The following is a 72,089-nucleotide window of genomic DNA, read 5'->3' on the forward strand; positions in this document are numbered from 1 at the left end:
AATCCCCAATTGTTTAATACTAAGAGCACTTCTTTCAATTTGCTACATTTGAAAAGTACATGTTCCACATCTTCAATACCGTTCCACCACCTTGGGCATATTTAATTACTTTGCAACCTTCTATATGCTAAGAACTGGTAAGTTGGAATTGCATTTTTAAAAAGCCTCCACTAGAACACTTCTATCGGAGGATTCAATTTAGATCTTTTGATCCATTTTTGAAATCTGGGTTCTTCTTGTTGTTGTTGCATAGATTCAAAAATCATTCCAGATAAAGTCTTACCCCAATTCTAGAAAATCAACTCCAGTTCATCATCCTGTTGAACTGTTTTGATTTTGATTTTGTAGGAATAGCTCCACCAGCTCATGTCCAAAAACCTTCAGCAGCACATCAACATTCCCATTTTTGTTCACAGTAAACATGTCCAACAATATTACCTCATCACCTTGAGGCATTACAATAGTTGGCCACTTGTTGATACATTTATCCAAAATCCATTTGTCTCTATAAACATCAATAGATGGTCCATTTGCAATGTTCCATTTCAAAATGAAAGTTTATACTTGTACTATTGTTAAGGAGATATGTGAAAAACTATGCATAACTTATGAGGGTATAAATAAAGTCAAGTAGTATATTTTAAATATTCTATTACATGATATGAACTAGTTTGCATTAAACCAAATGAGACAATCTCATACATGTACACTAGGTTTACTCAAATAATGATATTTCTATATGCTTTAGGTTGAGAACTATCAAAATTTGAAAAAGTCAAACAAATTCTTAGTTGTTTCCTGATAGTTATGATGCAAAAGTTACTGCTATTTGTGAATCTAAAGATTTGAACGTTTACTCCATTGATAATATTCTTGGCTCACTAATTGCATATAAATAAAATGTAAGCTAAAGATTGCCAGATGTAGGAGAGAAAAAGAAAGAAACAAAAGTGGCATTAAAGTAAAATCACTCTGATAGTAACATCTATACAACTAATGAAGATGATGATATAACATTGATGACCCAAAAATTTAAGAGCTTTTTAAAGTGGATGCAAAGACATCATCAATACTGGAGTAAAAGTAAAACAGGTAGAACTACTAAAGTTACTTCTAATACTATCTATTTTGATTGTAAGAAGCTAGGGAACTGATGGTCTAAATGCCCCGACCTAAAAACTCAACGCACCAAGGAGAAGGGTAAGGAAAAGTTAAACATCAAAAAGGTCAAGCTATGGATACAAAAGGCTTTTTGGGTAAACTCTGCCTCAGATTCATAAGAACATGAAGCATAGGAGGTGGAAAATAATTTATGCCTTATGAAAAATGATGTTCTTGATCAATCAGATCATGATGAGGTTTGAGAACTCTCCTATAATGATTTATTTACTTTCTCTGAAAAAATGCATGAATCATATAGGAAACTAAAGAAACTCTACGCAAGTTTGAACTTGAAATTTTCTAAATTACAAAAAGAGCATGATAGTCAAAGAACTCAACATTATCCATTAGATAGAGAATATACTTCTTTACTCAACAAGTTTGATGCATTAAATAAGAAGTATGTTGAATTAACAAAATCCCATAAATCCTTGAAATTTCAACATACCAACTTAGAAGAATTAAAAACACTAACAACTAAATTAGACTCTAATGAGCATGCATTAAAATATGAAGTTCAAAGATTTAAAAGTCCAAATGAGTTTTTAAAAGCAAACTTTGATGCACTCCAAAGCACTAAACCACCACCTACACTAGCACAATGGTATAACTCCAAAACAGGAATTGTAGGACACATAACCCGCACTTATACTATACATTGTAGAACATATTTTGTGTGGAAGCCTAAACCAAATGCATCACAACAAATCATGCATGAAATTCATCCACTAAAGCATAAAGTGGAACACAAACTTACTTGGTTTCCTAAATCTAACCCTTTAATTTCTATTATAAGGGTGCTCTGATAAAAGGCCTAGTGAGAGCACGTGGTACATGGATAGCTGATGCTCATAGAATATGATTGGAGATCTAAAGCACTTCATCATGCTAGAGGCAAAAGTTAAAGGTAAGGTTACATTAGGAGATAACACCACAAGGAAAGTCGTTAGCATATGTATGATTGGTAACTCAAAGAATTTCATCATTAAAAATATTTTTCCAGATGGATTGAAGCATAACCTTCTTAGTATTAGTTAATTATTTAATGAAGTTTTTGATATTAAATTTCTATCTACTAGATGCTTAATAAACTTAAATGGAAAAATCATTTTATAAGGTAAAAGAATTAATAATATTAATATGCTTGATTTGAATTGTATTGATTATTCAAATTCTTTTTGTTTAAAATATGTTGTTGATGAATCCTTGGAATAAGATAGGCGACTATGTCATGCAAGTAGAAAATTAGATTACTTAGAAAGACATAGCTCATTCCAAAGTTAGATTTCTCTAAAGACCACATTTGTTATGCCTACTAATTAAGAAAATAAGTCAAATCTTTATTTCATTCTATTAAGGACATGATTACCTCTAGGACATTAAGTACAGCTAGCCTATATGGGATAACCTTTTAGTATGTGATTAATGATGATTACTCTATATTCAACTAGGTTATATTCTTATATGATATAAGTGAATCATTTGAGGATTTTTGAACATTCTCCACTTGGATTTAGTGAAAGTTATGATGTGAGATATCTACTATTTATAATAATCATGGTGGAGAATATGAGAATGATAAATTTGAATCTTATGATAAGAAACCATGAACATAACATAATTTTTTTCCCTTAGGACCCCTTAGTAGAATGGAGTAGCTAAAAAAAAGAATAGAGTCTTAGTAGAAGTTACCAGGGCTATGTTAACTGAATATTCACTCCATAGGTATTTTTGGGAAGAAGCAGTGAATAATGCTTGTTATGTTCTAAATAAGGTTAATGTTAGATCCAAATTCAATAAGATAACATATTATCTGCTTGAGGGTAGATCACCCTATATTTCACATTTTTATACCATTGGGTGTAAATGTTTAATTCTTACTAATAAAAAATCTCCTCTTAAATTTGATCCCAAGTCTGATGAAGGAGTCATCTTAGGTCATTCCTTTGTAGGTTAATCCTATAGGATCTCTAATAAGATGACCTTGGTTGTAAAGGAGTCAACTCAAATAGCATTTGAAGGATCTGATAGATCTGGAGAGCCTAGGTTAGAAGAAGAAGAAGAAGAGGTAAGGGATACCCAAGGAATAGAATCCATTGACCTAAGAAATAGAGAAGAGCCTTAAGAGTCATTGCCTAGAGATTGGAGATATTCATTTATTCATGCTAGAGAGCACATCATAAGAGATCTATCTATATAAGTTAAAATTAGGCATGGAATTAAGAAGGAGGTTAGTTATCATGCATTGATCTCTGTGGTAAAACCCACCAGTGTATATCAAGCCTTTTTTAATAAATTATAAATCATAGCTATGCAATAATAGTTGAACCAAATCATTAGGAATGATTTATTGGACTTGGTCAGCAGACCTAAGGACTAGAGTATTGAAGCAACTAAGTGGTTGTTCAAAAATAAGATAAATGATTCTGGAATTAGGATTAGGAATAAAGTCATATTTGTAGCTAAGTGGTACAATCAAATATAATACAAAAATTTTGAGGAGACCTTTACCCCTATAACATGATTATAACCCATTAGATTTCTTTTCGCCTTTGCAAGTTTTAGAGGACATAAATTATATTAGATGGATGTTAAAATACCTTTCTAAATGAGGATATCAAAGAGGATGTTTATGTAGAAAAACCCCCTAGATTTAAAAATGCAACCATTCCCAACTATGTCTATAAATTGAAAAAGTCATTATATGGATTAAAGCAAACACCTAGAGCTTAGTATGAGTGGCAAAACATATTTATCCTAGATATATCTTTTGTTAAGTGTAGTGTAGATACCGCCCTATTTATAAAGAAAGTAAGAGATAATCTACTCATCATTTAGATATATGTGGATGACATAGTATGTGGATCGATAAATGAAAGCCTATGTAATGATTTTTTAGAAACCATGAGTACAGAGTTTGAGATAAGTATGAAGGGAGTGCTTACATATTTTGTTAGATTTAATTAGTGTGAAATAAAGATATGATAGAACCTTCTTTAGTAAAAGTAAATATATCAATGAGATTCTAAATAAATATGAGATAGAATGTGCTAAAGCAATAAATAAACCCATAAACTATACCATTCAATTAGAAAAAGGATCCAAATAGAAAATATATAGATCCAAAGAAGTATATTGGATAATCGGATCACTTCTGTATTTGACTGCAAGAAGCCATGACATCATATTTAATTTATGTCTTTGTGCTAGATTCCAAAATGATCCTAAGGAATCCCATATGATTGTAGTTAAGAGAATTTTTAGATACCTTTTAGGCACCTAAAACTTAGGTGCTTGGCATCCTAGACATAGATCATCATTTAAAATTATAAAATATTCAGACTCAGACTTTACAGGGTGTTGCATAGATATGAAAGTATCTCTGAAACCTATCAATTCATAATGCAATCATTAATTTTCTGGTCCAATAAGATGAAAATTTTAGTAGCCTTATCCACCATTAAGGTGGAATACATAGCTGTAACATGTTGTGTTGCTTAAGTCTTATATTTAAAGCAATAAATCCTAGACCTTAGACTATACGTAGGCACCATTCTTATCATGTATTATAATACTAATGCCATTTGCATTTCTAAAATTTCAATTTAACACTCCCCCACTAGGCATATAGATATTAAATATCATTTTTTAGAGATCAAGTAACTTAGTAAGATATAAAACTGCATCATGTAGCCACTGAAAATCAATTAATAGACATTTTTACGAAACCACTATACTATGATACCTTTGGCACATTTAGGATTAGAATATGTGTCATTGATATTCATGCTTGATTCAGGCAGTCTGAAATCAATAATATGTATAGTAATATAGTTTTATGTGTTCTCATTTTTATAGACTTATTTATTTATTATTTGTTATTATTTTTATTTAATGTGCTTGATAACTATAGCTATTAAAAGTTCCCTGATCTTTACACACCAATCTATTTTAAGGAAATTAAAATAAATTTAATTAAAAAAATTTCTCACTTCATATTATATGAACCTAATTCATATTGTATGATCTTCACATGCCTATACATCCTCACTACTCATGAAATCAATGGTCTAGATTATACTAATAATTAAAAATAGTATTATACGACCACCTAGTTCACATAGTATGATCCATATGCCATTAGCTACTGGACAAAATATATTTGCCCGATACAATATTAAATTCCACATCATTATATACAAACACTTATTTGTGCTATCAGATGTATTAGTTAAAGATCATATAGGCTTGCTCCACAAGACAATCAAATTAACTTCTTTGGATTATACTATATGATTGAGATCATACTATATGATCACCTTGAAATCTATTTTAGTAAAGGGAATTCTAAGTGCTTTAAATCACAACATCATCCCTTTTTTTCTCCCGTGGTCTATTGCTTTTCATTCTCAAATAGAAAGAGGAAAGTATTTTAGGGCTCTAGTAGGCAGCTCCTCCAAACATCTGGTAGACCCTTAGTTTCACTAAGCTGCCGATAAAGAAGCCTAACACTAGTATAATGCTGTCGGGATAACTCCCTCCAAAGTCATCAATTAGGAAGTCCTTAACTTTTAGGTTTTGAATGTCTTTACTGGTTCCACTCTTCAATTCATTTTAACATCATCTTTTCCTTTTAACTCTAAATTACTCTTGAATTTTTACCAGTCTCATAATCAACAGTGATAAGATAACCTTTCAATTTTTTATCTATAGAAGACCTATAAAAATCACCTATGAATATTTTTACCAAATCTTACATCTCTCTATTTTTGGGATTAAAGGACACTTTATTACCATTGTTCCTAATTATGATTGGAACAAAGAAAATCTAATTCTAAGGGATACTCCATTGAATAGTCATGTTGCTTTAGTCTGCACCCTAGTTCAAGATGCCTGTATAATCCAACATATCCTTCTCAACACAGTCATTCTTAAAGTAGGTAATAGGACCAATATAACACCTATTATATCCCTACTTACCTATTTTATTAGGTCCAAAATTGAATTTAATGTAGTAGACTTGATTATTCACTATATTAAAAATTTTACAAACATTCGTGATCCCATGAATAAATGTAAGTAAAATTTAGCACCAGGTCACCTAATAGCTTATATCCTAGAATCCAAATATAACATATAATATCCTAAACTACACAATCACCTTCTAGTCTTATACTCCAATAGCTCATTTTATATCCTTCACAGTAATAGATGCTACTACGGATGTTATGTGGTGGATCTCAAGCCAAAGGAGGCTAGGAAAATTCTAGAACTAATTCCTACTCATAACTATGACTCTATAGCGGAGCAACTAAATTGACATGAGATGCAAATAGCCACCTATAATCAAGAGACAAATTAGCAATGGGAGTGGCTTCACCAATAACATGAATTTCTCCAGCAGCAACACAAATAGATCTAGTAGCAGCTTAAGGATGATCGAGTCTAGTTTACTGATCAAATTTTGATCCTTCACCAGCACTTCCAACTACCACCACCAGCACCTGATCAGGGTCCCTCCTACTTCTGAGTGTTTTTGTGTTGTGTAATTCTTATCATTTTTTTTGTTTTGTCTTTTGTTATCTTTTAGTTTTTTAGGTAGGTTTTTCTTATTTTCACCCTTTTGGTGACACTAAAAGAGGGAGTAGAATGTATGATTTGGTAAAATATCTTTATTGTGTTTAGCTTTTTTATATTTTTTTATTGATATTATGCTTGTTATTTTATATAATTAAAATAAAAAACAAATAAACCTCCCTATGTTTTAGAAAAACTAAGTTAGTAAGGGAGAGATTAGGAAACAATCAAATTAATAAGAAAATTCGACAAATAATGTTTGACATCATTAAAAAGGGGGAGATTTTTGCAATCAAAAATCTAAAGCTCATGATTTTGAAGATAACAAACATTATTGAGTTTCTAGTTTGATTCCCTTGAAATTATTACTGGATAATTATTTTGTGCACACTAACATTTCAAGTACATCATATTCCGTACAAAAGATTCATCTCAAGACTGGGTAGAATAGGTTTAATATTTTTACAAAGAGTTTATATTTTTACTTATCTAATTTTTATATTTCTTAAGTCATGAGTCCTATAAAAAAGTATGTGTCAGCTTAGAAATCATACACATATACACACTTGGAGGAAAATGAAGTAATCTAATTTGTGTTAACATTATACTATATAATATGTATTGCACTGCTCGATAAGTATCACACTATATAATATTAACTAAATAAGGATTAATTAAGTAGGTTTTCAAATTAATTTAAATTAGAATTAATCATACTATATAATTCACTTCATATATGATGATCAGTAGAAATTGAGATTCCTGCCACCAATAAAAAATTAGGTAATATTTAAAATTCAAAATGTGACTAATCGTACTGTACGATACCCATCATATGGTTTAATAACAAAAAATCTTGTATAATTTAATCATGTAATTAACCAATTAAATCAAAATTAATTGATCATGAATATCATACTTTATGATGTCCTTAATTGTATTGTACAACCCGATTTGCTCCCAGGACAACATTTAATAGCCATCGATCGTACTGGATAAAAATCTTATTTGATTGAACTTATCGTAATGGATTATCCACTCAAGAAATGAAACTAATCATACAGGATCTTTTCACTATAAAATGTTAAGTATATAAATTGAGCTAACCGTACTGTGTAATCCTTGATCATACTGTATGATTTGAAGCGATAGAATTAAAATTTTAGGATTTTTTAATCCCTTCTTTAAAGTTCTCTACTAATTCGTTTGAGGGGGTCTTCTACCAAGTTTTTTGGAGGAGAGATTCTATAAGAAAGGTTTGAAGATGGAGAATTAATTTTGAGAGAGAGAGAGAGAGAGAGAGAGAGAGCGAGTTGAGATCTTAAAGGAGAAAAGTCTTGCGGAATAAGAGAGTGTGTGAGAGGGGTTACTATATTCACTTGCTCTGTGATAGTGTACCTTCTTCCTCCAAGGTTAGTGTATTTGCTTGAGAAAACCTTTGAGAAGTGTTACTTCTTAGGAAGGATTCAACAAGTTTCCTACACAAAAAGGTGATAGGGATTCATCTACTCCACCTCACAAAGAAGGTGAAAGGGATTCGACCACTCTGCCATAACTAGGAGGGGAAAGGGATTCAACTACTCTATCGCACTTGGAAAGTGAAATGGATTTGGCCACTCTGCTACACTAAGGGGGTGGAAGTAATTTATAAGGGATTCCCCACCTTTCTGTTAGTGAAAAAGGAGAGTTACTAATTTTTAGTTTGATTCTCAAAGTGTAGGACTCCAAGGAGTGGATGCTGGTCAAGGGTGACTAAACCACTATAAATCTTTGATATATTCATTCTTATTTTATTTTTACTTTTCTACACTTTTAGTTATCATATTTTATTTACTTTAATATCTTTGATTTGTGAGGTTTTTGTTGAATTAGGTTCAAAAATAAAATGGACAAAAAATATTTCTCATTACAAGTTGTTATTTAAAAAAATAAAAAAAATATATATTTTTCTTTGCTAGTCTATATATATTTTTTTAAGAAATAATTTTTTTAAAATTACTAATTCACCCCCCCCCCCCCCCCCCCCCCCCCCCACTCTTGGTGTGCTCTAGTAGTTCAAGTAAGTAGTAGGTCTAACAACCCATATTTGAACTTTCACAATCAAACCAAAGTGTTAAAAATTAAATTGTAAGGAAATAAAAGTGATGAAAGCAAATGCAAAAAGGAAAGAGACATAGATCAATTTTTATAATGGTTTGGTCAACATGACCTATGTCCACTCTCCTTTAGGCCATAACTAGGAAAGGAAGCTCTCCCTTTTTATAGGAAAATAATGCACCTTTATAGATCTTCACACATAAAGAATTTCTCCTTTCACCTCCTCGGTATTGTAAAGCTTCCTTCTCCTCCTTTCACCTCGTAGATCCAGCGGAGTCACCAAGTCTTACTTTCACCTCCTTGATCTTACAATGTCGTCTGGTCCTTCTTTCACCTCCTTAGTCTGATGTAGTTGTTGTGTTCTTCCTTCACCTCCTCGGTTCGGTGGAGTTGTTGAGTCCTCCATTCACCTCCTCAGTATAATAAAGTCACCAAGGATCTTTGGCCTCAAAGTCTTTTTTTCATAAAGCACCTCTTAAGAGACACATCAACACAATCAGGGGACCTTAGGTCTGTCAGAGCAATCATATGAAAACCCCTCTCACACTCCCTTTAAACCCCTTAAGGATCTTCTCCTTCTTACACAACATCACCCAATCTCTTTCTTTCTAATGCTCTCTCTCCAATCTCTCTAATAAAAGAAATAAAAACCCTTGCATACCCAAAAGACACTTGTTAAAGTTATAGCAAGAGTTTATACACAGGGTTTAAAAAAATATAAGTTTCAATTCTACTGCTTCTAATCATAGAATATAATACTTAAATCATACAGTACAATTAGTTCATTCTCTCTTATACTAACCAATATCATCGGATATGATTAGTTTAATTAAATAGTATTTCATACATGATAAACCCTAAGATGATTAATTATCATCTAGAAGCTCACTTTGTTAATCATCTAGTATAATAGAGATCATATTGTTGCAACTTAGTTTTTCATAACTATATTTTCATATTATTTGTGTTTTTTATGATTTCAAATATTATTATTTGATTACTGTTTCTCCTAATACATATTGGCCATATTGCTTTTTTTGTTTGTGTGTACTAACACTTTAGAGAAATCATACTCCAGACTGTTGAAGATTGCAAGATAGATTAGATTAGGGTTTAATGTAAATTGAGTCTATACTTTTTATGTTTTTCTTGAGTTTGAGAGTGTGATTATAATTCGGTAACCATGCACACACACAGGGAGAGTGTTAAAACTTATAATTTTTTAAACTAATCGTAGTGTACGATTTTGGATCGTACGGGATGATTTATCCAGGTAGTTCCTTTAGCAAGTAGTTAATCAAACCATGTGAGGAAAATTTTCTAAGCACTATTCATAATATAAAAGGTTGGCTTCATATATACGACGTCTAGAGTACAAAATTGATGCTTACATATTTGTCCATACGAACTAGAACCTTTTTTGAACTATTCATCCGGGACAATCTTGAGTTCATACATACGACATCCAGAGTACGCATTTGATGCTTACATTTTTATCCATACGAACAAGCAAAATTTTTGAACTATTCGTCTGAGATTATCTTGAGTTCGTACAGACGACGTCCAGAGTATGAAATTAATGCATATATTTTTTTCCATACTAATAGAAAAAAAAAGGTTGAAATCTTACTGGACATTATATGGTTCGTATTGTATGATGTGCATGTATGAAAATGTTTCACATAGAATCGTACGAGCAAAACTTTGAACTATTCGTACATACGATAGTTGATTGTACTTTATGATCGTGGACATTCAAAATGAAAATTTTTAGTTTTCTGGATGATTTTTAGTGTCTTTCATATATAAGTCCCTATAAAGTGATTTTGGATGAATCCTTCTTCATTTTTCTAGAGAGCAAATGTGTGAGATTGATTTGGGAGACTTTTTGAGAGAGTTTTCTTACAAACTAAGAGTGTGAAGGGTTCACATGATAACTCAAAGGTGAGAATCTCTTTGTATTTATAGAAAATCTCTTCCGTACTTCTTTGAAGATGCTCGAGGGAAGATCTTTGAAGAAGACCCGGTTCTCTTCCGACACTAAAAGAGTGTGAAAGAACGTTGATACTCTACCGACATCATGAGGGTGTGAAAGGATGCTGACACTTTATCTACACCAGGAGGGTGTGAAAGGAAGATGATTCTCTGCTGACACTTGGAGAGCGTGAAAGGATGACGTTACTTTGCGGACACTTGGAGGGTGTGAAAGGATGAAGACACTCTGCCGCACTGGGAATTGGTGGAAGAGAGGGTAATTATAAAGGCTTCTCCGACTTACTATGAGAGCAAAAGGAGAGTCAGTTTGATAATAGTGTAATACTTGAAGAGAGAGTCTTCAGGGAGTGGACGTAGGTCTAGTTGGATTAAACCACTATAAATTTCTATGTTCTTTATTTTGTTCATAATTTTATTTTTTTGTACGTTTTTCTTTAAGTGGTTGAAAAGTTTTATTTTGATAAAAACTTTAATAGTTCAAAGTATTTTTAAAAAATAGTTTTTATTCAAGAGGAATTTTTAAATTACCAATTCACCCACCCTTCTTAGTTAGCCTTGAGAAAATTGCGTTAGGTATAACAACCTAAACGGACTTTCATATACTATACATTCAAGATCATAACATATGATCATTAATTTTAATTAATCCTAATTTGATTGCTTAATTATAGGGATTTAATTTGGCGCAATATTTAAATTTCATATAATACAATTATATCAACTTTCAAATTTTGAATTATTACCTAATTTATATGATTGTTGGAGTACTAAATATATATAATCATCCTGTAAGATGTTATGGTAATATATTACAATTAGTTATAATTATTACAAATAATCTTATTTAATTAAATATTTTAAATAATTTTTAACAAATATTAAAATATTTAATTACACTCCCCCTTATGCATGTGCACGGTTGCTAAGCCAACATACATGGCCTATTATAAAAATAAATTCAAGAAAAATAATACAAACTCTTTAAAAAAGTATCTAACCAACACAATAGTTTCTTGAGCTATGATTCTTTGATGGTGTTTTGTGTATACTGAGTCTAAAATGTTAGTAGCGCACATAAAAATATATGTAATGTATAAAACAAGAAAAAATAAAATAAATGTCCAATAATGTTTATAATCATCAAATATATAAGGTTGGGATCCTGAAGTGCAACATAGTTGAAGAAAAAATAGAGGTTTTAAAATGTAATTTTGCCATGCATAGACATATAATGATTAGTGTTATGGGGTCTTAAGAAGATAAAAAAAACTATAGTTGGGATGAGTTCTAACTACTACTGGAATGAGCTCAATAGAGATGAGGAGTACTTATGCTCAGATTTATAGTATGATTAGGACTAAACTACTCTTTCACAAGCATGTGTTTTTAAATATCATAAGTTCTGAGATTTTAAAAATTAGTAAATTTATCTTTTGCAACTACGGATTTTACTTTTTAAATGCTTAACCTTCTTTGAATCAATTGACTAGATAAATAGAATAGTTTTACTAAGCAGTACAAAAGTGGATTTTAGAAATTTTTACTTCTGTCATCACTTTGTTATTTAACTTGACACATATACTTGCACAAAATAGGAGTTACACTATATAATTGAGCAAATTATAATTAAAAAGGACAAAGTAGTGTGGGTAAATGACATATCAAGTTATCAACCCCAACTTAGTGAATTAGCCATAAAAGACTTTCCTCCCTAGGGAAGGAAAAAGATTCACACAGACCATTCACATAGAGGACTCACCCCTCAACAAGATGCACACCCTAAAAGCCACTGATCACTCCCTCGAGCAGAGTATCATTAATAAAAACTAATCATTTAAGTAATAGAGAAGAGCGTTCCTCAAAGTATTCAAACTCGTCTCACCGCATTCAACGGTCCATGGAGTCTATTACCTGTGACTTAAATAGACTCCTCTCCCATATCGAAGTAGTACAGTGTTTCCATTGAAAGGCCGCAAACACCTCCCCCCCCAAGGGCTTATCAGAAACATCCTTCTTTGTTCGACCCTCATTAGCGAATTTGTCTACATCCACTCTCTTGTGGGTACTCTGAATAAGGGGACTCGACCCAAGATTAAAGAGTCAGAATTAAAACAAGCAATCATTTATAGGGCATATCAAAGTATGACATATGTCTATGACAATCCGTACTAGGGGTCATTTACTATTATATTATTTTTTCTATTTTGATGTAGCTTTCTCTATAACCATCACATCTCTAAAAATAAATGGTGAATAGGAAAAAAATAGAATTTTTTGGCACTTTCTAAAGCGATAATTGAGCTAGTGTTATAGTTCCCCTAAATCTTCTGCCTAGTTTTTCATACTAACTACATGTTAGCAAGTCCCAACCCTCTTAAAATATCTACTAGTAAGATCATGTGTCACCTATGGACATAACTGGAACAAACATAGACCATCTAATCTTTTTTTTTTTCTAAGAATGATATTTGAAATCAACCCAAACTAATCCTTGTTGCACTAGTCTTAATATTTTTCTCACAATACCTCTTTTGACTTCTCATCATCACATCACAAACTTAAGAACGCATCCTCACACTTTAAACTAAATATCTATTGTAAAATCTGGGTGCTAACTCACCAAAAGGCCACTCATCACCAAATCATCTCTTCATATTTTCCTTTATGATGTAGGATGTCAATCCCTCTCTAAGATCAACAAAAAAAAGTTTTCTTTTTCAAGAACTTAATTTTAGTGTAGAAAGTGAATAAAAAAAAAAACGAGATGACATATCTTCTAAATTTCAAAAATTATTATCCGATATTAATAATGATATGATGATATTATATTAAACAAATTAAATTGTTTTGTAAAAAATAAAAAATCAATCATTCCACTCATGATTTGAGAGTTACAAAGAAAATTATTGGAGGCATCCATCAAATAAGAAGCTAAAAAAAATACTACCGAGAGAGCCAATAATTTAAGATAAATTATTCTTTGCAAAGTCTAAATGCAAAATTGCATATCTAAGTGTATACATATATTTTCCAAAAAAAAAAAAAAGTGTATACATATTGTTTGTATATTATATATATATAAAAATAAAAATATATAATATATAAATATTATGGACATTTACAGTCTAAACGCAACACTACACAGAATAATTTATTGTAATTTACACTCTAAAATTTTAAAAAAACATCACACTCTGCAATACGCGTCGCATTGCGTTTGATCCATGCTCTCGGACAAAACTACCTGTTAATTAAAAGAAATACCTGTGAATTAAAAAAAAGAAGAGAGAGCTGTATAATGGAAATGGCAAGGGAGAGAGTAAGAGGGCGGGCCATAATGAGACACAGCACCCGGAAAAGCAGAACGGCTTCACGTCTTGTCAGCTGATACTACAATAAATAAACAGCGACCAGAAAAAGAAAACAAACGAAAAAAAAGCAATAAAGAACGCCCAAGTCACCGCTCACCACTCCTTCCCTTCAAACACCCCACTGGTCTATCTGCCTCCTCTGCCATCGCAACAGCGCCAGCATCTACTGCTCTGCTTCAGCTCTGCAACAATGGACCCACTGCTTCCTTGCTCCTCCCCCTAAAAAGGAGAAAAAAAGGCCTCCTTTCTCTTTCTCTCTCTCTTTCCGCTTTCCCCATTTTTATCTATCCGACTGCTCGCATGCTAATCCCCCTCCCCTTTCTAGCTTAAATAAATAATGGAGAGCAGAAGAGAGAGATTAGATGCCAGATGACAGATGTAGCAGCTGGATTCAAGGGGGGAAGAGAGGTTGGGGAGAGAAACATAGTGGTGCAGGCGGTACGGAGATGGCATGGTTAGCCCGTCGCTTTTGACTCCTCCGCTTTTGGCAAAGCTGATGTTATAAGCGGAGCGCCCCCGGAAGAGCTCTAGAAAAAGGATAACCCTTTTTTCGCTTTCGTAGCTTTCGTAGCTTTCTACCCCCTTCATCTTCTTATCTGTCGTAAAAATTTAATTTTACCGAGGGATAAAGTGGTATACCGATTAAGAGATACACACCACCTTTTCCCCGGCTTCTGCCTTGCGGGTTTGGTACCTAATTTAAACGGTAGATAAAGCCGAGCCTTTGCGCCTTTTCTCATGGCCGCGGCAATGGTTTTGTTTCTTCGGCTGGGCTAATTGCTCGTGGGTCCATTACGTGGTGACACTTTTAGGGTTAACTTCTTTGCGAGTTGCTGCGGGCGATGGGGATCGATCTGAACACGATCGAGGAGGAGGAAGAGGATGATCCGTCGGAGCTCCGGCCGCTTACCCCGTCACCGCAAGCTGGCGGTGTGGGTTCGGTGTGCCTTGAGCTGTGGCATGCCTGCGCTGGGCCGAGGATTTCTCTTCCAAAGAAGGGGAGCTTGGTGGTTTACCTGCCGCAGGGGCACCTCGAGCATCTCGCCGGCGGGCAGCACGCTGGCGGAGGAGGGATGCTGTTGCGTCACGATGTGCCTCCTCACGTGTTCTGCCGGGTCGTAGAGGTCCAGCTTCGAGTACGTGATTTTCAAACTTTTCTGACGCTTCGGTTTTTAGGTTTAGACGGCGTAAAGAAGCTTTCGTTGGTTGTTTGCAGGCAGAGGCAGCGACAGATGAGGTTTACGCGCAGCTCTCTGTGATTGCGGAAAGTGAGGTTGGTTTTCTTACATTCCGTTATGAATCTTCTCTTTTCTCACATCTTTACTGGCTGACAGTGTAGATTTAGCAGTTGTTTGGTCTAATCAGCGGTTGTTTCTTGATTTGGTTGGCAAAGAGTTTTGCTATGTGAAATTACTATAGTTTGATTTATTTTCTGCCTTGTGGTCCTCAGAGTTCTTCAGAAATGGAAGGTTATTGTTGTCCTTCCTGCAAATTTAAACTAACCAAATTTCTGGAGCTCATATTTCTAAAATGTATTTCGTTCTTTCTGGTCTGAGATTTTTATCTTTTAGATGATTAGCTCTTAAGTTTGTTGATGCGGAAAGGGATTGCCTTGCAGGGGTTTGACGGACAGATTCACGGAGTTGCTGAGGGAGAAGGGGAAGAAGTGGATGAGATGGATGCTGGAGACCAATCTCCAATTCCGCACATGTTCTGTAAGACTCTTACAGCATCTGACACAAGCACACATGGAGGCTTTTCTGTACCACGCCGAGCAGCTGAGGACTGCTTTCCTCCGCTGGTAAATTGGATGTTTCAGTATCTAATTTTTTTTTTCTGAATTTCTTAGAGAAGAGATGGGTACTGGCACTTGGACGGTCCCTTCTGATATGAACTATATGTTCGTAATCTGCTGATACCGTAACATGCCTAATATTTGGGAAAATGCTATCTTTTAGGATTACAGACAACAGAGGCCGTCCCAAGAGCTTATTGCTAAAGATTTGCACGGCCTAGAGTGGCGCTTTCGGCACATTTACAGGGGTATGCTAAGGAGCAGAAATTCGGACTACCACTTTCTGTTAAAATTTAATTAGCACATTTGTGGATTGATCCTACACTGTCATAATTTTGTGGTAAAAACATACTGCTCGATTATAAACTTCTACATAGTATTCATTGAGCTAGTGTTTTTTGATAAGTTGAACACACTTTCCGGTGAAGTACATCTGGTTAGGTATATGCGAGAGCGTGAAATATAAGAATGTATTAATAGATTCTGAGAGGGGCTTATTTTTTAGTTCCCAATGCTGGCAGCTTTTCTGTATCCATTTGCATCATATAAATATTTTTCTTTTTTCTAACCGTTCTCTTTTAGATTTCAAATTCATTCTGAATTATGCTGATATTTTACGGATCTATGCATATTTCGCACCAATTTTAAAAGAAATTATGAAGTGATGAAAACGCGTTGTGTTGTTTATAACCAGGCCAACCACGTCGGCACTTGCTCACAACAGGTTGGAGTGCTTTTGTCAACAAGAAGAAACTTGTCTCTGGGGATGCTGTTCTTTTTCTTCGGTACATTGAAAATTATGAAACAGTTAATTCCTATTTTATGAAGATTTTTTGATGCCAAAGTCTTTTGGTTTGTGTAGTGGGGGTAATGGGGAGCTTAGATTGGGCATTCGGAGAGCCTCTCAACTGAAAGGCAACATTTCGGGAATTCATAACTTGAATGTTGGAGTTGGAGCACTAGCATCACTGGCAAATGCTGTCTTGACGAAAAAGATGTTTCAAATTAATTATAATCCAAGGTAAAAGTGGCTGGGTAGACCTAGATCTTCTAGCTTTTGGGTACTACTGTATGTTATGCACACTCTTTTCTGTTTTCTTTTTCAAATTGTTGCTGAAGATTTTTTATGTTCCAATTCAACTTGCAACTTGCATTACTTATGGCAACTAATATTGCCTGTGGATTGAAATGTATGACCAGTATCTTCATGAATAGGAGTACCTAGTTTTGTGAGTGCTTCTAGTTGAATGCTGCTTACCAAGATTTTTTTTAGTTGTGCGCTAGTGGATTCATGCTAGATGTGCAGTGTCAGTAGTGCTATCATTATTATTATTTGTATTTTTTGGGCAACTTATACTAAATAAATACACTTAAAGACATTGTTTCTCATTCCATAATTAAATCTTAAATGTTTGACATCTTATTAAGAGAATAGAGGGAGATCATTTTCTTCTATGATAATTGTTTTCTTTGAACATATGGTTTAAGCCCTTCGAACCTTTGATATATTTTTTTTCAAGGCTCAAGACAATGCAGCATAGTCTATCACTAATTGGTGTTTTGTGTCAAAGTGATCATTACTTGCATAAAATCATGGTATTTAATTTGAAAATGCTATATGATTATTGCATCTGTCCTACAAATAAATGAGGGCATGAATGTAATCTATCTTGTTGGGTTAATTTTTAGAATTGAGAGCAGCCCGCAGAATCTTTCATGACATCAAAGGATCATGACATTGAAGAAAGCTTTATGACTAAGCTTTTTGAATGTTTCACAAACCATTTATTCATGATGAATGCTTTTGTGTAGTGTTTATCTTTTTTATAAGTCTTTTTGCATTACTATCATTCATGGTACCTCTTGTTTACTCTTTTACTTTTCTTCTCTACTAGATTAACTCTATCTACTCATTTTATTTGTGCTTTTTTTGTCTTTATTGTTGTTATATATGTTCAACTCATCAAGTTTTTTTATTTTTTCATCTTTAGTAGGTGGTCATGCTTAACTATAGGGGTGTCAAACTAGGTTAACTTGTTGAGCTCGGTTTCAATTTGACTCAATCTAAATTCAGTTGGCTCGAATCTGATCTGTTAATAAATGGGTTAGAAAGGTGGACCAGACTTGACCTGTTGGCAACCTAAATGATCAGAACTTGGCTCAATAATTCGTTTTGATTTATAAAAAATGTGTAACTTATTGCGTATATAGTTTAGATTAATTGATTAAAAATTAAGAAGAGCCTATTCACATGCTAATCTGAATCGAACCTATCAATTAAATGGGTTGGAATTTTTTATTTCAGGTCGACCCATTTATTAAATGAGTTAATCTGAACTGAGATTTTTTGGGTGGGGACTAGGTAGTATTGTCAGGTTGTCATATTTTTGACACCCCTAACCCACTATCCATTAATTGAATCATATCTTGCTATTTTTTTTTCATAGTTTTACAATATATTCATTTAATATTCTTATTGTTTCCATTGAAGGCTTTGCTGTTAGTATTTCTTTTATGGCCTAACTCTTGGATCCATATTTTGTGCCCTTCTAATTTTCCAAGACAGTACATTTCGGACAATCCTTTATTTTAACCACAAACTTCAACTTTAGACCCAATTATGTGGATTTCATGTAGCTTATCTTTATCAAGATTTTCCTATTTTATCGAGAAAATGATACCTATGAATCAACAGTACATGGCATATTTGCAGCTTCATTATCTACGGGGCTTTAGCAAGGTTGTTCTTATCCTATTTGGTCTGTGATTTTATTATTATTGCAATATTTTTGGCGATTGAATTCTACGGCTGAATATCTTCCTACTTAGTTATCTTAGCACATCTGTCTATATATAAATTTGTTTTGGGGCATATAAAAATATTTCTTTCTTTAATAAAGTTTTATCTTTGTCGACGTGAAAATTTTCTTAATCCTTTTAAGGTATCCTTGGTCAAGTTGGAGACTTGAAGCGTAATAGTATAATTAATTTCTTTGTTCATGCCAAGTGGCTTGCTGTTTGGTATTGATTCTTTTCTTTTATTTTTTTAATGGTTGATTGATTAGCAATTTTATTACTGTATTGTTTGAGTTGTTATATATTTGATTTTATTTTACTCTAGATGTCTTAATTGTCATGTTTTTTATGATTCTTCTTTCATATGACTTGAATTCATTAGTAGAACACAATTTTTGTTGAAAATTTAATTTGTATTTGTTATCACAACATTTATTATCAACTTCTTAAATAGCGAGAGTTTTATTGAACTCAACTACATATTTTTGTAAAGATATTAAAGTAAAACTTACACGTGCACATGTTTAAATTTACAAATTTTAATAAAATATTTGAGATTTTTATGATTCTTCAAGTTTAGGTATAGGAAGGTATTTATGTTATTAACAATTTTATTACTATTTTAACTATAATTTTAATTTCTTTGTTGCGGGCTAGAGTATACGCGGCGATAGAGTTAGAAAATTTTCGTCTTAACGTTATACAGATATCCAACACACAAACATGTAAGAAATAGAAAGACCAGGATTTTAACGTGGAAAATCCTGGAAAGGGAAAAAATCACGGGGCCACGCCCAGTTGAAATTATTTCACTAGTTTTGTTTGAGGTATAAGAGGCTGACTCGTCCTTAAAATTTAGGACCATCAAATTACAATGCTGCACTTCCGGATTGAAATCCAATTATAAATAACTTGTGTATTCGAGCCAAATTTAGAATCGCTTAGAATTCTGACATCACTTGGAAATCGGGCAGAATTCCGGCGTCACTTGGGCGTCGGGCAGAATTCTAGCGTTAATTTGGCGTCAGGCAGAATTTCTGCGTCCCTTGGGCAGAATTCTGACGTCACTCGTGCGTCCGGAAGAACTCCGGCATCACTCGGGCGTCGGGCAGAACTCCGGTGGTGTTCGAGGAGTTATTCCCCCCTATCCTTCTCTTATCTACTTCTTGTTTGGGTCCTTTTTCATGAGAAATGAGTGGTCTATTTATAGATATTATGGAGTGACATAGCTTGTAAATAGGTAAGAGATCAGGGGTAAATAAGGAGTGGTCGGATGGATGGCCGATATTGAATCCCTTGATCATGCACCGTTCATCAGACATTTGAAGGTCTTAATGATGTCGGAATTCGTCTCGTCAGGCCGCTCGATTCGTCTCGTCAGGCCGCTCGATTCGTCTATAAGAACATCATATTTGGAAACCGTTTGGTAACTCAAATTATGGTTTGAACTTTCCATCAGTGCTTCGGGTGCTTGATTTGGACTCATTTGGGCTCGGATTGAGTCGAATTTGGTGCCGTTGAGTTTGTATTTTTGAGATGCTCAGTTTGACAGTAAGTTTGCTGAAATCGGAGTTCAAGTGATCCCAAATTTAATTTTTGAAGTTTGCGGTTTGATTTTGCCTTAAGATTCGTGCCCGATCAAGATAATTTTTGCATGATATATCAGTTGCCCCCATATTTTCGGACGTCGAAGTTCCATGAGTCCGATAATATGCATAACAAATTTTGGAGAATTTTCCATGTGATTCGAAATCCAATTTTGCATATAGGAGCCCCAAATAGCTTTAAAAGTGTTGAAAGTAAGTCCGGAACGTTTAAAAATTATCCCGGGTTACCTAAAAAATGTCCAATTTGGTATTTTCGGGTTAAAAATTGAATCCAGGATTGTTTGGGCAGCCGAACCGGCTGGCCGCCGCCGCCGCTACCAGCGACATGGAACTGCCCGCCGGCCCGCATCGCGGCCCTCCTGAGGCAAGCCTGGGGCCAACCTGGCCTGCCCTACTTGTCCAGCTCCGCGCTCGCTTGGCCCGCCACAGACCCGTGCCTGCGGCTTGGCCGGCTCGCGTGGTGCCGCGCGCCCGTCATATGCAAGGCGCCGGTTCGGGCTGGCTATTTGTTGCCTCCACCGACTTAATTTTTTTTTAATCGTAAAAAATTCGAATAATTTCAAAAAAAAATCCTAAAAATTTTGATAAAATCAAGAAAATGCTGGAATCTTCCCCCCATTTCCAAAACACTATAAATAGGCCTCCAGGGCCAAGGAGAAATCTGCACATTCTTCTCTCCTTCTGGCTTTCTGACAGTTGAGGATTTCCGCTGTTTCTTAGTAGGTGACTTTCCCTACTAAACTCAGCGCCTCTCTTCTTGTACAAAAGTTGGAGACTTCCCATTCTCTTCCTACTCCAGAGGCTTTCTGCTATATTTTGTAGGTGACTTTCCCTACGCAAATTTAGCGCTCCTCTTCAATGTAGAATAAATTTTTTTTCTCCTCTCTCGTTCTAACTTTCTAACAGTGGATGCATTTCATTATTTTTTTTAGGTGATTTTTCTACGCAAAATCTGTGTCCTTCTCATATAGAAGTTAGAATTTTGGTAGCATTTCGTCTCCTTTCTCCCCCATCTTCTTCTCTCCTTCTTCTGACTTTCTGATAGTTGAGGCTTTCCTTCAGTAGGTGACTTTCCCTACTTGACTCGGCACCCCTCCTCTTCTACAGAAGTTGGAGATTTCCCCTCCTTTTTCTTCTTTCTCCCCGTTTTTCGTAGGTAACTTTCCCTACTTGAAGCCAACTAGAATGGGGTGCTGAAGAATGACTTCAGCTAAAGGTGACGACTCATGGAAGTTCCATTATCGAAGAGTTTGCCTCACATCTCCTCGGGGGAACTCTTCCTGTACTAAGCTATGCAGTTCATGACGTAGGGCTTTGCGAGGGAGCTCAGCAACGAGTGGTTGGACTAAGTCTTATGGGAGATCTGAATGAATGCGAGGTTGTCGAGTTGTGGGCGAAGGATGTGTAGAACTTGTTGTATCGGCAAGTTCGTTATCTTGGTGTGATTGTAGATGCCTCCTTGGCGGAGGAGGATGAATCTCCGCTTGAAGATGTTCGAGTTGAATATCTTCGGCCATCTTTTTATTCATGGGTCTTTGTCCTTGAACTAAAGTATTCATTAAAAAAATATTAGATAAACAATTCATCATTATCGAATTTTCCAAATTAGGCAAAAATGATGCAAATTTCATGTTAGTTTTTATTGGGACTCGTTATTCCAGGGACTAAAATACATGCAATTCCTTTACCTGATGAACATGCTTTTATCTAGGACTATAATGTGTCTAAAACTTTTCCTCGGTTAGACTATAGTATGGATACTTCGACTTCTTTTCCATGGGATTTTAGTTGTGTATCTAAGATTGTAATCGAATTTCTATTATTCTGTTGGGTTTGTTTTTATATCCTAATTACATTTTTAGGCCAACTAAATTCTTATCTTTAGTACAAGAGTTCAGTCTATAGATATAAGGATTTTTGGGGCATGTAAGAATTAGGTTGAATAGCATTTATTTATGTTGGATGTGTTGGCTTTTTTCACCCTTTCAATAATTCAATTCTCAATGAAATTTGTGACTTAGAAACATTTTGTGAAGGTCTATTTGTTGAAGTATTTAATTATTTATGTTAGATAGTTTTCTTCCCCATGAGATTTTCATATTTATTCTTGCACTTGTTGTATTAAATTGCTTCCTATCTTATTTATAAAATATAAAATATACGCATTGCAGTAACTCATTTCGCCCAAACTCAAATCTGATGTTTGGCTACAGTGACTTTCATTATCACCTATCCTTACATTAATTTTTTTACCGTGATAATTTTGAGTAAAAACAATATTATAACCCATCATTCTATTATGCTAATATTATTTTATTGCTATTGAAAGTAAAAAGAAAGTCTGGAGGTGAAGGTGATTTCCTAGCCCTCATGATTTGAACTCATTTTTCACTTTATTTAAGTTGCGTTTTAAGGACAAGAACTCCATTCCATTGACTTTCAACCAAAAAAATAAAAATAAAAACTTGAACTTCCGGGAGTGAGTTTAAATCACTTTCGGATATGGACGGTAAACAAACTGGTCCATCTTGTATTTTTGGTAGTTAGTTTTTATTCTAACAATGTAATTATGTTTTAAAAAATTCCTTTGAACATTTCAATTAATTTAGAAGAGGTCTCATTTATCAAAAAATATATCTCCATAATCCATGTAAAGTGATGCAAACTTAATGCTAATCTTTAATGCAATCCTACTGTGAGTAGTTTATTGGCCACTCCACAACTACTTGGTAGCATCTGATTTCTAATTCCTGTGAAGTAGTTAGAAGGATTTGAATAATATGGTTTTGTAATGTTCAAAGAAAATATAATGATGTAATATAATGATGCACCTAGAAAATTAGAAGCTGGTGTTCTTTGCAATGGATAAAAAGGGTAGGGGAAAGCTGTCATGATAATAAGTTATTTAAATATTAAAATAAACTAGGCTTAACACCCTATTATGCAACTATGTACAAAGAGTATCTAGCAACGCCTGAAAACTAGCTCCTTGTGAATAGTTATATTAACTAAAACTTTATTTGTCCAATCACTCATTTGTGATAATTTATATAAATAAATAAAGTGCAAGAAGTGGTTATTTGTGAAGCTTAAGACTTTTTTTGAACTAAAGTCAGCTAAGTGCTAATTTCAAAAAATAGTATTTAAGTATGTTCTTCTAGTCGAACTTTCATCTCAATTCACTGACTGAAGTCATTATCACCGTGTAAATATGACCAATAGCACGGAACTGATTTTTGTTTATCTTATAAGAATTGGGCATCAATGTATATCATTAACCGCATACTGCCTTTTTTCGTGAAATTTATATTATTACCATCTTTTGTACTCATCTATCTATGAGAACTTTGTTATTCTAGTGTGGACGAGCCCTTATTGCTTGCATGCATAAGCTCTTCCCCTAGTACCTTAATTTAACATATGCAAATGCAAACATGCATATTTTCCAATGCATCCGACTGCATACCCTGTGATCATTGAGCTTGTAGATTCCTGATGTTTTGCAAGTGCTTTTGATGACTCGGGCTTGTCTATGCCAATTTTAACATACTTGTTTTCCAGCACAGTTGCTAGGTGAAATTCCATTATTGTTGTGCATTTATGGGCCTGGATATTGTATGCTCTTAAATATATCTTAGTCCATGACAGCACCTTCATCTGAGTTGGCTTTTTGCTGTAAATTGATGCTTATTAAAATGCTTTTGTTTGATTTCTTTAGGGTTAACCAATCAGAGTTCATTATACCTTATTGGAAATTTAGGAAAAGCTGCAGTTATTCAATTTCTGTTGGGACCAGGTTCAAAATGCATTTTGAAAGTGAAGATGCAGCAGAGAGAAGGTTTGGAGATTGCTTTAGGGGACTTGTGAGCTGATGGATTGAATAATAAAATACTGATTCGCTCCCTTACTCTTTCTAGGTGCACAGGATTGATAACTGCCGTTAGTGACTTGGATCCTGTCCAGTGGCCAGGCTCAAAATGGAGGTGTCTTGTGGTATGATTCTATAGCTGATGTCTAATTATAATCTGCAATGAATGCAGTTCATGTACATTTTCTGTTCTTTTTTCGTCTAATGCGAGCTGTACCTACTAAGATACTGCATCCTCTTATTTGTAGCCATCATTTCCCAAATGGCCTCTTACTGCAAAAATACTCATTATAAATTCAGTCATACTGCATTTGTTTATTTAATTTATGTTATTATACAGTGTTGTTATCCTCTTAACCTTTTGGTGCAATGCTGGATACTTAAAATTTTAGTTATTTATGTTTAGTTTTATCTATGATTTTTATATATTTTATATTTTTTTCCTTTATTTGTCATTTGGTTTGAAGTGTGAAATGTCCATTTGTCAATTATGAATAGTTTGGCATTTTTTAAAAGATAAAATGATCAAAATAATCTATTGACTTTTTATGAATGACCAAATCAGTCTCCAAGTATATTAAAGGATTATTTTGATCCATTATGTATTTAAAAAGGAATTAAAATATTCCTATGGTGGGATTATTTTAGTTCCTCTTTTTATGGAGTTGAGTGGCCAAAATGATCTTTTAATATAGTTGGGTATTATTTTATTCTTTCATACATAATCAAGGGGCCATTTTGATCCTCTCTCTTTTTTTTTTATGTGTTGGGGTTATTTGTAATTGTTTAATAAGGCCTATTATTATAAAGTAACTATATTCTTATAATTCAATTAGTTTATAATGAAATATAAAATGACTTTTTGTTTGGCATTTATTTTCCTTGTTGATTCTCCTTGATTCTCCTAACATGGTTTTTTCATGCTTACTTTCTCTCTACATCTTTCCTCTCATCTTTTGAGTTTTTTCTTTGTCTAATTTCTTCAATCCAAATATTTGGTTCTCCCAAGTTCTTCCTCATGCCGAATTCTTCTCATTCCTCTTCTTAAACATAAAAATACTTTGCAATCTTTATCAACCACCTCCTTCATTATGAGTTTCATATATAAGAGTTAAAGTTTTAAAGAATTCTCTATGGTCATCTCCTATACAAACGGCCTACTTTGTCCCTCTGAATTCAATAGAGGCTGTGATTATGTCTCGTTTACTGAATGCAAAGCCAAGCTCGATCTTTTAATTGTGGGTAGTGTTGATCAATTTTTCTTCTTTTAGCAATGCCTTGCCCTTCATTGATACCATCATCCCATCTTCTCCCTTCTTATGAATGGGCCTATTTGTATTTACATAATTGTCATTAAATTTGAGAGATTTGATGCCAAAAGTATTAAATATGATAAAAACAAATAAAATTCATTCCTCCTATTTCTCTTTCTTCCGCCTCAAGAACATTTATATCTTCCATGTAGATATTTTTATACTGTAACTTTATGTGATTGGCTCATCTACGGACTTCACATTTTCCTTGCCATTAGTTCTGTTTGCAATTGCTAAATCCTCCCAAAGTCTGGTTCATGCACCTCGCATTATCTTTCAACCTAATTGCATTTCTGTGACGTGCATATCTCATATGTCCTTGATCTCACTTTCGCTTTAGAACTTTCAAAGTCTTTTGCTTGTTGTCAAGTTTATTGCAAGATTCACAACTTCCTTCTGTAGTTTCATCGGATTCTAATGTTATCATTAATTCTTCTTACTCTTTTCATACACTCATGGCATTGCCCCTTTTTATCACCTGCTCATGATTTATGCTTGTCTCCCAGCTTTCTCCATCTTGTGTTACTCATGTTACCTCGTCTGCATCCATACATCTTGCTCACATGCATTGCCACACAACCCTAAGTCACCTTTAGATCACATAATTTAACTATTTACTAATATCTTGCGTCATTATTTATTAATATGATGAAGAAAAATGAAATTCTTTCCTCCTATCTATATTTAAAACCTCAAGAACATTTACATCTTTGATCTAGATATTTGTATAATCTAGACTTAGTGTGATTGGCTTATCTATAGACTTCACATTTTCCTTGCCATTACTTCAATTGCCAAATCCTCCCGATTTCTAGCTTATGCACCTCACATTGGTAATTGCATTTATTTGTGTTGTGAAGCTCATACGTCCTTGCTCTTACTTTTGCTTTATATCTTAAACCTAAAATCCTTTTCTTGTTGTCATGTTTATTGCAAGATTCTCAGCTTCCTTCTATAGTTTCATCGGATTCTTATGCTATCATTAATTCTTCTCACGCTTTTCATACATCGAAGCATTGCCCTCTTTCTCACCTACTCGTGTTTTACGCCTATCCTGCAACTGCCGACATCTAGCGTAACTCAAGTTTACATTGTATGCATCTATATTGTTTGCTCACTTGCATTGCCACACAACTGTAAGTCACATGTTGATCATATAATTTGCGTATTTGCTAATTGCTTGCCTCATTAACCCTGACACCCCCTCCCTACCTACAACTTCACTTATTGCAATTGCTATAATTCCACACCATCACCCGAAGTGATCACGTGTTATTGTTGAACTCCCACAATCCTACCATTCATGCATTAATTGGACAATGTGCAAGCAAAGATCAACTACTTATTATGATTGTCCTCATGGGAGTCATCATTTCATTAAATTAATATCTTAGGAAAGTTTGATCAATCTAATAATATGCATGGAGATATTCAAGATTCTAGAGATTTTTATAGTTGTGGTGTTGTTCTTGATGATTAATGAATAAAGTCTTTTGTTAATATTGTTGAGGATTTTGATGCTTCTCATTTCTTGGGTTAACATTCTCATTTGTCTCTCTGTTTCAAGATAAAATTTGTTAGCTCTAAAGTATAATTGACTTCTACTAACAACATCTCAATGCCCTACACACCTTTTACAGCACAATGGAATTGTAGTTTATGGTTCTTAAAATCACAGCTTTTAATACTAAGACATGATTGTGTCAAAATGTTCAACCATTTATTTGATGCTGTTTTTGATAGGAAATACTTGAGTTCGCAAATAATCTTGATGGGAAATACTTGAGTTCGTAAGCAAACCTAACAATAATCGGTAAAACAACGAGAAAATAGAAGAAAATATGATGGAAAAAACAAACAAATGATAGATAGTCTTATAGAAAGCAAAGCTAAATAAGAACGAAGCAAAGAAACAATTGATCCTCAATTCGAAAGGAGGATCGTCCTCTCCCAATCTCTAAACAAGAAGCCTAGAGCCCAAGACGCCAAAGAGACTCCAAGAGAAATCTAAAATTTTGCATGCCCTAACCCTAGCCTCTTCTCATCCTTAAATATAAATCTTCGTAATAAAAAACTTCCTAACATAAAAACAATTTAAAAAATTATCCTTATGCACTAGCCGCCCCCCTTTTCTCTCTCTTCTGTTGCCGCCTCAAGGGGGCCCCACCTGTTGGCTGAAACACATTAAGGAGGCTGCTTATCCGCCTCCTGTAAAATTGGACCAACCCCTCCTGGGCCAGTCTGGTTAGTTCCGTAACACTTCCTCGCTCCCAAAGAACCACCTTGTCCTTAAGGTGAAAGCTAGGAAATTGATGTTTCATCCTCTCGTACGGCTCCCACGTGGCATCGTAATCTGGAAGGCTTTTCCACTTGATCAGCACTTCTTTAGCTCCCCCCTCTCTCTAGCCAACCCCCAATAGTTCTATGGGTTCTAAGATCACCTCTACCTCCTCCGTGAGTGTCCTTGGTAACTCCGATGTGGTTGTATAATCTCCAATTGCCCTCCTCAACTGGGATACATTAAAGACAGGGTGTATAGTTGTTGTTGCTGGTCGCTTCAGGCGACATGCCACTGTTCCAATCTTCTCCAAGACTTCATATGGCCCAAAGTATCTAGTGGCAAGCTTCTTATTTTTCCTGTTGGCGATGGATTTCTGCCAATACGGTCTGAGTTTCAAACACATCCTTTCGCCTACCTCAAACTGAATGTCTCTTCTATGCTCGTCGGTCTGTTTCTTCATGATTTGTTGAGCTCTTAGCAGATGCCTTTTTAATTCTTCCAATACCCTGTCCCCCTTTCTTACAGGTACTCATCCACTAAAGAGACTGGAGTACTGCTACATCCAAAGTACACCAAGTGAGGTAGATCACTTATGTACAACACCTTGAATGGGGTCATCTGAGAAGACTAATGATAGGTGTTGTACCAATACTCTGCCCATGATAACCATTTGGCCTGTAGTTTGGGTGTTTCTGACACATCATTTGAGGTAGGTCTCCAAGCTCTTGTTGACTATTTCTATTTGGCTATTCGTCTGTGGGTGGTAGGCAATACTCCTTTTCAAAATTGCTCCTTACATTTTAAATGGCTCTCTCCAAATATGGCTAAGGAACACCTTATCCTTGTCAAGGTTTTAAAAGGCGAAATCGGGAATCGAGGTGTTTTTTCTAAGCGAGGCGAGGCGTAAGCCTCGAGGCGGATCGATGCGTAAGCCTCAAAATGAATAAAATAAATTAATTTAAAACTATAAATAATGACAAAAAATAACAAAATATTTTGTCAACTATGAATTTGAAGATTTGTTTCAAGATAATATTACTGGAATACAAGATTTAAAATAAACTCACTTAAAAATAAAACATCCCCTTGGGATCAAGACCCAAAGCAGGCTCATCATCACTTTGATTGTCTTCAGAATCTTCATAATTAATGTCAAAATCATCCTCAAACTCTTCTTCATCTATAATATTTTTTTCTTTATCTCCTATATCAATTAATATTTCATTAGCTCTAAAATGAAACAATAGTAACATACAAAATAATTCATTATATTTAAGAATACCTTTGAATTTTTTTGAAGCTTCAATCTCACTTTGTTTCTTTCTTTTATATACTTGGGTAGTTGCTTTATTGTCTTCTTCATTGACATGAGTTTCTCCTTCTGCTTCAACTTCAAAAACATCCGCATTCTTAGGAGTAACCCATTCATCATCAGATTGTAACTCATCAAGAAGCAAAAGGTCAATTCCATTCTCAATATTTCCTTGATTTTGAATTTTAAGATGTCTATCTTTCAGTTTTTTATTAAACATAACATAAACTAGTTTGTTCATTCGATCTGCCGCCAATCGATTTCTTATCTTTGTATAAATTTGATTGAAGATGCTCCAATTATGCTCGCATGCAGAAGCAGAACATGTTAAGCTAAGAACTTTAACTGCAAAAGCCTTTCAATTCAGGAACATCATCTCCAAATTGAGCCCACCAACGTTCTACATGAAGTCATCTAGTATCTTTATGAATTTGGTTGAAAGGTCAGAGTGTGGAAGATAATCATTGAACTAATATTAATTAAAAATTATAAATACACAATTATAAATCATGACAGCATGCTTGTGTCTTTGCTTCTATAGTCAAACATTCCCTTCTTTATATGAAAATTCCTCAAGTTGATCATTATTTGATGGTAGTTTTCTTTCAGAAATTGAGTCGTTGTTATACTGCATACAAACCATGTTACCTTCTTTTCAACATGTACAAAATATCATTTATTATCAATGAATGGGGATTATAATAGTATCGCACTGAGCATGTTAATTGTGGATGTAATGTCGATTCCCACTTTTTCATCGGATTGAATTATTCCCATATTTCTCTTGTAGGCACTTTCTTGACCTCCCAATTCTTTGCTTTATGCATTCTTAATCCTTATTTTCCTCTGTATAATATTAATCCCATAGCGAGGCCTCTCTTCACCATGTCAGTACCATTCTAAGCACCTTTTAACTGATGGTCACTGTTGTTGTCTTTTCAAAGCTAGTTTGTGACTCCGCCAATGAATTCGTATCTTTCATGACAATCTGTATACCTTTGTCTTCCTGTTCTTGTTTTTTGCCCTGTACTTTTTTAATCCCACTATTCAGTGAGTAAACATTGCTTCTGTAATGTTGTCTTTAAACTCCTTTGAAGTTCTATGCAATGTTAAAATGCATGTTGCAGAATACTTTGTACAGCGGTCAATAATCTTCCTTGTCAGTGATACTTTGTACGATCAAGCTGGTATCCAGAATGTTGTTTTATATAAACTAGCTATCATAATTTGGCTTTAATTATATGTATGATTTATGCTTGTAGAGGCTATACATGTTCCGCCAACCTGCTCAATAGCATCAAGTTATACAATGTGCAGCTAGAAGGAGGTGCAGTGAAAGATGAGGCCTTGCTTCTGTCCATTTAAACATTTCCCTGCAGCTTTGTATATCACTCGGCGGTACAGTAACAACCTAGTACTACTTAAGCATCTCCACTTCGCTGCCACAACTTCATCCAACATTCTGAACAATAAGTTGCTGGTGCAGTTGCTTGACAAAGGCATTGAAGCTATCTTAGCCTGAATTGAAGAAGAACTGTTCCATAGTGGTAATTGGGATTGGACAAGAATTAGGTAGATTGCTCAATCGTAAATATTGACCTACCAATCTGGACTTATTGTCACTCCGGTCTCAATCCGAAGTCTTTAATATCATCCCATTTGTATGAGTGTGGCTGTTTAAATCTCTCCTCCTCATTCACATCTCAAGTCCTTCAACTCAGTGTGCATGCTTGGGAGTGTTGCGAGCCTTATATTCCCAGTAGAATTTCCTGACATAGAGTCTTTGTACATCATATGAGTCCATGGCGGACTGCTTAACACATTATAATGGAACTCAACTTTTTTCGATAGATGAATCTAGTCGAATCTAATGAGACAAACTGGCTGTTCCTGAGCTGTCTTTTGTAACTGTAGCGAGGCTGAATTATCCTGAGATATGTTTTCCTCATTAGTCATCTATTCTTAGTATGAGATCTGTATCCATGGGCCCCCGACTGCCTCGGTCTGAAGAAACTAGATGGCTTCCAGTACTGGAACCTTCATGCTATGATCCATAGTAAGAAGAGTTTCCTATCATCTCTTCCATATTTCTTTTTGTGACCTCCTTTGTGGTGGCATACTTCTTTAAGTAATCAATACATTCTTTTTTCACTTCATCAGGTACTTTTGCACATGGTCCCACATTGACATGAGTGCAAGCTAGGTGATGCTTCAGCCTCTTGACACCACCCGTAATGTGCTTCTCACAGAAATTACATTTCATGTAAACATATCCCTTCTTCGCACCTTCGACTGGCACTTCAACTTGAGTGCCATATTTCCATGCAGGATCTTTTCTTCTCGCACCACTAGTCATACTAATAATAGATAGAAAAGAATAATTAATATCAATTACAAATTATAAACAAATTATAAGCTCCATAAAAATACATAATATAGGGTTGAATTAGGACTTATACAAAAGAGATGGAATTTTTATATCACAAGCATTAGTTCTTATGTGTTGCATAATTCCAAAAAAAGACTTTCTTGCATTCAATTTTTTAAATGTTCCTAATTCCACAGAACTCCAATTCAAATAACCAAAAAGCTTATAATTCTCAAAATTAGTAATAGATCCTAATACAAGTCATTCATATATTAGGTTATAAATGTGATTAAGGATTCAAATTAATGAGTTATTTTATATGGCTTACCAAGAATAATTATTAAACTAATACAACCATCACAAGCAACTTCTGAAAATTTCTTAGAAGAAAAAATGAAAGCACAATTTAATTTCACAACCTATCATTCACAAACTAATGGTGATGACCATCATGGATGATGCAATATTTAAAGTGATGGTTTAATGAGATTTGTATGATCAAAGATGTATGAATCTATGGGGTTATTTGATTGCTTGTAAATGGGAAGTAAAGAATATCCAGTAACAATTCCAAATGAGACGATCAAAATCAATACCATTGAAACTGTAATACCCAAAATTAACTTAAGATTTAATAAATCTCAAGACAACAGATGAAAAAAAAATAATACTTATTGTCTCTGAACGATAGAGGCATGAAGAAAAACAGGAACAAGAAGCATACCTTCGTCTCCAGTAGCCTTCAGGTACATCGAACACGAAGTATGTTGAGCACGGCGCAGGAAGAAAACAGAACGAACGACCGCGAGCGAAGTCGTCGAACCTGAAGTCGTCGAAGTCCTGGATGCCGTCGAAGTTTGTTGAACACGACGCAGGAAGAAACACGATGCAGGAAAAAGAAAACAGGGAATGAAAGTTGTCGAAGTCTAAGTTTGTTGAACACGACGTAGGAAGAAGAAAACATGAAACAAATGTTGTCGAACTTGAAATCGTCGAAGTTGTCGATGTCGTCGAAGTCGTGGATCTCGTCAAAGTCTAAGTTGAAGTCGTCGTTAGGGAAAGTTGGCGGGAGCAGGGATCACACGACCGAACGGGAGGAAGAGAACGAGCAGACGAGCAAACGAGCAAACGAGAGAACGAGCAGGGATCACATGTTCGATCAAACTTTGTTGTCCAAGTTGTCGGAGGAAAACGAGCAAAGGAGAGAAAACAGGGAATGAAAAAGAGGGAGCGGCGGAAATGCTTACAAAAGAAGCCCTAATCTCTATTTACGCATGACTGGCGAACAAAAATGATTCGAGGAAGCGCCTCATTCGCCTCGACTCCTTGCGCCCTGAGGCGTACGCCTCAAATGAAAAAGGCGTGCGTTTTGTCCGAACAACCGAGGCTTATGCCTTAGTTCGCCCACTTAACGCCTCGACTCAAGGCGCGCCTCAAGGCTATCGCCTCAAACGCTTTTTAAATGGTTGATCCTTGTCGGATACTATCGCCTCTGGTATCCAATGCAGTCTAATTACCTCTTTGATGAATGTTGATGTTACTGTCACCACCGTGCAGGGATTTTGTCAGGGGATGAAGTGAGCATACTTGCTCAATCTATCCATTACTATCAAGATCACTGTGAAACCTTCGGAACGGGCAACCCATCTATGTAGTCCATAAATATCTCCTCCTATACTCGACTTGGTAATGCCAGTGGCTGTAGTAGTCCTGGCGGCATGGCTAGATACTTGTTCCTCTGGCATGTCTCATATATGGACACCAACTCCATATACTTGCGCATTCCCTTCCAGTACAACTCCAAGGCAAGCCTCCTATAGGTCTTCTGTTCCCCTAAGTAGCCCCCAATTGCAATCCCATGGAACTTCTGCAGTGTGGAATGTGGATTGATGTCCGGGGCATCACAAACCTTCCCTGGTATAGCAGTCTCTCTCCCTTCAAAGTGTATCCCGGGTGGCTACTCCCTTTCCTCAGTAAGTTAGCCCTAATCTTGCCCAATTCCTCATCCCTGACGCTTTTGTAATAAATCGTATTTTGAATTAGCCAATTTTTTTGGAGTCATTATAACTCCAAATTGTAAACCTTCTTCGCCATAGTAGTTAGATTGAAGAATTTTACTTACATGATTTTTTTTTATAATTTTTGGGTACCGATGAAAATACTTAAAAAAGCTGTATTTATCGGTATAATTGAGGATTTCGGGACTGTCAGGTGTTCGTTTTGCAAATTGATTTCACGAATATTTTTTAAATAACATGTTTTATTTTATGGATATTTTTTGTAATTTTTAAAGTCCTATAAGAATTTATTTGAATTTTATACTAAATAATTATTTAAATTAAATACTATATTAATATTATATTAAAATATCTAAAAGCATTATAAGATTTTTATTTAAATCCTTTTTCCCATTGTTTGGAGATTTGTTTAACGAAAATGTGAGGCCTTTTTTAAGAAAAAGAAATTAGAATCTAAGATTTGGAGGCTGCAGAGCGATTTTCGTCGGTCAAGCCTGTTGGGTTAATTGCTCGTCTTGCTGTAAGGAATCCATATCCTATTCCTGATTTCAAAGATTTTGTCTTTTTAATATTTTTCCGCTCAAATTTGTGTTTTTGTTACCAAAAAATTCAAATAACATTGTATTGGTAAAACTTTCACCGCATAACTTTTTATATGTTATAGAGATCGTGATTATGAGCATTTTGAGTATTTATTTGAGATTTTTTATCGGGTGATTTTGAAAATACAACGATTTTTTTTTCCCCAAAATTTATTTTGATATCTAAAAATAGTATAGTATAATAAAAGTCTTAAAATATCGTTTTATACAATTCCTAGTATTTTGATAATTTACTGAAAATGTGCTTTTTTGCCTAATATGATTTTTTTTTGTACCGTCGTTATGATATTTTAGCATACTCTTAATTAAGCTCAATTATGCACTATTTGTTGCAATACATTACAAATGGACGTGAATATATGTTTGAGTAACAGTTGGTCGCTATTACTATTATTGTATTGTGATAATAATCTGCGTGTGTGAAATATATAAGTAAATATTGGTTGAACTGTTGGTTGGAGGCTGATTGACCTATACAGAATGGTGAACCGATGGGGTTTTTTTTAAAATAATGTGGTTTGGTGTTATCCTCTACTAATTCACGTGATATACTTATTGAGAATTATAAGAAGATTATTACTATGCTAACGAGCAAAGAGTGACGATTTTATTTACTAAGCCAACAATTTACTAGCACTAATTCTAACATTGAAAAACATCGTGATAGCCAGTACTTCTTACTTGTTTAGTCTGATTATTGAAATACATATTTTGAGGCATTATTCTTATTGTTGTATGAATTTATTTATATTGTACAGATTTACTATTATTGCATTATTCTACTGTTGCCACTAGATTGTTATTCTTACTGATACAGATACATATATTAATGATTAACTGTAATGATACTGAGCACGTGATATACTGAACACGTGATATACATAATTTATTAAACATGTGATTGAGATATTGAGTTTTAGAATGAGGTATTGATTTAATGCTGATATAGGATAACTGAATATTATGTGTATATTCTTATATCATTTTACTATGATTTGATTTCAATAATATTTATCAATATTTTGATTTGATATTTTATACGATTTATGTATTGATTAGTATTACAAATACGACGATTGCTTTATAGATTTGACATTCGTACTAGTTTACTATTTTACTGGTTTTCGTTCTGTAGTATTTTACTGTTTACAGATTCTACTGTTATTTCATTTGAGTTTTACTATTCTTGCAGTTATTCAATGATCATATAATTGTTATTCCTATGATTTGATCCTTAACATGCATATTGCTCTTTTACCGTGCTTTGAATTCAGTTATAGGTTTTGGTGACCTGTTGGATTTTTTAAGCTCTTTATATGTGGTGTTAAATAATTTCAGGTAAAGAGTCTGTCACGTAAAGCTTTATACTGATTTTAGTATAGTTTTTATGTTAGCTTTTGGTTCATGCATTTTTGCAGCCAGTGTGGCTATTGTATATATTTTTTTAACGCTAGTTGTGGATTGTAATTATTAACTGTAGTAATGTGAATTAAATTTCTCATATTTTGTGTTTTCTTTAATGCAATTAATCAACTCTAGATGTATGTATTGATCTGGTTGAAAAAAAGAAAAAAATAGAGAATAAAAAATATGTTCTTTCACTTAGATCATGGGACATTACAGCTTTCCTCATGGATGGCCTCACAATCTAACATCAATGGGATAGACACTGCTATCAATTGTGACTCCCCTATGCATATGAACAAGGTATCAACTGCTTGTTTTACACTCCTGATTTGTACTGGTTTTTAAAATCATATCCCAGCAATTTGGACAGCCTTCTTTGATGCTCCTCTGTCACCATCCTCTGCTCCAACAAGTATTTCAAGCTTCGTTGGTTTATCCTGACAATGAAATGCCTACCTAGTAGGTAGGGCCGCCACTTCACACAGGCTTTCATAGACTGATTTGAGCCTGGCCCTGGCTATTAATACTTGGCTGAAATATGCAATGGGTCGACGATTCTGCATGAGTACTGCCCCCAGATAGTATCCTGAAGCATCTGTCTCCGCTATGAAAGCTTGCGTGAAGTAAGGTAAAGCTAAGACCGGTACCGATAGTCATAGCCTTCTTTAATCATTCAAATGCTGTTGTGGCCGCCTCTCCCCATAATATTCCATCTTTCTTAAGCTGCTCTATCAATGGTCATGTTATAGTGCTGTACCATTTTACCAACTTTATGTAGTACCCGATTAGTCCTAAGAATCCTCTTAATTCCCTTAAATTTTTAGGTAAGGGCCACCCTCAATATAGCCTTGATTTTTGACTGGTTAGCTGCCACCCCTTCTTTAGAAATGATATGCCCCAAATATTTCACACTGGTCTGGGCAAAACAACACTTCTTCAGGTTGGCCCTTAGTTGATGTTCCTGCAGAACTCCCAAGACCACCTTTAAGTGTTCCTGATGCTCCTCAGTTCTACTGTATACTAATATGTCATTAAAAAATACCAACACAAGCTTATAGAAGTACTGGTTGAACACCCTATTCATCTGTGACTGGAAAGTAGCAGGAGCGTTGGTAAGCCCAAATGGCATGACCAGAAACTCGTAGTGCCCCTCATGTGTCCTGAAAGTTGTTTTGGAGATATTTCCTTCCCTCATTTTGATATGATGGTATCCAGACTTCAAATCCAGCTTGGAAAATATCACTTCTCCATACATTTCATCCAAGAGCTCATCAATCACCGGAATAGGGAACTTATCCGGCACTGCCCCCATGTTCAAAGCTCTTTAGTCCTTACGAAACTGCCAACTCCTATCCTTTTTCTCGACCAGAAAGACAGGACTAAAGAAAGAACTCACACTCGGCCTGATGATTCCCGCCTCCAGCATCTCACGGATTAGCTTCTCAATCTCATCCTTCTGAGATAAAGGATATCGGGAGGGTCTGACGCTGATGGGTGACACCCTTTCCCTTAGGACGATGGCATGCTCCTGCTCTCTCGGTGGTGGCAATCCCTGAGGTGGCTGAAACACCTCCTTGAATTGTTGAATAAACGGCTGTATGTCTCTTCCCTCTTCCAATCTAGCTCCCTCCAAACTGTACAGCTTCACCAAATATCCTCCACCCACCAATCGTATGTTCGTCACCATAGTTTTAAGTGAAACCATGGATTTGGATAGCCTTGCATCTCCCTTGATCACTACCTTTCTCCTATCCACCATCAACTCCATCGTGAGTGCTCCCCAATTAACCTCGGTGTCTCCCAAGGCCTGCAGCCACTTCATCCCCAGGATGATATATGCGTCTCCTAATTCTAGTCGAAGAAAATCTTCCCTTACCTCAATCCCCTGGATAGTCAGTAACACTCTACAGATCCCTTGGTCATTCTCCACCTTACCCATGCCCATCATCACCCCATAACAATCGGTATCCATCAATTTCTCTCCCAATTGGTTGACGACCTAAGTGAAAATGAAATTGTGCGTAGCCCCACTATCAATCAGCACCACCACCTCCCTGTCCTCTATCTGTTCCTTCACCTTCAAGGTATGATTTGTAGTAAATCCTACCACTGAGTTCAAGGAAACCTGTGTCATATCCAAATGCAACTTCTCCTCCATCTCTTTCTCTAACTCCCCCTCACCTCTCTCAGTTTCTTCATCATCACAGACGGTGAGAATCTGAATAGTTCGGTCCTTGCACCAATGCCCTAGCGTATACTTCTCATCGCTCCATAAACACAACACTTTTTCCCTCTTCTCCTACATCTTTTTCTCTGTCAGCCTCTTGACATTTCCCCCACTTCCTCCTACTGTCTTCTCTCTGGTGGTTTCCCAATTTCCTCCTATTGTAGGACCTTTAGGTGCTAGATGAGTGGTCGTCATCCTGAAAGTCCCTCCTGAGATGCTAGTTCTGACTCTGCTCTCTAGATTTCTTTGATTTTCAACTAGTTGTGCTAGCTTCATGACCTCCCTCAAGTCACGAGGCATTAGAACCTTCACTGTCGCTCGGATCTCTACCTTCAGTCCCTTCATGAAATTTCCATCCAATACCGTATCTGATAATCACTTCACCCAACTAGCCAAGTGCTCAAAACGCTCACGGTAGTCTGCGACTGATCCCTCCTGAACCAGAGCAAAGAACCGCTCATAAAAATCTCCTCCCCGGTCGGTTTGGAAACGTTCTACTATGCAGTCCTTGAAATCTCGCCAACTTCTGATGGGTTTCCTTCGATCTCTCCACTGGTATCATGACGACACCTTCCCCTCCAAACATAGGCTTACTGCTCGCAGTTCTCCTCCTCCGTTAACCCATTAACGACAAAGTACCTCTCCACCTTATAGATCCACCCATACGCATCCTCCCCCTCGAAGATAGGCAACTTGAACTTCCTCACCTTCTGATCTCCTCTGTTTACCCTCATTCCTCCATAGTTTCTACTTTCCTAAGTGTTCAACCCCCCCCCCCCCCCCCCACCCATATCCTCATTTGAATTCTCCTCTCTTCCCTTCAAAATCAGACCCTCGGCGACCATAATTTCCTTCCCTACGTTCCCAATCAGCGCCCCGTTGCTCCTGCCCTCCATACCCATGCCTTTCCACAAACTTATCTCCTCTATCCTCCCTCTGCAAAGGCTCCACATGGGGTCTTCTTCTTTCTCCCTCTATGATCTCTACCTCCTTTTTATCATTACGGATTTTAGAATTTGTATTGTCCTTCTCGCCCTCTCGCCATGGAAGTCGTGGATTGATTGTGGAATTATAACATCTTCTTCATCATTTTTTGTAAGTCTGCAACTTGCCCTTCCATGGAAGAAATTCTGTCCTCCACCGTTGTTTTGATTTGGTTCATCTCTCCTTCCAATCTCCCCTTCAAAGCGTACACTTTTTTGCTGCCATCTTTCTCCAGATTTTTGTAGACACAGAAATATAGACTTTGCCTTAAAAAATAGCACCTTCCTTCTTTAACGACCCAAGAATAACTGCTGGAATTTGCAAAAACAGCCCACCAACGGTCCCAAGATTTGCTATGGTACCAATTTAATAGGAAATACTTGAGTTCGCAACTAACCCTAATGGGAAATACTTGAGTTCACAAGCAAGCCTAACAATAATCGGTAAAACAGCGAGAAAACAAAATAAAATATGGTGGAAAAAACAATCAAATTATAGATAGTCTTATAGAAAGCAAAGCGAAACAAGAACGAAGTAAAGATACAATTGATCCTCAATTCGAGAGGAGGATCGTTCTCTCCCAATCTCTTGAAGCCTAGAGCCTAAGACGCCAAAGGGACTCCAAGAGAAATCCAAAATTTTTCATGCCCTAATCTAGCCTCTCCTCATCCTTAAATGCAAATCTTCCTAATAAAAAACTTCCTAACATAAATATATTTCAAAAACTCTCCTTATGCACTAGCCTCCCCTTTCTCTCACTCATGTTACTGCCTCAAGGGGGGCGCTGGCCGAAACACATTGAGGAGGCGGCCTCCTGTAGAATTGGACCGGCCCCTCCTGGGCTGGTCTTGTTAGTTCTGTAACAGTTTTTTTTCCTAAAAATAGCGTTTTTGGCATTTTCATATTTATTTAGAGATAGTTTTATATTTGCCAGTAAGGCTTAATTCTATAAGTATTGTGTAGGGTCTTGTAATTCAGTTAGTTGATTATAAAATAATAATTAGCATTTCCTCATTTTCTATCTGGTTGACCTCCTATTTCATGAGCATGTCTTTTTTCATGCTCCTCGTTGCTTTTTTTTTATGTGTTTGTTTGTAGTTAGTGGGGTAAAGGCTTGATGTTATTATTCATGATTCTTTCATTTTATCATATTCTTTTCAACTCCCTTAAATATAGAAAATCCTTCACAATCTTCATTTCCCACTACCCTTGCATGGGCTGTCACATGCAGAGCCGCATATAGAAAATCATGTTGATTTCCTTAAAATATTGATAAGAATTGAATATTGTTTATGGAAAGAATTGTCGAGATAAAGATAAAAAGGGAATTAAGAGGATTAGTTGATTGAAAACAAAGGTATTGAGGCATGAGGTAGAGAATGAAAGCTCACTGAAACCTTAGAATGGTGAATCAGTCCCTAGAGGGGATGCTAAAAGAAAAACTTCGTTTTGTATCTTCAGCTTATTCAGTTACAAGGCTATTGATATTGTTTATGGAAATAAATTTCATTGAAAATGGAATAGTATTGCAAAATAAATAGAAGAAATCTTACTGGTCCTAAGTAATAAATGATATTTAATTTTTTAATAAAAAATAAACATAAATATAAATAAGCATGACCATAATTCATATTGTGGAGCTGTCATATCATAGAAGTGATGAATGAGAAATCCACCCCAAGAAGGAAGAGATGAAGGGGAAGGCCTACTCCATATAGTTAAAGGCTCTCATCAAAGTTCTTGAAGAACATTACATAACTTTGGAATGGTGTATGTAGCTTAGAGGTCTTCGTGCACGTTGTTAGATTGAGTTTGATTGAAGTGTTGATTATTTAAAGTTGATTTTTTTAATTAAATGGGTTGATTTGTTGAGATTTGTAATCATCATGCCAATTTAATGTGTAATTAGAGTCAATTTTGCAAGGTGAATATGTGTCAGTGTTGTAGGAGAATAGTAGGTGAGTGTTAGCGCATGGGGATTGTGTGGGGGCAATAGAGGTGGATGGAAGTTAGTGCTATAGTGCGAGAGACTGCATGGAAGAGAGTTTTTAGGTGGAAGATGGAATACATCTAGATGTGAACAGGTAGGATGTCCGAATGTGATTGTTGTAGATAGCGCATGAGATGGACATGATCATAGAGTGGGAAACGACTACGTAGTGCATGCGATGGACATGATCATAGAGTGGTAAATAGTTGTATGCACAAAATGATGGGTATGAGATGCAATGAAAATTGAGTGAGAATGCCTAATGATTGTACTGTAGCGATATGGGTGGATGCAAGTGAGTTCTAGTTCATGAGCGACTGCACAGAGTGACAATTGCAAGATGGATGGCCTCTAGGTAAATGTGAGCGGGTAGGATATGTGGGTTCAAATTTTGTGAAGATTATAAAGTTCGTTTAGGGATATGTGGGTTCAATTTATTCTATATGAGTGCTTATCTTGTAGATAATTCTTAACCAATTACTTTTTTTCGTGATCATTAGAATATCCAGGAAGTTCACAATAAGATGACAATTGGCATGCGTATGTAATATGTGGAATCAAACTCCTACATCAACTATACATCCTTTCATACATGGCACAATTGCTTTGGGCATTTATCCAACGATAAACTTGCTTGTTTACAATCACAAATTAATTGTAATATTCCTAATATTAATAAAATTTCTTCTTGTCACCTTTGCTCATTCGTAGAACAACATAGACTCATATTTGTTTCTAATAATAATAAAATTAAAAATGCTTTTGAGTTAATTCATTGTGACTTATGAGGAGCTTTTCATATTACTAATTGTCTTGGTCGTGAATGATTTTTTTTTAGTTTACATTGGTGTATCTTCTTAAATTAAAATTTGAAACCCTAGTTTCCATTGAAAATATTTTTGATATGATGTCGGCTCAATTCAATAGTTCCATTTAGGTTATTCGATATGACAATGCCAAGGAGCTTAATTTCGTTGCTTTCTTCAATAATCACGGGGTTCTACATCAATACTCTTATTTTGAGCGGACTCAATAAAATGCAGTTGTTGAATGCGAACACCAACATCTATTTAATTTTGCTAGAGCCTTATGTTTTCAATCTCGGTTCCATTAAAATTTTTGTGTGATTGTATTCTAACAGCTATGTTCATGATAAATCAAACCCCTTCTCTTCAATATAAAACTCCTGAATTACTATACAATGCATCGGCTGATTATTCTAATGCTTGTATTTTTGGATGTCTAGCATTTGCTTTCACTCTTGATATATAATCATAGCATTCTCTTTTACTCTTGCTGTAGATAGAATCAAATTTGAACCATGTGCTCTAACACACATTGTCATAGGGTACTCACAAAGCATGAAAGCTTACAAACTATATGACATCAATAGTGAAAGAATTTTCTTTTTTCGTTATGTTTTCTTTCTTGAGGATCACTTTTCCTTTAATTCAATGGATCTTTCCACTTGTGATATTGATCCCTCTACAAACTTAGTTTTAACTTTATATCCAAAACTTCCTCTTCCATCCCAAAATGAAACTCCAACTCCTGATTGGCTTCACTCATTTTTAACACTATAAATAGCTCTTGCCACTGAACCAACGATATCGACACCACAAATGTAGCACATCAATCCCTTTGTTTATCCACTAGTCGCAAGGCTTAAAATTGCACAATTGGGTATTGAGGTATCTTTTATTCGTGAGACGAGGCGTAAGTCTCAAGCTGTTTTGAGGCATAAGCCTCAAAATAAAAAAAATTGCGTTAAGTAAAAATAAATGTCAATTTGATTTTTATATAATATCCAAATAATATGTTAAGTGATGACATGTTAATTATCTATTGAATTATGAAGTAAAAAATTAGCATACATATGAAATAAAAATTTGCATAAGACGAAAAGTGGAAGTGATAAATTACATGAAAATTGAATTGAAATTCAAATATTATAAGAGCAAAATAATATTAAATATAGAAATAACATAAAAGTATCATATAATATCATGTTCAATTCCAAATTTCTTCTTTCTCAGATCCCTATGCATCTATATTTAATTCATAAAAAAATTGAAATAGTTGAAAAAAATTTAGAAATCAATGCACTGTCATCACTGAGGGGGTTTTTATTTGAGTCGTCATCATAACAAATTGGTCTATGGGTCTCATTTTATGGATTCCAATGCCCTCCAATTTGCTTCTTCATTTATTTCAATCATCTTCTTCTTTTATAAATGTCTTTCTTTAACATAAAAATATACATAAATATGGTGAGGCGTAACCCTCGCGTCAGTGAGGGGCTTGCCTCAAGGCAGTCCTCAGTCAAACTGAGGCGCAAACCTCATAAAAAAGTTTTAGGTGTAAGCCTTGATATGTTTTTAATTAGAATTACACTGAGGATCTCCTTGAGGCTTGTTTTTAAATAGAGATGAGGGGGGAAGTGGGGGAAATTTCAAAAGGTTAACTAAGAAAGAATACAAAAGAAAAGAGCCAAGGGGTTGTGTTTCAGGTGCGACGAGAAGTACATGCCAGGGCATAGGTGCAAGGATCGAACTCTTCAGGTTCTCACCGTCTGTGATGACAAGGAAACTGAAGGAGGAGGTGGAAGTGGGCTAGACACAGAGGAAGAAGAGGAGATCCATTTAGATGCGGCAGAAGTTTCCCTAAATTCAAGTGGGATTTACACCAAATCACACTATGAAGGTCAGAGAAATAGCAGAAAAATATGTGGAAGTATTAATGTATAGTGGGGCCACCCACAACTTCATATCAACCCAGATTGTGGATCCGATGGGAATGAGGTTAGTATAGATAGGCGGCTATGGGGTAATGTTGGGCACGGGAAAGGTGGAGATGGGAAGAGGAGTTTGTATGGGTGTAGTGCTAACTATACAAGGACTATAGGTAAAGGAGGATTTTCTTCCTTTAGAACTGGGAAGCACCGACGTCATATTAGGGATGTAGTGGTTACATACCTTAGGGGAAACTAAGGTTAATTGGGGAGCTCTAAGGAAGGAAGTAGTGGAGGGACGAAGGACGATAATCCAGAGCGAAGCAGGGCTTTCATGATCTGGAGTACTCTCAAATCCATGCTAAGAAGCATATAGGAGGCAGGAGGAGGATATTGGGTAGTGCTGCAACGCTTGGAAGGGATCATTGTGGGGGAAGGAGAAATCCCTCTAGCTATACAACCCATCATACACCAGTTCAAGGAAATTTTCAAACCACCTCAAGGCCTCCCACCCACCAGAGATCAAGAACATGCAATTGTTCTAAAGGGGTATCACCAATCAACATTCGACCCTATCAGTACCCCCACATCCAGAAAGACAAAATTGAGAAGCTTATCAAGGAAATGTTGGAAGCAGGCATCATAAGGCCTAGTGTAAGTCCTGTTTCTAGTCCTGTTCTGTTAGTTAATAAAAAGATGGGACCTGGAGGTTCTATGTGGATTATCGGGCGCTGAACAAGGAAATTGTACCTGATAAATTCCCCATCTCAGTGATCGATGAATTATTAGATGAGCTACATGGAGCCAAGGTGTTTTCCAAAATGGATTTGAAATCTGGCTACCATCAAATTCAAATGGAGGAAGATATTAAGAAGAAAGCTTTTCGACCACACGAAGGGCATTACGAATTCTTAGTAATCCCATTTGGGCTTACGAACGCCCCCGCAACCTTCCAGTCATTAATGAATAGAATATTCAGGCCATACCTCAGAAAATTTGTCTTAGTTTTCTTTGATGACATGTGTACAGCCAAAACACGGAGGAGCATTCGGAGCACTTAAATGTAGTATTTGGAATACTACAAGAACGTAAGCTCAAGGCAAACCTTAAGAAATACAGCTTCGCGCAACCAAAGGTAGAGTACCTGGGGCACGTGGTCTCTCAAGAGGGCGTGGTAGTTGAGCCCACCAAAATTGAAGCTATGCAAAAGTGGCCTATACCAAGGAAATTTAGAGAGCTTAGGCGGTTCCTAGGGCTCACAAGCTACTACCAGAGGTTTGTCAAAGGATACAGTACCATCGCCAAACCTCTAGCCGAGCAACTAAAGAAGGACATCTTCTTGTGGGGAGAAGAGGAAACAGAGGCTGTTGAGAAACAAAAAGAAGCCATGACATCAGTCCCGGTGTTGGCTCTTTTAGATTTCAGTTAGATTTTTATAGTGGAGATTGATGCAACCAAATATGGTTTGGGAGCAATCCTCATGCAAAGCCACATGCCTATTGCATATTTCAGCCAAACCTTGTCAACCAGAGTGCGGCTAAAGTCAGTATATGAAAGAGAGCTAATGGCTATTGTCCTGCTCATCTAGAAATGGTTGCCCTACCTCTTAGGTAGGCACTTCATCGTGAGAACAGATCAAAGGAGTTTAAAATACTTTCTTGAGCAAAGGATCTGCTCATCTAGAAATGGTTGCCCTACCTCTTAGGTAGGCACTTCATCGTGAGAACAGATCAAAGGAGTTTAAAATACTTTCTTGAGCAAAGGATGGTGACCGAGGAATATCAAAGATAGCTATCCGAACTCCTTGGCTATGATTTCAAGATCCAATATAGGTCTGGTTTGGAAAATAAAGCCGCCGACGCTGTATCAAGATGTGTGGGGGAATTACAGGAGATAGCAATCTCAATGCCACTGATGTTGGATTGGGAGGCACTCGAGGAAGAAAGTTTGTAGGATGAAGGGTTAAGATAGATCCAGGAAGTGTTGACACACGACCCAAGCAGCCACCTCGAATACTCACTCAAGGGAGGTAGACTCTTATATCAACGAAGATTTGCAATGCCAAAGTCTTCTATCCACATTCCAAATCTGCTACAAGAACTCCATGGAAGTGCGATGGGAGCACACTCAGGAGTACAGAACGCACTCCGAAGATTAGCCGCCGAATTATATTGGAAGGGGGTGCACAAAGATGTGGAGGACATGGTAGCCAAATGTGATATGTCTGCGAAACAAATATCTAGCAATGGCTCCAAGAGGACTACTACAACCCTTGGCTCTTCCAAACCAGGTATGGGAGGAAGTGTCCATAGATTTTATAGATGGTCTATCCCGATCTAAAGGATTCACAGTCATCATGTTAGTGACGGACAGACTCAACAATTACGCACATTTCATTCCTCTTCGGCACCCCTACACCACAATGACAGTGACAACCACTTTCATCAGGGAAATAGTCAAATTACATGGGATACCAGAGGCCATAGTCTCAGATAGAGATAAAGTATTCCTCAGCCATTTTTGGAGGGAATTGTTCAGATTACAGGGAATTGTTCAGATTACAGGGAATAGTTTTAAAAAGGAGTATTGCCTACCACCCACAAATAGATGGCCAGACAGAAGTAATAAACAGAAGCTTGGAGACCTATCTGAGGTGCTTCGTATCAGAGAAACCTAAGCTATGGGCTAAATGGCTGTCGTGGTCAGAATATTGGTACAACACCTCTTATCATTCGGCTTCTTAGATGACCCCTTTTAAAGTATTGTATGGAAGGGAACCTCCCCACTTGGTACCCTGTGGAAGTAGCAGGGGAACCTCCTCATTTGTAGCTGATGGATATAGGAAGGATGTCCAGTTCGAAGTCGGGGAGAAAGTCTCCTTAAATCTTCGACCATATCGATAGAAGACGATGGCTAACAGGAGGAATTAGAAACTCGCTTCAAGGTATTTTGGGCCGTATGAAGTCTAAGAGAAAATAGGTGCAGTGGCCTATTGACTAAAGCTACCATTAACGGCTACTATACACCCAGTGTTTCATGTATCCCAATTAAAAAGAGCTATCGGAGACTGTTCTATTGGATTTGAATTACTCATCACTTTAACAGAAGATCTAGAAGTAAGTATGGAATCATGAGTTACAAGGGGTACACTAGGGTGAGGGAGGAGTAAAAGAGATTTTAATCAAGTGGAAGGAGCTTCCAGATTACGAGGCAACATGGGAACCTTATGAACAAATAAAACAACAATTTCCTTCCTTCCACCTTGAGGACAAGGTGGTTCTTTGGGAATGTAGTATTGATAGGTCGGTTCCTCTGATTTGGGCCCAAGCCGAACCGACCCAAGTGGGTTGGGTATACCAGAGGCGGTGCAAACCGACTCTCCTTGCCGCCTAAGAGGGTCCACCGCCTCTTGCTTGCCATATGTGGGACCAATAGGAATTTATTTTTTAAATTAAATACAAATATGGAAGGTAGGGAATATTTAAATTATTATTTGTTTTTGGAAAGGTAGAGTGAGCGGTGGGGAGGCCTTTAAATAGAGATGAGGGGGGAAGGGAAAAGACATGCTTAGATTAGTGTTCTCTTGGAGTCTCTTCGAGTTTTGGGGCTCTAGACCTAGTGTCTAGATATTTGGAGAGAACGATCCTCCTCTCGAATAGAGGATCACCTGTATCTTTGCTTATATTCTTTGCTTTGAGTTTTCAATAAAGTTCTATTTGGTTTTCTTGTCTGTTTCTTCTCGATCTTGGTTATTATCATTGTTTTGATCAAATTTGTATTAGGATTGCTTGCGAAATCAAGTAGATCCGATAGGATTACTTGCGAACTCAAGTATTTCCTAGGTGAGCCTCATATTGTGCAATTTTAAATAATGCCACTAGGATCACCATGCCGCCATCATATTTGTTGAATTTTTGTTGTAACTAGCTATATAATAGTTCTGATGTTTCTCACCATTGTTGATCTCCAATTTCACATTATTTCTCTTTATAGTGCACTTTTACGGCGCATAAAACTTGCACTAAGCATTTTCACTTACTTTGAACTAACTTTCTATCACTAAGCCATGAAATTCTCCGAGTGGAAAACGTCCATGCATTATGTGCCCTTGAACTAAACAACATGTGGATTAGTATTCCTATTTTGATAGGAAAACATTCCAATGGTTGCAAATGGATGTCTAGGCTCAAATTTATTCTGATGGCACTATTAATAAGACAGCTTTTTTGGTTGCGAAAGGCTACACCTATAGTAAGGTATTGATTTTTTTAGAAATTTTCTTCCCGGTGGCCAAATATTCACTGTTGAAATGCTTTTTAGCCCTTGTCACAAAATTGGAGTCTTATACAAGATGAGGTTAATAAGCCTTCCTCCATGGGGATTTATTTAAGGGGTTCTACATGAACCTTTCTCCATGAAATGAATGAAAAGGGGAGCCGAGTATTACTAAATGAAAAATGATATGCAAACTTCATAAATCAATTTACAGCCTTAAATAGGCCCCTGTGCCATTATGCTCTTCAATTGCTCTAACCCTTCGTGCAAGAAAGGGGAAAAATATGGAAAATAGAAAAATAAATTGTCTTATACACTCTATCATGTATAGAGAGATTGCCTTTTTGTCTTAATTTGAGTATGAAAATAAAATCTGCACTTTTAGAGAAATTTATATTAATTTTTTGCTTATTCAACTAACTCATTATTTTGAAACAAACTTGTTTATAGATTACAGATAAATGCAGAAGGGTGTGAAACGGAAAAAATGAGCAAAAGTTTGCACTTAAAAATTGTATATGCTTATGTAGCATTTATGAATTAGTGCAAGATTAAATTTATTATAGTCTGAACTTATTCAATCAAATGCTGGAAGATTTAAATATTTTTTCAAGAAACAGTAGTAATTATCAAATGTCTTCAGAACTAGTAACCATAACTGTACAGCTCAGATGCTTTGTGCACCGGAAAGGGATTATTTCATAAAATAACTTAGAAGAATATATTAATTCATTGATGAAAGATCAAATTTGCAAACATATATATTTTTATTTTTTATTGTAGACTCTATACTAGTAGCGAGCTCATAAAATTCATAGTTTGAACTTATGGCATATATATATATATATATATTAGTTTGACATATTTCATTAAAAAAGGAAATTTATATTTCTAGAAAATTAATTAGGTTTTTAATTGCAATTTCAAAATAGAATTTAATGTTTTATTGTTTATTTAGAAGTTCATTCATGTCTCAGTTTTTAACATTGTAATTTTAGTGGGGATAGTGATAACTTCCATCACGCATAGTTGTGAGTATATTGGATAATACGCTGAAAATCATATATTTTTTCCAGGTTTATGACCTTTGTGAGTGAAGATGATAGTCATAAGTATATCTTGGATCCTGCTTGGAGTTTATTTTGCTTTAAATCTACTTTCTTTCAGGTAAGATGGGATGAGGATGACGTGGACAACAGTTTACATAATAGAGTCTCTCCTTGGGAATTAGAGCCCACTGGATCAGTCTCTTGTCCAAGCAGTCTTTTAGTGTCTGGTTCAAAAAGAACCAGAATTAGCATTCCCTCACTCGGTACTGATTATCCACATCCTAGTAAGCTCATATTAAACTTCAGTGTTTTTCAATTTGTTCCTGCAGTACACTTTGGGTATTACTCGTAAATCTTTGCTACATACAGGTGGAAGTGGTTATCAGAGCTTGCGGGAATCTGCAAGGTTCCAAGAGGTCTTGCAAGGTCAAGAAATTTTTGGTTTCAAATCTCCTTATAATGGGGCTGATGCAACTCTTCCTCAGCTTTCTGAGATGAGAAGCCATCATCTGCCTGAAATGAGGAGATGCATTGCCAATCCTAACAGCTGCTTGTTAGCTGGCTCAGGAGGCAATACCAGAGTTCCACCGGGAAACTCTGATTTTTACTACCAGGGCACAGGCTTTGGGGAATCTGTTCGGTTCCATAAGGTCTTGCAAGGTCAAGAAATTGTTCCAGTGTTGCCATCATTCCGTGGAATGGCCATTGAAAGCCTAAGAGAAAATGATGGATCAAAATTATTTGAATCATATGGTACTGGAAGGTGTTCTGCTGCACCACTTCAAGGATACTGTACGTTCATACAGCCATGTACCCCAACAGCTCAAGTCTCGTCTCCCTCTTCAGTTTTGATGTTTCAGCATGCTGCTTCTCAACTCCCATGCACTCATTCATTATATGACGCAAATGAAAAGGAGAAAGCTGACAATAGTAACTTATCTGGTCCTTTCTCTTCAGCTGATGCAGATCATGTGCAACAGACGTCCTCCACAACTCGTGTGCAGCCGCAGGCATCCTTTGCCAATGCCTTTAATCAGGGAAATGGTTTTACAAAAGAACAGTGTGAAAATCTGAGTATGTATAAGGCACCGATTCATAAAAACAGTCAGAGCATCCTTCATGGTAATGGTAGCAGTTGTAGGCTCTTTGGCTTTCCACTAACTGAGAAGATTCCAGTTACTAATGTGGTGAGTAGCTCTTTCAATGAGTCTACTTTATTAGAGGCTAGCATTAAATCATCTTTCTCAATCCAAAGGCCTCAAATGCCATCGAAAAATACAGGTCATGGATGTACCAGAGTAAGTAAATTCTATATTGGCCATTCCTTTCTGGAATTCTCTGATCTCCAGCCTGGCTTTCTTATGAGTGTTTATCTGTCCATGATTTGTTGCAGGCAGGTCTGTTAATTTCCCGAAGCTTACTTGATATGCCTATCTAATGAAAGATATGGAGGAGGTTATGAATGATTATCTGGCATTATGGTTAGTTGTAAATATTATTGTTGGGCTTTTTTTTTTTTTTGAAAGAAATGCTAAAATGCATTAAAACCCAACAAGAAACAACAATTCAAGTCATACCTAAAGCATCACATTCCTCCTTCAAGCAATACAAGAAAGGAGGAATCAAAGCATCATGTAGATCTTCCCACATAAAAGATCTAACTAAAGCCAAATTAGCACAGATATCCGCTAATTTATTACCACATATATTCGAAAATGAAAATACAATTTGATTAAACTTTAGCAAGAAAGACAAATTATCATCAATCAATCTTCTAACCTTCCAGGATTTGACCGAATTTTGAAGCCGTTTTATGATATTGAAATTGTCCCCTTCGATGATAACACCTTGTGCTTCGAACATCCAATCCTTAACCATATCTTTTCAGATATAAAATTGCTAATAGCTCCAATTGTGAAATGTCCCAATGCAAGCAATGAGCTCCAAAAGCAACCAAGAATCTACCTTTCTCGTCTCTAGCAACACCGCCAATTCCAGCCAAATTATTACTCTTAAGAGCTGCATCCACATTTATTTTAATCCACCCGGGAGGAGAAGGATGCCAAGGAGAAAACAGCAAATGCTGATTAGCATCCCAGTTATCCGGTTGAATGTTCAAAAAATTACTTCTTACAACAAAGGATATAGCGTTAGCAGCTATAGTATTATCCGAATCATCCTTTCACCATGAACCACCTTGCATCTACTATTCCATACAAGATAAGCAGCTGTACAAAAATTGTTTGCAATAAGAGAATTCTTTCCCACAAACCTTTGAAGACTTTCTAGGCAATCCATAAAACTGTCAAAAATCGGAACTATAAACCCCCAACTGTTCAGTAAAGATACTACATTCCGGACCTTGAAGCAACTTCCTACCGAATGGCTATTATCTTCATCTTCTCCACAGCCTCTCGGGCAACCAGGAAAATTACTTAATCTCCTATTTACAAGGAATGTATTAGAAGGAATGGCATTTTTACAAAGTCTCCACCAAAAAAGTTCAATTTTCGGTTTTAACTTCAGTCTCTTCATCCAATTCCAATGAGCAACCTCCTCCTCATGAACCATAGCTGCTTCAAAGGACAAGGCAGTAATGGATTTCCCAACAAATTTACAGTTCAATTCTAACAGGTCTGAAGATCTATTGTTATTAATAGGAATTGTAGAAATTGTCTTCAGAAGCTGTTCCCCAAAATAACATCAAGCTTCTCCATTTTCCAATGGCCGTTTGAAATGAATGAGCTAAGAGTAACGTCTGAAATGTCCTGAATATTAACAAATGTAGGCCAATTAGTAATACATTTGTCTAATATCTAAGAATCATGTAGCCAATTGATAGATTTCCCATTGGAAACATTCCATCTAACAATATTTTTGAGAAATTTAGCTCCCATAGTAATAATCTTCCAAGTAGGTGAACTTCCTCCCTTCACCGAGCCCGACCACACTTCTTCCCCATACTTAGCTCTTAGTATTTGATTCAATAAAGAATGAGGCTTCATGCAAAAAATCCAAGCAAATTTGGCCCGAAGAGGACTAATCTTTGACACTGTTGAAAACAATCCTCTTCCACCCTCACTTTTCGGCTTACAAAGTAATTCCCAAGATGCATAATGGAGCCCAGCATTACCATTATTTTTACTCCATAGGAACCCTCTACACATCTTATCAAACTTCTTAAGAATGCTCAAATGAACCAACGAAAGAGTAGATAAAAATAGAGGTAAAGAAAGGAATGCTGATTTAACTAAAACCAATTTACCTTCCAAAGAAATACACTTCTTTCCCCAAGTATTCAGTTTATTAGCAGCAGCCTCCAATAAAATCTGGAGATCCGATGCCACCATTCTTCTTAACGTCATCTTCACACCAAGATAGTTAATCTCCTTCACAATCTTAAAGTTGAGCTTTTTAACAATCTTCTTTTGGATACTCCTTTTGGTATACTTCCCAAAAAGAATCATTGATTTTGAAGTGTTAACCTTTTGCCCCGTCCAATTATAATAATTGGAAATAATCTTCTTCAACTCCTTAACTTCTTTAATCTTTGCCTCCGAAAAGATTAAAGTATCATCCGCATAGAGTAAGTGAGACACTCTTGGTGCTAACAGAGAAATAGAAATACCCATAACACTTCTTCTAGAGAATAAGGCATTAGATAAAATTTGAGAGCATAAAATGAATAAAAAAGGGGATAAAGGACAACCTTGCCTAAATCCACATCTCCCTTCTATCCAGTCAGTCTTCTTCCCATTAATCAAAATGCAAAACTTGGGATTAAGAACACATTGCAATAAAAGCTTCATAAATTTAGTAGGAAATTTAAACTAAATAAGAACCTGCCTTAACGTTTGCCAACCCATACTATCGTAAGCTTGCTCCATGTCAAGCTTAATAACAAACATACCACTTCTAGCCTTAGACCATCTGAATTTGTTAAACACTTCCTGGGCCAAAAGCACATGATCAGACAGAGAGCGGCCTCTAATAAAAGCTGCTTGGTCCACCGAAATGATCTTCTGAATAACTTTATCCAATCTATTTAGGAGCATCTTAGCAATGACTTTGTAAATAGTCATACATAGACTAATAGGTCTGAAGTGTACAGGCTCTTGAGGACATTTGATTTTCGGGATCAATACGATCAAAGTCTCTTTCCAAGACCGGTCCATAACACCTGAAGACAGAAATTGATTCACGGCAAGCCAAACATCATCTTTAATCAGCTGCCAAAAATCTTTGATGAAAGAGAAGGAAATCCCGTCTAAGCCTGGAGAGATATTCCTCTTAGAATTCTCCACGACCACTTGTAATTCCTCCCATAAGAACTCAGCATCAAGCATAGTTTGGTCAACATTACTAATGACAGCAGATGGATTCGGCCATCCATCTAAGGAGCAGTTTATGTGTTGCCATTTCAGCTTGAAAAAATCTGAGAAAGTTTTCTGGATCACAGCTTCCTCCTCCGATACAATTCCATCCGAAGTCTTGATATGACTAATCCAGTTAGAACTTCTTGCATTTGCAAAAGCATGAAAAAAAGACGAATTACAGTCACCTTACTCCATCCATCTTGCTTTGGCTCTATGCCTCCACCATGTATTGAGCCTTGCCAAAGTTACATTGAGTTCATTGATTTTACATTTTGTCAAATGAGATATAACCTTCAGATTCCTCTAACTGGATTTCTAAAATCTCATTTTTAAGTTTGTCCCTCAACAAGTTCAAATCTTTGTAGCTTGCCTTACTCCAATAAAAAAGTGCTTTTAATGCCCTTTTAAACTTCAAATTAAGCACAGACGTCGGGTCCCCCCTGCAATTTTTCAACCAGATTTTCTTCACTAATGCAGTTGCTCCATAGTAAGAAGCCCAAACTTCTTTATACTTGATATCTCTGTTAACATGTTCCACAGGTTTGAAAATATCCAACAAAATTGGGCAATGATCCGAAGCAATACGAGTCAAGTGTTTAACTAAAGCAAGATGAATGATGTCTAAGGCAGAGGAATTAATAAGACATCTATCTAACTTCTCCAATATACGAGCACTTCCAAATTTATTATTACACCAAGTGAACCTTGGTCCCATTGATCTTACCTCATGAAGATCATTTTTAATCATGAAGCTATTAAAATCCTTGGAGCCTTGAGTCAAAGTAAACTTCTTCCCCCTCTTTTCTCAGCTTGAGACAGCACACAATTAAAATCACCTCCCACCACCATAGGTAAATTGCCTGAACAATGCCTTTCAAGATCATCCCAAAGTCTCTTCCTTTCGCGAGCATCTGTGCTGCCGTAAACAGAGGCAACAATCCAGCTGCCCTTTCCAATAACATCCAATTTTCCCAAAATCATTTGAGAATAAGCCTCAATAACAGAGAAGGTTGCTAAATCTTTTCTCCATAACACCAACAAGCCACCCGAGAGTCCAACTGCAGGAACCAGAAAAAAATCCCAGTTCATGCCCAGAAACTCCATAAGATGACTATTATCCAGAGAATTAATCTTCGTTTCCAATAAACCCACAAAGAAAACCCCTTTATCCTTGATCACCTCCTTAAGATATAGAGTAGCCTCAACCTTCTTGGCTCCTCTACACTTCCAAAATAACAAGGAAGTCATTGTTTAAAGATGGGGGAAGGCCCCCCAACCTTTTTAGTTTTTCCACCATCCATCTTCCTATTACGAGGAATAATGTTTCCTGATCCAAGGGACTTAAGCTCTTTAAAAAGCTTAACTTTTTTCTCATAAGAGTGACTTCCCACCATAGACCCTTTAGGAATTGATAGACCCTTCTCAGTCTTCTGTAAAATCCCTGACTGTTGATCAGCACACCGATCTGTGATGCTCAAAGCCAAATCTTTATCAGGAACCAATATTTCTCCTTCCTCTGCCTCGTTCATATCATCAGCTACAAATTCCTTCAAAGTACTTGATTCATCTAAACCAGATAAAACCTCGAATCTGTTAAGAACTTCAAAAGCAGAATTATCCTTTGTATTTTCTCCTTGTTTTACTTCAATTGCAGGATTAGCTTCCACATCAGGGCTATCATCCACAATCACTTTATTCTCAATAGCTTCAGGGATATTCGAACTTACCAAAGCCTCAGCTTGTTTATTACACAAGTTTGTAACTTCCACATTCCTCATATTCTTTAAAATAGAAAGACCAACCTTAGGAACATAGGGATAGAAACTTTCTTATTAAAGAATCTTCTATTATTAGCCACCTTATTCACTCTCTTTTTACCATGCTGAACCTGAATCCAGTGATTATTATCACTTCTTCTTTCCACAACCAGAGATCTCGCAGCAACCGTTTGCAGGATTTGATCACTATCCACACCAACAGGCTGTACACTACTGGATCCAATTTCCACCTTATGTTTCAACTCACCACACTCTTTCAAAGCATGTCCAATCTTGCCACATTCAGTTCAGATTTTGGAAACCCCTTCATACTCCACCTTTTGAAAAAATTCCCCAGCTAATCCCTTCACCCGAACACAGTGAGGAAGTTTCATGTCAAGAGGAATGCGCACACATACCCGAGCAAATTCCCTTCTGCTCCACTGGAACATGTTCCCATCTAGTAGAAATGGCTTGCCTACTAACGAGGCAATTCTACAAATATTTACCTCATCCCAACATTGAAGAGGAAAATTGGGCAACCTAATCCACACAGGAGAAGAAATGCCTTTAAGAGACGAAGGATTGAAATTGGCCGACCATCTATCCAATCCAATCACCTGTCCTCTAATCCACCAAGGCCCACCTGAGAGAATACTATCAACTGCATTTGCATCCTCAAACGAGCACAAAATCCATCCAAGACCCAAACCAGTAATGTGGAATTTACCAAATTTCTCCCATTGTCTTCTCAACTCTCTGCTCACCACATGAAAAGGAATATTTTCTCTAAAAATTTTCACCACAATAGCCTTTTCAAGTCTCTTAGCATTTTCCATTTCTTTCTCAGCGTGAAGAAACACCATCTTACCATCATCAGACAGAAATGATCCCAGCTCCAGATTGTCTACCTTCACATTCGGTTTCTTGCTCCAAGCCGATTGAATCCTCACATTACGTTCCTTCACCTCAGTAGCAGCCGAATTAGATAAATTAACTTCTGGAACCTTCACAGATAAACCACCAATCTTCTTCAGAGGCAAATCCTCATCCACAACATCTACACCCTTAGAACTGATATTCAACGGAACATCAGAGATAAAATCTCTATTAATCGGTGAAGACGGCAATGATTTGGTGTTAAAACAAATACTAGAATTGATCCTCAGTCCAGAAGAAGATGATGAACCTAAATTCAGACCATCATCAACCTTCTTCCCACCGTCAAGAATAGGTGAAGCATCCAGCTTATTCAGAAAAACCTCCTCAATTACATCCTTTCCTTTATCAGGAACATGGCTGGGGATCTCCTTCTTAGCCAAAAATCCCCCCTCATTGATAACCAATGGTTTCTCACTCAAACCTTTGAAGTTCTTGTTGAACCCTCCAAAATTTTGGATCTGCCATTAAAAACCTCTGAATAATCAAGAAACGGAACAGATAGACCTTTCTTGTAATTCTTCCAAGCTTCCGAAGGAATGAGACGTCTTTGCTCCATCTCCGTCCCCGGTGCCGCCGGAGTGCCGGCTGAACGCCGGCCAAAACAGCTGCGAAAATCAAGACCCGCTGAAACAGAAATTTGAAAACCTAGACTCTCTCTCTCTCTAACTGGCTCTCTCTATCTCAGCCCTTATTGTTGGGATTTGCTTTAAGGATTTATTATTAAAATTTCATTATATTTAGTTACTGCAAATTAGTTTCATCAATAGCTGTGAATTTACTTTCATCTTGTTTTGTTTATATGTTCTATATGATACGTTCTTACCATGTAAGAGAAGAGATCTAATTTTGCTATATTGCTTACTTATTTTTAACCTGCAGGTTGTTATCATTCTCAATCTCCGGAATGTTGCAACATCAGAGTGCATTGCTGCAGCTGATACCTAATTTGTGGAAGCACCTTTATCTATTAATATATTTTCTATCTTTTCAATGATTATCTACCTGTGACTTTGGTAAACCTGTGAAATGCTTTTGAAGATGCACTATTGTACCTTTAAAGCATAGTTAAACATGGATTAACACTGAACTCAACATGGTTGTACTCTGCTGTATGAAGCTGTGTAACAATATTTCTCTCAGCTGTGAACACATGCAGCTAATGCAAAACTTCTAGCTCTGAATGGTATTGCATCCACTTGTGGCATTGTTTACTTCGATTCTTGAATAATTTTTTTATACAGTTATGTTTGTTTGTTTTAAGTTAACCCGAATGTAATAATTTTTTTTAAAAATTTAATTATTTGAAAGAGAATTTGACGTAGAAAATTAAAGCCGTGTTTGTTTTATAAATAATTAATATTCTAATTGTCATTAAATCTTATGTATGTAGTCTCTTTTAACTTATTTCTGTTTCTGCATAATTTTTAACTAAAAGGGATTAAAATTAAAGATCTTTTTAATGATATTTAAACCTTAAAAGTTAGCCATTTCTTAATCCAGTTACCTACAAAATTGAGTCATTTCTTTCTCTTGGTTGAAAAGCTGGAGAAGTATTAGTATGATGTAGGAGAGATTTGATTCATGTTTTTGATAATAATGTCTTAACATTTTTATATTAATTTGCATTATTATTATTACTGACATTATCATTAAAGCAAGTTTGATGTAGGAGCGTTGGGTTTTGCCAATAATTTAAAAGAACTCTCAGTAAATGAGTTTTCTCTAGTATAGTTATTTTTTTAGGACTTTTGAGCTAATTAAGATAAATTAACATATATATATAAATAAGTTTTTGAATCTAAGACATGATTGCTAGTTAAAATTTTCCACCAACAGTTTAGACATGCTGCTTCTCTAATATGATCGTTGCTATTGGCTCGGACAAGCATGCCAGTTTTGATTTCCGTGTAATGAATCAGTGTCATTTATGCGTCAATCAGCATTGGTCTGCTTGTTCCAACCTATGTCGATATGGTCGACATATATCTACACAAATAAATAATCCATATATATATATTTTTATAGACTATCTTCTAATTTTGAAGGATGTCTTCTCTCTAATTAGGTAGTGATTAAAAAAATGTTATTTTTGGAATTGAATTATGAAGTTGGGGTTTATTTGAGCTGGCAATAGTGTTCAGAATTGTTTTCTTGCTGATTTGTTTTTCAATCAAATATGATAATTTCATTTGGCTACTGCTTTTTTATCTTTTTATCATTAATTTTAATAAATTTGTATGGTTGAAAGCTACTTTCTGCCATCATAGTAACTAAATTACTTTCCGTACATAAATTTCATAACCAACTTTATAAAACGTCATAGTTGTCCCAAATATAACCTATTATAAATGAAACAAAAAATTATCATCACATAGTTTTTTTGAAAAATAGTAATAGAAACAAAAAAATAGTAGCCAAATGAAATTGTGATTATTGTTTGAAAAGTAAAGCAGCAAAAACGATTACTCAAATAGACACATAATTTGCACTAATGGAAAATCACTTATTATCGGTGGTTATGTAAAACACTGGAGGCTTTTCGGCGGTTTAGCAACCGCCGGAAAAAATGGAGCTGGAAACCAACGATGTTTTTTTCCAGCGATTTTTTTCACCGGCGATTTGTACCGCCGGTTGGCCACCGTAAACCTGTAGCATCTGAAAAAAATGACAGCCTCCCCTCTATTTGAGGGATTTTTACCCTAAACTTTAAACCTGCACAGAAAATACAACAATCACAACAATTTTGGGCAACACGCCACTATAGTCAATCACAACAATTAGAGATGATATATTCAATAAGTGAAACCAAATAAAACAATAAGTGAAACCAAACAAGTTCATAAGTTCATAACTGAAGCAAAAAGTTAAACCAAATAAGTTTAAAATCAGATCATCATAAGTTCATCAAACTTAAAAGAGTGTTAATCCTCGTCTGGAGATGCATGTGGCTACTCTATCTCTTGCTCTTTCTTCTTTTGATTTTCATCTCTATAGGATCGCAGCTGTGCTTGCATTTCATTTTGAACATTTCTTATCTCTTATGTCTCTCTCGTCAGCGCTGCAACCCTCTAGCTTACAGTTTCTTCAGTTCCACTTGGATCATAAAATACTGAGGTGGATGAACTACCCTCATAAGCATAGCCTTGCGAACCCAAGCCATATACCATTCCTCTCTGTCTTCCTCCAATAACATCTGACCATATATGATACTTAAAAATTTAGGTCGATTCATGAGTATTCCCTCTAATACATACTTCACAATTTTTAATTTTTCTTCCTTCACTCCACGACTTGATATGAAATTTGAACCCATTATTATATATATTGGCCATGTTTTTACTTTTCGCATTGGACCCCATGCTAGTGCTTGCAAACCTTTATCGAAATATTTGTTATCAGGATTTTATACATATAAATATTTTTAAATATTAGTATTTTTTGTAATAAATAAGATGTAATTTAAATTAAAATTTTAAAATTTATGAGCTCACATAAGATCTGAACCAAATTGGGAATTCATTTGCAACAGCTTGCTCAATATCCGTCGAATCTGTTAGTGGCAAATTTCTTATAAAATACCTAGTGATAAATCATTTAAATAATACTTTAATATTTTAAATAAACATTACTCACTATTCACATTATGGAAGAACTTATTCTAAGATTGGCTCAACTTCTTCACAGTTTAGTAGCACATATAAATTTATTGTTTTGATTTCTAAATCGTTGAGAAATCTTTCAACACATTTGCCACTGGGCTTTCCATGACTTCTAAATACTGATAGTGTAGCCTGTGATTGTTCTTCTACATCGAATCCATGTTACGACCAATCTTTGTTCTTGTACTCCTTACATGAGGCTCGAAGTAGTAGGAGTAAAAGTGAGTGGTTTCTTGAGACAAATATGCTTAACATATCGATCATTCTAGTCGTGCTTTATTCTTAATATATTTCTTCAACTTGTTCAAATATATATTAAACAATTACAATTATTAAGTTAATAAACATATATTCTTTCAACTTATTCAAAAATATTGGACACTTAATAAAAATATATTTTACCTCTCGAAAGGATATATCCAATGATATTATATAGGTCCACCAACTCTAGCTTCGTAAAGTAGATGGACTGGAAGATATTCCATAAAATAAAAAAAAACTCATGGGAAAATTTTTTTCTAACTTACAGAGGATGATTGGTATGTTATTCTCGCTCCTCCGTAAAGCATCTTTGCTTAGTTTAGATGAACATAAGTCTTTGAAGAAAATGCTAAGCTCAGTCAACGGATTTGATATGTAATCGGGTAACAAACATACTATGATCGGAAGAAGAACCTCCATAATTATGTGACAATCATGACTGTTTAATCCAAATAACCTCGCAGATTTCAAGTCAACACATTGACTTATGTTTGATCTATAGCCATCAGGCATTTTTAAACTTTTAAACCACTAACATATTGATCTTTTTTGCACTAACGTGAAAGAGTAAGGTACTTTGGGCTTCATTATTTTGCCGTCAATTGTTATTACTAACTCTAGATTTTTTTCACCAGCAGTACTCTTTAATGTCCATCATTGTTTGGACATTATCTTTACTCTTACCTTTAACATCCATAATTATATTAAAAATATTATCCAGGAAGTTCTTCTCAATATGCATAACATCCAAATTATGTCTTATCAAATTAGATCTCTAATATGATAATGTCAAGAAAATACTTTTTTTAATCTAATTATGTTCAACATCATATCTCAGATATTTAGACTCTGATAATATTGAAAAATTAATAATTGATGGAATATCAAAAAGTCTCTGTAGTACATCATCACTAGTAATCTGAGTCAAGGAGGTGACCGCTCAACTTTATTTTTAACGAATGCTTCCTTATTCCTCTGAAATTGATGATCAGCAGGTAGAAACATATGATCACAATCAAACCAAGTATTTTTCCCTCCATATTTTTGTGTGAAAGCTTTAATATTCTCTATGTAATAAGAACATACTAAATTTCCAGTTGTGCTCCAACCAAATAATATACCATAAACTGGAAGATCACCAATGGTCCACAACAATGTAGCTCGAAGGAGAAAATATTGTTTAGTTGATTTGTCATATGTGAGATTCCATGCAGCTAGAACTGTTTTCCTTGAACAACCTGTACCGATCGTCCCGGACGATCCAACTTCGTCCGGACAAACCTGGAGCAAAATTGATGTTACAATCATCCAGGCGGATATAAATATTGGCTTAGCCGATCAGCATAAGTTACGCTCAATCAGCCTGGTCGATTAGGGATGTTCAAGAGATTTTTTGTCATATCGTCCAGGCCGATAGGATATCTTCTTGGATGATTAGTTTAAAATATAGGGAAATTCGTCATGAACATAGCCCTGAAAAGAAGCAGGCCGATGTCAAATCGTCGCGGCCGATCCTGAGATCGGCCCGGCTGATATGATCATGCAAATCACCATTAATTGATTTCATTAATTACCAAATTTATTTAGAAAAAATTGTGCTGGATCGACCAGGCCGTGTTACGACCCATGACCCCGAGTTTGATATTTTGATGATGACAAATAATATCTTCTGAACTACTTTTCATTGAATATCATTTATGTTTTGCTATACTAATATTTCAGGAAGATCATAAGCCACTCAGGACAGCGAGAAGACTCAAGTCTGGTTAGATTAGGAGTATGAGTCAGACAATGTAATTTGTTATTTATTTTATTTTTTATTTTTTTAAGTCTGGCCACAAATTGCATGTAAGTCTGAGTAACCATGCACAGACACAGGGGGAGAGGGTTTTTAAAAGTAAAAAATATAGTTTTTTTTCACTGATAATCGTATTGTATGAAGTTATTTTGTAATGTACAATCTTATATTGTAAAACATGTTCTATGAAGGTCATCAAAATGTAGAGATCGCCAGAGCCGACATCACCTATTATATTGGGCTATCCACTGAAGGTCCTAGGGTTCGTTTCTTTCTCACAAACAAATTTGATTGGATTGAGGTTAATCAAGTCCTTAGGAACGCCGCATTCTAACAATACCAGCCTCTCGTCTAATCACTCACTCGTAATGCCCGAATTATTCAACATGTCCTTAGAACCTCTATTATACCCAAAGCTGGCGACCGGATCAACATGACCCCGACTTTATCTGTCGCTACCTATCTGATCATAACCAACACCAAATTTAATGAGGCAGATCTAATTATTAACTACATTCATCATATGACTTTCGTTCGTCTCCCTACTACTCGCCGGAAACAAAATATAGCTCTTGGTCACCTTATAGGATACATCCTTCAAAATAAATACCAACTAACCTATCCTGGTGAACTCGATAATTTTATATGGATGCTTCTTTCTGTATTCTTTTCCGACAGATACAAGAGCCTGAAGAGCTTGAATTTGATGATGTAAAAGAAGATGCCCCAGCAGCAGCTCTAGCTCGTCCATGATGACATGCAGCACCCTAAGCTCCTGCACCATCTTATCCTCACGACGATTTGGTCGAACGTTTCGACCAACTTCAGACTCATCTCGATACGCACATTCAAGAGCAACATCAGTAACACGAGACCGACATGCAATAGTTTGGGGAACGCTTCAATGCGTTTGATCAACGATTTGACACAATCCTTCACTATTTTCAGCCACACCCACCTCCACCTCCAAGTGATCAGTGTCCTTCCCTTTGTAGTGTATGTGTTGTATTTTTCTTTCGTAGTGTTTGCTCCTCCTTTTGGTGCTGTTAAAAGGGGGAGAGTGTTGTTGTAGTTTTTGTTATGTTGTAATTTGTTTGCTCTTATGTTAAATATAATGCATTTCCTTTTAGTTCACACTGCATTTTCCTTTTTAGTGCCTTTCTTGTTCTTCTGTTTAAATTAAAAAAAATGCCTTTCAAACTTGCTTACAACAAATATTATTTGACATCATCAAAAAGGAGGAGATTGTTGCGACCCATGACCCCAAGTTTGAGATTTTGATGATGAAAAATAATGTCGGCTGAACTACTTTTTATTGAATATCATTTATGTTTTCCTATTGTCCATGAGTACTAACATTTCAGGAAGATCACAAGACACTCAGGACAACGGGAAGACTCAAGTCTGATTAGATTAGGAGTATGAATATGAAAATATAATTTGTTATTTATTTTATTTTTTATTTTCTTGAGTCTGGCCATAAATTGCATCTAGGTCTGAGCAACCATATACACACACATAGGGAGAGGGTTTTAAAAGTAAAAAAATATAGTTTTTCTTTCACTGGTAATCATACTGTACGAAGTTATTTTGTACTATACGATCTTATATTGTAAAACATGTTCTGTGAACAAATCATACGGTACGACTACTATCATACTGTACGATGTGTTTCAAATCCAAAACCCTAGCCGTCACATTAACTTAAGTAAGTTATTCTCTGTCGTTCGTACTGTATGACGACCTTCGTACTGTACGATCTATTTTAAATACTTACTTAATTTAACCCGTGATTAGTACAAGAAATAAAGGCTTAATTAAAAATTGAAAATCATACTGTACAAACACATTCGTACAATACGATGAAAAGAGATGAATTTCGTCCCGGAGGTTGTCCTAAACGATCCCTTATATTTGTCTCATCTTATGGTACGATGTCTATCGTACTATACGATGAACAGAGACGACATTTGATTGTCCCGAAACTCATCCTTGAAGATGCGTTGATTTTGACCATTTGTACTGTACGATGTATATCGTACCTTACGATGAACAGAGATGACATTTGATCGTCCCGGCTATCATCCTGTACAAGCAGTATTGTTGAGGATCATACCGTACGATTTAGTATCGTACCGTATGAGTTAGTATTGTACCGTACGAATTGATTTTGAACTGTTTGTACAACTGCGTACCAGGTTGAAGCCTGTTTATACATATTATATTGTATGATGTGAAATCGTAGTGTATGATTGTAACGGCTACTTTGAAAATTTTAGGGATTTTGGAGCCCGTTTTATGTGTAAAAATTGTTATGTTTTTTAGAGAGAGATAGAAAGAGGGGAACGTGATTAGAGAGGAAATCCTTGGGAGAGAGTTCTTGAGAAGTTTTGATGGTTTGAGATAGGAAGGAGAAGTTGAGCTTGGTGAGGGAGAAGAGGTGTGAGGGAGATCACACGGTTGCTCCGATCTTGCTGCATCTTGCTCCTCCTGTGGCCCGGGAAGAACTTGTGGGAGGCTCTCTAAGGAGGAGACTCTTATACATCCATGACCTCGAAGGTACTTTGCCTTCTCCAGGAGAGAGAGAAAATGAGAAGGTTCTCTGCCATCACTAGGAGGGTGAAAACAGCGTTTGGCACTCCACAACGCAGGGTTGGTGAAAGGGAGTATTGTAAGGGTTTCTCCGCCTTGCCGAGGGGGGAAAAAGGAGAGCTATAGTTTGTAGTGAAATTTTCAGAGCGGAGGACTCTAGGGAGTGGACGTAGGTCATGGTTTGACCGAACCACTATAAAAATTTCGGTGTGCTTTTTCCTTATCGCTTTTTATTCTTTCGTGCATTTTATTTTCATAATACTTGCTTGGTGAAAACTTGTGAAAGAAAAAGGATTCTATTGTTGCACGTTGAGTTCAATTGTGTTCCTTCGTAGTAGTTTAAATTTTTATGTTAAAAATTCATTAAAGTCTGAGGATTATATGAGAGTTTCTACCTGTGCTATTGATAAGGAGATTTGGGATAGACTGTGCATTACATACGAAGGAACAAGTGAAGTAAATTAGTCTAAGGTTAACATTCTATTGCATGATTATGAACTCTTCCGTATAAAACCTAGCGAAACAATATCTGACATGTACACTAGGTTCACCCAAATTGTGACATCCTTGTATGCATTTGGTAGAGATATTTCAAATTATGAGAAAGTTAATAAGATTATGAGATTCTTACCTAGTTCCTATAATGCTAAGATAACTGCTATCACTAAATCTAAAGATCTTAATGTTTATTCTATTGATAATCTCCTTGGGTCACTCATTACATACGAGAAAGGAGTGAGTCAAAGACAAAGTGATGCAGGCGAAAAGAAGAAGGAGCGAACGGTGGCACTAAAAGAAAACAACTTAGAAAGTGACAGCTCTGTAGGGGAGGAAGAAGATAATATAGCATTGATGACCCGACAGTTCAAGAACTTCTTAAAGAGAAAACAAAAGCATCATCAGAACGGCTGCAATAAAGGTAAAAGCTCAAAGTCTAATAAAGTTTCATCTGATACAATCTATTTTGAGTGCAGAAAGCTAGGTCACCTTCGAGATGATTGCCCCAACTTGAAGAGCCAACAAACTAAGGATAAAGGAGAGGAAAAAACCAAGTACAAGAAAGAAAAGATGAAGACACAAAAAGCTTTTTGGGCTGACTCTGCCTCAGAATCGTCAGAAGAAGAAGCAGACGAGGAGGTAACAAATTTGTGTCTTATGGCTAATGATAACTTTGATCAATTAGATCAAGATGAGGTATGTCAACTTTCATATGAAGAATTATTGCTTATTTTTGAAAATATTCATGACTCATATAGGAAGTTGAAAAAGATGCATACTAGTCTTAATATTGAATTTAATTATTTAGAAACTAAGCATGCTAAATTAGTTAAAAAAAAATTATTTAGATAAAGATCATATGCTACTTCTTGATGAGTATGATGTATTAAATAAGAAGCATATTTAACTAATTGAAATGCATGAAATCTTGAAAACCACTCATGTTGAACTAGAAGAGGCTTTTCATAGACTAGACAAACTTACATTAGAAGTAGATCACAGTGAACATTTGTTAAAAATAGAAGTTCGTGGATTGACATATCAAAATAATACTTTTCAAGAAAGAACAAATAATTAGAAAAAGAAATTGCATAACTCATATTAGCCCAACCTAGTCAACCCCCAACACAACATGTATCACACAACTTTAGAAAGAGGCATCACCACCCACATAAGTTAGTGAATCCATTTCCTGGTGTTAGGTGCTTCTCTTGTGGCATGCTAGGTCACATAGCCCGCACTTGCATAATTCATCGTAGGACACACTTAGTATGGAGATCTAAAGTGTATCCATCACAGCATATCATGTATATATCTCATTCATGCAAGCATAAGGAGGAACCTAAACTCATTTGGGTTCCCAAATCTAACCCTTGAATGAAATTATGCTCTCACAAAAGACCTAGTGAGAGCATGTGGTACTTGGATAGTGGCTGCTCGTGACACATGACTGGAGATATGAAGAAGTTCATTCTACTGGAGACCAGAACCGGAGGCAAAGTAACATTGGGAGACAACACTACTAGGAAAATGATAGGCTCAGGTATTGTTGGTGATGCTAAGAATTTTTTAATTGAAAATGTTTTATTAGTTGATGGTTTGAAGCATAACTTACTTAGCATTAGTCAATTATGTGATAAAGGTTTTGATATAAAATTTCTATCTGATAAATGCCTGATTAGTTTAAATGATAAACTAGTTTTAGAAGAAAAATGAATGAACAATGTTTACATGTTAGACCTTGATTGTATTGATAGTTCAAATTCATTTTGTTTGAAAATAATAGTTGATGACTCATGGCTATGGCATAGGAGACTATGCCATGCTACTATGAAAACACTTAAAAATATCACTCAGAAAAATCTAGTTAGAGGTGTACCTAAGTTAGACTTTACTAAGGTTCACTTATATGATGTTTGCCAACTAGGAAAATAAGTCAAATCATCCTTCCATTCAGTTAGATATGTGATCAGCTCTAGGCCATTAGAAATCCTACACATGTACTTAATATTTAGACAAAGATCATAGTGGAAAATCAATAGATCAGAAAAAGTATAGAGGAATGATTGGATCCCTTCTTTACCTGACTGCTAGTAGACCGGACATAATATTTAGTGTGTGCCTCTGTGCCCATTTTCAAGCCGATCATAAAGAGTCTCACTTAACTACAGTCAAGAGAATCCTTAGATATCTACTAGGCACCCCAAACTTAGGAATTTGGTATCCAAGGCACAACACTTCCTTTGAAATCTTAGGGTGCTCAGATTCTGATTTTGTAGGATATAGGATAGATAGAAAAAGCACCTCTGGTACATGCCAATTCATAGGACAATCATTAGTTTATTGATCCAGTAGGAAGCAAAACTTAGTAGCCCTTTCCACGGGCGAGGTAGAATATATTGCAGTAGGAAGTTGCACTGCATAAGTACTATGATTAAAACAACAAATTCTTAATCTTGGCCTACTGTAGGAACCATCTCAATCATGTGTGACAATATAAGTGCGATCTACATCTATAAGAACACAATTCAGCACTCTCGAACGAAACACATTGACATTAGACACAATTTCATAAGAGATCACGTTGCTAAGGGAGATATAAAATTATATCATATCACTACAGGAGATCAATTAGCTGACATATTCATAAAACCACTAGCATTCGTCACCTTTAGCATCTTGAAGACTAGACTAGGTGTCATAGACATTACTGTATAAAAAAAAAATCTTCTAAGGCTGTTCCTGATCATCACGCACTCACTATACAAAACCATCAAATGTGATATTTTATTATCATATTGTATGATACATAGTTCGTACTATACGATATATGTCAATTTACACAAAACATAACCTATAGGCAAATTTCGCCTCTATTGATCGTATCGTACGATCCACATTGTACTGTATGATACAATTGGTAGTCATTCAATTCGTCTGGTACAAAATTATTGATCATCGTACTGTACGATATCACCTCATCGTACTGTATGATCCATGTCAGCAAACGGATTGGCACGAATTAACTCTATTTGGTACGTTATTATTGGTGTTCGTACTATATGATACCTCCACTTCGTACTGTACGTTCCACCTCAGCAAAATGGATGAGAACGACATAAAGGAGTCTGGTATGATATAAATGTCGTTCGTACTGAACGATACATCTGTTTGTATAGTACGAAACTTTTTTTCAAAAGTCGTACTGATGACCCTCGGGATGATTGATATTCTTCTGATCGTACTGTACGATATTAAGTACTATATGCTTTGACCACCTTTTCCCAAAATGATAAGTCAGAACATTTATTACCAATTGTACTGTATGAACACGATCGTACTGTATGATGGTTCAAAATGTCTATAAATTGGCTGGCTAGGCAGATATCTTCACTTGCAACTCACTTCACTCATTACACCTATTTCTTCTCACCTTTACTCTGCCTCTACATGATGTCTAGTTCTAGCAAGAGAGGTCGTTTGGTAGATGGAAGCTCATCTTCCTCTCGCTGCCATAGCGCTCGATTCTTGAATGCTGATAATGAGGATGCATACCATAAGTTCAAAGCCTGCAAAATTACACCTTCCAAAATGCTCAATCAGGCTGCCCTGAATTTCAAGGTAATGATCCAATTTACTTCCACCACCATTCAGTTCCTCCTCACTCTAGCCTTCCCCTACAACTCTGAACTTCTTTTGGAATTTCTAGCAAATCTAACCTACACCGTCGACAACACAACTTTCAACTCCTTTGTTTGTCATCAAAACATAGAGATCACCAGAGCCGACATCGCCCATTATATTGGGCTATCCACTGAAGGTCCTAGGGTTCGTTCCTTTCTCACAAATGAATTTGATTGGAGTGAGGTTAATCAAGTCCTTAGGAACACCGCATTCTATCAACACCAGCCTCTCGTCCAATCACTCACTCAAAATGCCATAATTATTCAACATGTCCTTAGAACCTCTATTATACCCAAAGCTGGTGACCGGATCAACATGACCCCGACTTTATCTATCGCTACCTATCTGATCATGACCAACACCAAATTTTATGAGGCAGATCTAATTAATGACTACATTCGTCATATGACTTTCATTCGCCTCCCCACTACTTGTCGGAAACAAAATATAGCTCTTGGTTACCTTATAGGATATATCCTTCAAAATAAATACCAACTAACCTATCATGGTGAACCCAATAATCTTCCACTCTTTTATACGGATTCCTCTTTCAGTATTCTTTTTCAACAGGGACAAGAGCCTGAAGAGCCTGAATTTGATGATGACATGCAGCACCCCGAGCTCCTGCACCATCTTATCCTCACGATAATTTGGTTGAACATTTCAACCAACTTCAGACTCCTCTCGATACGCACATTCAAGAGCAACATTAGCAACACGAGACTGACATGCAATGGTTTGGGGAACGCTTCAACGCGATTGATCAACAATTTGACACAATCCTTTACTATTTTTACCCACACCCACCTCCACCTCCAAGTGATTAGGGTCATTCCCTTTGAAGTGTATGTGTTGTATTTTTCTTTCGTAGTGTTTGCTCCTCTTTTTGGCGCTGTCAAAAGGGGAAGAAGGTTGTTGAAGTTTTTCTTATGTTGTAATTTGTTTGCTCTTATGTTAAATATAATGCAATTCCTTTTAGTTCACACTACATTTTTCTTTTTAGTGCCTTTTCTTGTTCTTCTGTTTAAATTAAAAAAATGCCTTTCAAACTTGTTTACAACAAACATTGTTTGAATCAAAAAGGGGGAGATTGTTGCGACCCATGACCCCGAGTTTAAGATTTTGATGATGAAAAATAATGTCGGCTGAACTACTTTTCATTGAATATCATTTATGTTTTGCTATTGTCCATGAGTACTAATATTTTAGGAAGATCACAAGACACTCAGGACAACGGGAAGACTCAAGTCTGGTTAGATTAGGAGTATGAGTCTGACAATGTAATTTTTTATTTATTTTACTTTCTATTTTCTTGAGTGTGGAAATAAATTACATGTAAGTCTGAGCAACCATGCACACACACAGACTGTTTTAAAAATAAAAAATATAGTTTTTCTTTCAATGGTAATCGTACTGTATGAAGTTATTTCGTACCGTACAATCTTATATTGTAAAACGTGTTCTATGAACAAAGCGTACGGTACGACTAATATTGTACTGTACGATGTGTTTCAAATCCAAAACCCTAGCCGTCACATTAACTTAAGTTATTCTCCGCTGTTTGTACTGTACAACAACCTTTGCACTGCACGATCTATTTTAAATACTTACTTAATTTAACCCATAATTAGTGCAAGAAATCAAGGATTAATTATAAATTGAAAATCCTACTATACGAACACATTCGTACAATATGATGAACAGAGACGAATTCTGATAATCCTGGAGGTCGTCCTGGACGATCCCTTATTTTTGTCTTATCATACGGTACGATATCTATCGTACCATATGATGAATAGAGATGACATTTGATGGTCCAAAAATTTATCCTAAATGATGCCTTGATTTTGACCATTCATACTGTACGATGTATATCATACCATACGATGAACATAGACGACATTTGATCATCCCAGAATTTATCCTAAATGATGCCTTGATTTTGACCATTCATACTATACGATATATATCGTGCCATACGATGAACAGAGATGACATTTGATCATCCCGGCTATCATCCTGAATGAGCAGTAGTGTTGAGGATCGTACCATACGATTTAGTATCGTATCGTACGAATTGATTTTGAATTATTCATACAACTTCGTACCAGGCAAAGCCTATTTATACATGTTATACTGTACGATGTGAAATCGTACTGTACGATTGTAATGGCTACTTTGAAAATTTCAAGGATTTTGGAGCCCATTTTATGTGTCAAAATTGTTATATTTTTGAAAGAGAGACAGAAAGAGGGGAACGTGATTAGAGAGGAAATCCTTGGGAGAGACTCTTGAGAAGTTTTGAGGTGTTGAGAGAGAAAGTGGAAGGTGAGCTTGGTGAGGGAGAAGAGGTGTGAGGGAGATCACACGATTGCTTTTGATCTTGCTGCATCTTGCTCCTCCTGTGGCCCGGGAAGAACTTGTGGGAGGCTCTCTAAGGAGGAGGCTCTTCTACATCCGTGACCTCGAAGGCACTCTACCTTCTCTAGGAAGGTGAAAAATTAGAAGGTTCTCTGTCGTCACCAGGAGGGTGAAAACAGCGCTTGGCACTCCGCCACGCCTGGTTGGTGAACTGGAGTATTGTAAGGGCTTCTCCGTCTTACCGATGAGGGAAAAAGGAGAGCTATAGTTTGTAGTGAAATTCTCGGAGCGGAGGACTCCGGGGAGTGGACGTAGGTCATGGTTTGACCGAACCACTATAAAAATTTTGGTGTGCTTTTTCCTTATTGCTTTTTATTCTTGCATGCATTTTATTTTCATAATACTTGCTTGGTGAAAACTTGAGAAAGAAAAAGGATTCTATTATTGCACAGTGAGTTCAATTGTTTGCCTTCGTAGTAGTTTAAATTTTCATGTTAAAAATTTAAAAACATCAAAAAATTAGAACTCCTGCTTAGATTTTAATTATTGCATTAAAATTTTCACAATTCACCCCCCTCTTGTCCATCTAGTAATTTCAGGCCGATCCTGATAGGCCAAGCCGATCCACCAGGACGATGTCCAAAAATAAGTAATTCCTAAATAGATATTGCGGCAGATTCTTTCTGAATTGAACCTATCATCCTTGCCGATATAAAATCATCCAGGTTGATGTTCTTAAAGACGGCCGCCTTAATAAGGATGATGCCCTAATTAGGGTTTCTATTTTTGGACCGATCATCTAGGCCGATATAAATATCATCTCGGACGATGTTACTAAAAATAGTAAACTCTAGGGAACAGCAAAAAATTCTTCTAAGGTGTGTGTGTACAAAGTTACATAGCATCAGGAGCCACACCAATTACAATAGACTCAAGAAAAGAAAAAGGGTACAAACTGACTCAAACATAGTCTACCCCATCTTGAGCTGGTTCCAAATTACAGTCTGATCTTGTGGACCTGACATATCAGTAGATAATGCAGTTGTAGAGAAATAAGAGTGTTTGCTATCAACAAAATCATAATCCATGAAAATAGATCCGTAACAATCTCTTCCTTTTTTATGATGGCAAACATTACTAGTTGAATTTGTAAAAAATAAAACATTTTCTCCTAATCTCTCCCTTACTAAAATAAAACTTTAAAAAAATAGGAGAAATTAAAATTTTTGATTTTTTAAATTTTTTAAAGATGAAAAAGATACAAATACAATAATACGTTTCTCCCCTTTTGAGATTATCAAAAAGAGAAGGGGCACAAAAAGTCTTAAAAAAAGTTA

At 35.9% G+C, this 72,089-nt stretch overlaps 1 protein-coding gene across 2 annotated transcripts; it reads left to right on the plus strand.

Annotated features, from left to right (window-relative positions):
* Nucleotides 1-14,247: 14,247 nt before the first annotated feature.
* LOC110110202 (auxin response factor 3-like) lies at nt 14,248-57,110 on the plus strand. Of its 2 annotated transcripts, none has more exons than XM_020841580.2 (12): nt 14,248-15,337; nt 15,418-15,474; nt 15,820-16,002; nt 16,160-16,244; nt 16,691-16,781; nt 16,859-17,017; nt 24,118-24,237; nt 24,317-24,392; nt 48,943-49,108; nt 49,194-50,122; nt 50,218-50,305; nt 56,779-57,110. In XM_020841580.2, the coding sequence occupies exons 1-11, from the start codon at nt 15,044-15,046 to the stop codon at nt 50,260-50,262; spliced, it is 2,205 nt and encodes a 734-aa protein (XP_020697239.1). In that variant the 5' UTR covers nt 14,248-15,043; the 3' UTR covers nt 50,263-50,305; nt 56,779-57,110. The 2 variants fall into 2 exon arrangements, with proteins under 2 accessions (XP_020697239.1, XP_020697240.1); XM_020841581.2 differs by having other exon boundaries at nt 48,943-49,087.
* Nucleotides 57,111-72,089: the final 14,979 nt, after the last annotated feature.

This window comes from Dendrobium catenatum, unplaced genomic scaffold (genome assembly GCF_001605985.2).
Source record: "Dendrobium catenatum unplaced genomic scaffold, ASM160598v2 fragScaff_scaffold_1608, whole genome shotgun sequence".
Taxonomy (NCBI): Eukaryota; Viridiplantae; Streptophyta; class Magnoliopsida; order Asparagales; family Orchidaceae; genus Dendrobium; species Dendrobium catenatum.

What these genes read in the sequence shown, in the direction of transcription:
- LOC110110202 (XM_020841580.2), top strand. Translation starts at nt 15,044, where the DNA reads ATGGGGATCGATCTGAACACGATCGAGGAGGAGGAAGAGGATGATCCG. An exon ending in GAAGATGCAGCAGAGAGAAG is followed by an intron (nt 24,238 to 24,316) that starts GTTTGGAGATTG and finishes TACTCTTTCTAG; the next exon opens with GTGCACAGGATTGATAACTG. An exon ending in CAGGTCATGGATGTACCAGA is followed by an intron (nt 50,123 to 50,217) that starts GTAAGTAAATTC and finishes GATTTGTTGCAG; the next exon opens with GCAGGTCTGTTAATTTCCCG.